General features: G+C 39.9%; 2 protein-coding genes across 8 annotated transcripts; both read left to right on the top strand.

Annotated features, from left to right (window-relative positions):
- The first annotated feature begins 3,513 nt into the window (after positions 1 to 3,513).
- Positions 3,514 to 34,158, top strand: LOC105465632 (solute carrier family 18 member B1). Of its 6 annotated transcripts, none has more exons than XM_011714163.3 (14): positions 3,516 to 3,742; positions 5,263 to 5,402; positions 12,767 to 12,862; positions 13,199 to 13,272; positions 15,115 to 15,262; positions 18,562 to 18,718; positions 23,309 to 23,445; positions 26,264 to 26,365; positions 29,208 to 29,299; positions 30,442 to 30,537; positions 31,317 to 31,391; positions 32,391 to 32,484; positions 32,581 to 32,630; positions 33,189 to 34,158. In XM_011714163.3, the coding sequence occupies exons 1-14, from the start codon at positions 3,700 to 3,702 to the stop codon at positions 33,253 to 33,255; spliced, it is 1,371 nt and encodes a 456-aa protein (XP_011712465.1). In that variant the 5' UTR covers positions 3,516 to 3,699; the 3' UTR covers positions 33,256 to 34,158. The 6 variants fall into 6 exon arrangements, with proteins under 6 accessions (XP_070952581.1, XP_011712466.1, XP_011712465.1 ...); XM_011714165.3 differs by lacking the exon at positions 3,516 to 3,742 and adding an exon at positions 3,754 to 3,939; XM_071096479.1 differs by lacking the exon at positions 3,516 to 3,742 and adding an exon at positions 12,171 to 12,251 and having other exon boundaries at positions 5,270 to 5,402.
- Positions 34,159 to 41,325: 7,167 nt separating this feature from the next.
- Positions 41,326 to 59,846, top strand: LOC105465630 (vanin 2). 2 transcript variants are annotated; one of them, XM_011714162.3, is made up of 8 exons: positions 41,326 to 41,423; positions 42,738 to 42,909; positions 45,910 to 46,040; positions 47,416 to 47,608; positions 51,031 to 51,319; positions 52,254 to 52,627; positions 53,848 to 54,018; positions 59,221 to 59,846. In XM_011714162.3, exons 2-8 carry the CDS (start codon positions 42,904 to 42,906, stop codon positions 59,410 to 59,412), a joined length of 1,356 nt encoding a protein of 451 aa, XP_011712464.2. In that variant the 5' UTR covers positions 41,326 to 41,423; positions 42,738 to 42,903; the 3' UTR covers positions 59,413 to 59,846. The 2 variants fall into 2 exon arrangements, with proteins under 2 accessions (XP_011712464.2, XP_011712463.2); XM_011714161.2 differs by lacking the exons at positions 41,326 to 41,423; positions 42,738 to 42,909 and adding an exon at positions 45,543 to 45,785.
- The last annotated feature ends 1,836 nt before the right edge of the window (positions 59,847 to 61,682 follow it).

Raw genomic sequence — 61,682 nt, 5'->3', positions numbered from 1 at the left:
AGCTGAGGCAGGAGAACCGCTTGAACCCAGGAGGTGGAGGTTGCCGTGAGCCAAGATGGCACCATTGCACTCCAGCCTGGGCAACAAGAGTGAAACTCCATCTCAAAGAAAAAAAAAAAAAAGAATGAATGTCTTGGTCAGGTGTGGTGGCTCACGGCAGTAATCAGTAATCACAGCACTTTGGGGAACCAGGGCAGATGGATTGCCTGAGTCCAGGAGTTTGACACCAACCTGGGCAACATGGTGAAACCTCGTCTCTATTATTAAATAAATAAATAATAAAGAGTGAATTTCTCTGAGGCGGTGGCATTTAAACAAAGACTCTATTACTCCATTTTAGTTTGCAAAGAAAAAAATACTCTATATGTGTATATATGTCTATGAATAGATAATTGTGGTAGGCTGATAATGGATTCCAAAGATACATCCACATCCTAATCCCTGGAGCCTGTAAATGTTACCTTATATGAAAAAAAGGGTCTGTGCAGATGTGATTAAATTGGAGAACTTGAGATGAAGAGACCATCCTGGATTATCCAGGTGGGCCCTAAATTCATTCAAAAGATCCTTACAAGAGACTGGCAAACACGGAAGAGAAGAGGCACAGTGAGCCCAGAGACAGAGATTAGGGTGATGCGGCACAAAATGCCAATAGTCACTAGAAGCTTCAAGGGGTAAGAAACAGACTCTTCCCTAGAGCCTCTAGAGGGAACATGATCCTGCTGACACCTGATTTTGGCTCAGTGAAACTGATGTTGAACTTCTGGCTTCCAGGACCTTGTTCTAAGCTACCAAATTTGTGATGATTTGTACAGCAGCCCCAGAAAACGAACACAGTAATAATATTTGATTATAAAATTGATGATCTGAAGGGAGAATTGACAGGTAGAGATTAGAGGAAGAGAGTAGGATAGGGATATGAATAGCCTTGATGTAAATTAAAAATAGATGGACACATAAGAACACAGATTCTTTTTGAGAACATGAAGAACAAGATTTGCATTAAACGTGCAAGAATGATTGCAAATGGGGAGAGGAATGAGAATGGAGATACAAGGAAATAGATGGCAACAGAAATGAAACATTCAGTTGGCAAGATACAGTTGGCAAGATTCGGTTGGCAAAAATTCAGATGGCAAGGTATAATTAGGGATACTTCCTATAAGATGGAGGGGAAAAAAAGAAAAAATAATAACTAGACAGGCGTGGCGGCACATGCCTATAGTCCCACCTACTCAGGAGGCTGGAGTGGGAGGATCAGTTGAGCCCAGGAGGTTGAGGCTGCAGTGAGCCATGATAGTGTCATGGTAGTGGTAGCTTGGGCAACAGAGTGAGACCCTGTCTAAAAAAAAAAAAAAAGAGAGAGAAGAAAAAGAGAAATAAGTAAGAGGACCAGTTTGGGTGACCCAACATCCACATAAAGCACAGTCCAGAAAGAAAATAAAAGAGGAAATGTAATCATCAAATAAATCGTTCAAGAAAATTTTCCTCTACAGATGTTAGATTGAAGAGAAAGCATAGAGTTAAATGAGATTGGAGAAGCTGTCAGGGGTTAGATTATAAAGATTACATAAGGCTACTTTAGGGAACCTTTGCTAGAGTGAAACTTTTCTTTTCTCTTTTCTTTTCTTTTTTCTTTTCTTTTCTTTTCTTTTCTTTTCTTTTCTTTTCTTTTCTTTTCTTTTCTTTTCTTTTCTTTTCTTTTTTCTTTTCTTTTCTTTTAGACAGGGTCTTGCTCTGTTGCCAGGCTGGAGTGCAGTGGTGTGATCTCGGCTCACTGCAACCTCCACCTCCTGGGTTCAAGCGATTCCACTGCCTCAGCCTCCTGAGTACCTGGGACTACAGGCGTGGACCACCACGCTGGCTAATTTTTTGTATTTTAGTGGAGATGGGGTTTCACCATGTTGGCCAGGATGGTCTCAATCTCCTGACCTCGTGATCCACCCACCTGGGCCTCCCAAAATGCTGGGATTACAGGTGTGAGTCACCGCGCCCGGCCTAGAGTGGAACTTTCTGTTCAGAGTGGTTCTCCAGGTTCTCATTCACAACTCGCCCACTGGGGAATTTTTACATAACCTTCAAGAACCAAGGTAACATCACTTCCTCAGAAAGTCATCCAGGACCCATTTGCCAAAGTAAATGGTTCTTGCAATATGTCTGTATACAACTGATTGCATTATAGTAGATTATTAGTGTGAATTTCATCTGCTAGAAGGTGTGCTACTTGAGGGCAGAGTCTGGATGGGGCTCATTCATCTTTAAATTGATAATGCCTGGCACAAAGTGCTAATTCAGTCTTTTGGTTTGGCTTCATATCAAGAATTTCCCAGTCCTTAAACTTTTATTTATTTATTTATTTAAGAAGGAGTTTCACTTTTTCACCCAGGCTGGAGTGAAGTGGCCCAGTAATTACAAATTTACTATCCACCATCCCATGTATTGGAATCAACCTTGTACAGTGGATCTGAGGCAGATTCTCAGTTGATAAAGCCACCCTCACACAATTCTTTGGGATCTTGCCTCACTGTAACCTCTGCCTCAAACGATTCTCCTGCCTCATCCTCCTGAGTAGCTGGGATTACAGGTGCCCGCCACCACGCCCAGCTACTGGTTTTTTTTGTAGTTTTAGTACAGACGGAGTTTCACCATGTTGACCAGGCTGGTCTAGAACTCCTGACCTCAGGTGATCTGCCCACCTAGGCCTCCCAAAGTGCTGGGATTACAGGCATGAGCCACTGCGCCCAGCTAGTCCTAGTCCTCAAGATTTAACACTTCCCAAATGGTAAAAAAGGTGAAAATAAGTGAAACCTATTTTTTGTGCAAGAAAACTGTGAGTGTGAGAGTAAGGTAGTAGCCATCATGTTCATGTGCTAGCTACTAACACACTTTATCGCCAATGCTCACAGCCACCCTACAAGGTAAACATTAGAATCTCAGTTGTACAGATAGAGAAACTGACCTTGTCATCCAAAGTTACACACAACCAGTAAGTGCTCTGACTTGAAACCCTGGCACCTGCCTCCAGAGGTCGCACTCCTAGCCACTTCACCATGCTTCGTTAGTATTCTTGCAAATATTTTTCGACTACAGGTGCTTCATATTGGTTAATTCATTTCCAGTTCAATAGTGTCTGGCTTCAATAATTACGAACACTACCGCATTTACCCACTGTGAAAAATAATTCACTCTTTCAAAGGGCCTGTATAAACCTAATTTTCTAATTCACTTTTGTGTCTTTCAGTTGACGTAATCCCTACATTTTCTATTTCTACATAAGCTTCCTTTCTTTCCTTTCGTAGGAATAAATTGAACTTATTTTAAGATAGAGGGGGGTACAACTGTATGGAATATAGACTCATCTTTTTTCACTCTCTCTCTCTCACAGAATGAAAAAGGACACCATGATATAGCAGCTGAGGTGGTGTATTAAGATAATGGGGGGGCAAAAAAAAAAAAAAAAAAAAAAGAAGGAGCCTTGCTCCACCCCTGCCCCGCCCCCGGCCGCCTCTCGGGGACTCAGAGTCCTGGAAGGCTTTGCGGAGCTCCGGGCTGGGCGGATCGCTGCCCACAGGGAGTCGGGAATGCCAGGTTCCAGCTGAGCAGCAGTCGCCCGCCGGAGTGCCAGTGGCTCCTTGGAGGTCGAGTCCAAGGACGTGGCTTGAACCTGGGAGGTGGGGCGCAGGAGTCCACGCACCGGGGATGGACGCGCCGGGTGACCTGGAGGGCCCACGCGCACCAGGAGGTGACCATGAATTGCGTGGCCGGGAGCCCGGAGCCCAGCGGCGGCTTCGGGCCTGTCTCTTTAGCAACGACTGAATTGCTTTTAGCTTGATTCTTTTCCGAGAGATTGGAAAAGGCGGGGGCCTGATCGTGGGGTTCGGGCCAGCGTTTCTTTTCTCTCTGGACGTGGCAAAGTTCCAGGACTGGATGTGTGTCACGGTATCTAATGACTTTCTAACCTATGCCTCGGCTTTTAAGTACTGTGTGTTTAATGCATTCAAATAAGTATGCCATTAGGCAAATGTAAAACGTTACCTTTCAAGTACCCAGTGTTGTTGCCTTTGTTTTTAACTTTCATTTCCCTTTCTCATCTACTACAAACAATGTACAAAGATTCATAAGACTTCCTCATATTGCACAGATTTTTTTTTTTCCTTCTGGACTGCAATGGCAACCTCTGACAAATAGAGCAAAGCAAATATATTTTTCTTAAGTTTTTCCTAAAAACAGTTTAATTTATAAATGGCTGATGGATTTGCTTGGATATTTGGAACTCTGAGTAATTGATTTAGTGTTTTTAAATGACAATTTAGCCCTGGAAATAAGTGTTAAATTAGCTGATGCAAAAGACTAGTAATTAGGGTAAGAAAAGTATTGATTTGTGAATTTTGGGACTTGTCTATCCAGAAGCATACCATTGTAAATATTAATTCACCAGCTGAATGATTTCGCTTGTTTTCTCCTACTTACACTTCATTTGACTTCAATATTGCCTTAGAAATCTTTGTGGGTTTTTTGTTTGTTTGTTTGTTTGTTGATACAGAGTCTCCCTCTGTCCCCCAGGCTGGAGTGCAGTAGCGCGATCTCCGCCCACTGCAAGCTCGGCCTCCCGGTTCCCGCCATACTCCTGTCTCAGCTTCCCGAGTAGCTGGGAGTACAGGCGCCCGCCACCATGTGCCCAGCTAATTTTTTTGTATTTTTAGTACAGACGCGGTGTCACCGTGTTAGCCAGGATGGTCTCTATCTCCTGACCTCATGATCCGCCTGCCTCGTCCTCCCAAAGTGCTGGGATTACAGGCGTGAGCCACTGCGCCCGGCCAGAAATCTTAATAAGTTAACATTACATGCTTGAAACATTGAGTTCATGTAGCATATGATTCAAGTAACTTGAGAAAATAAGGACATTATGCTTCAGAGAGCATCACCCTTTGGAGATCACCCTGCCACCTCATCTTTCTTGAAGGGTTATTAAAGACCAGAGAAACAGACTTTAAAGTGAAGGCGAAACAGATCAGATAGCTTGATGATTTCTGCATTTAAATTCTAGTAAAGAATAGTATGTAAATAAAAGCAGTATGTTTTCAAAACTGCAGTAATGTACAAGGATCGTGTTCCGTTTGATCAAATGTGCTATATTCAAAATAGCCCTAAGCTCAGCAAATAATATCTTCAGAGTGCAACACATGTGCACAGAAATCACATTTGTGTACTTTGATGAGTAGTCTCAATTATATACCTAATTGCTGCATGTTTGCATTCAAGGTGATGATCCTGCAGGAAGTGCAGGAGAGACTCCCAGGTGGCTTTCGAGAGAACAGGTTTTTGTACTGATATCGGCAGCTTCGATGAACTTAGGTTCCATGATGTGCTATTCTATACTTGGACCCTTTTTCCCCAAGGAGGTAAGACATTTTTAAATCCTTAGTGTGGGGAAAAGAAAGAGAGATCAGACTGTTACTGTATCTATATAGAAAGAAGTAGACATAAGAGACTCCATTTTGTTCTGTATTTGAGATGCTGTTAATCTGTGACCCTACCCCCAACCTTGTCCTTGCAAGAGACATGTGCTGTGGTGACTCAAGGTTTACTGGATTTTGGGCTGTGCAGGGTGTGCTTTGTTAAACAAGCGCCTGAAGGCAGTATACTTGTGAAAAGTCATCACCATTCTCTTAATCTCAACTACCCAGGGACACGTACACTGCCAAAAGTCGCAGGGACCTCTGCCTAGGAAAGCTAGGTATTGTCCAAGGTTTCTCCCCTTGTGATAGTCTGAAATATGGCCTCGTGGGAAGGAAAAGACCTGATTGTCCCCCAGCCTGACACCCGTGAAGGGTCTGTGCTGAGGAGGACTAGTATAAGGGGAAAGAAGGTCTCTTGGCAGTTGAGATAGAGAAAAGCATCTGTCTCCTGCCTGTCCCTGGGCAATGGAACATCGGTGTAAAACCCAATTGTTCTGTTTACTGAGATAGGAGAAAACCGCCTTAGGGCTGAAGGTGGGACGTGCTAGCGGCAATGCTGCTCTTTATGCACTAAAAAGGTTTATGGAGATGTTTGCATATGCATATCAAGGCACAGCACTTTTCCTTAAACTTATTCATGTCACAGAGATCTTTATTCATATGTCATACTGCTGACCTTCTCCCTATGATGATCCTATTATCCTGCCACTTCCCTTTTTCTAAGATGGTAAAGATAATTATCTATAAATACTGAGGGAACTCAGAGACCGGTGCCGGCGCGGGTCCTCTGTATGCTGAGCGCCGGTCCCCTGGGCCCTCTTCTTCTTTCTCTATACTTTGTCTCTGTGTCTCATTTCTTTTCTCAAGTCTCTCCTTCCACCTAATGAGAAACGCCCTCAGGTGTGGAGGGGCAGGCCACCCCTTCACTTAGGAGCTCTGTTTTTCTTTTTTTTTTTTTTTTAAGCCGTTTGAATTATTTTATTTTATAGTATATAAAATGTAAAAATCTACATATAGGACAGATGGTGTATAGAACTCCAGCCAACAGAATACTTCTTATAGAATGCTTGATACCAGGAAAAAAAAATCCAGTCAGAAAGAACATCTTCTTGGGAGGTAATTCACCTAAAAGTAGTTGATCTTCTGAGAATTACTTTGCTTACCCTGTAGTCTGATTAATCTTTATTTGGTTTCTGCAACTGAAAAAAAAGGAGTGCACTGAATAACTGAGATTCAAATATCACTGCAATAGGTCTGTGTTAAGACAGTAACTATTTTCTTGAGGTTTTATCCACATTTTAGAATTAGGACGTTTTGATTCCTGTCCCCGCTTCCTTTTTTTTTTTTCTTTTGAGACAGTTTCGCTCTTGTTGCCCAGGCTGGAGTGCAATGTTGCGATCTCAGCTCACTGCAACCTCTGCCTCCCTGGTTCAAGTGATTCTTCTGCCTCAGCCTCCCGAGTGGTTGGAATAACCGGCGCCTACCACCACGTCTGGGTAATTTTTGTAGTTTTAGTAGAGGTGGGGTTTTGCCATGTTGGGCAGGCTGGCCTCGATCTCCTGACCTCAGGTGATCTGCTCACCTTGGCCTCCCAAAGTGCTGGGGTAACAGGTGTGAGCCACCATGCCCAGCCCCTGCCCCACTCCATATTCCCTCTTTTAACTTGAATTTCTTATGGACTCTAGCAGCAATGTTTATGTAAGGGAGGAATTCTGATTAATAGGGCTTGTTCCTTCTAGGCATAGCCTTTTATATGGCGTTAGGATTTATTGACACAGATTCAAAGATTATAATCCCTAGAAAGTCCAACTGGATTCTAGATGTCAATAGGATATAGTATGAAATGAATATGACTGGCTTGGAGTGTAGACAACATATCCATGTGTTTTATTTTGTTCTTTTTGCCAGATCCTTGGTTCACAGTGCAGTGGCGGCTTCATAGTCCTCCAGCTGCCTTTAAAACATGTAGTCCTTCGTTCTGTGTGATACAAAAGAAGATAAAGTGGCTTCTCTGCTAAAGGAACAATATTGCCATGTACTCATACAGTGCTCTCTGGCTTTTAGTACACATTACCCCTTATTTATCCATTTGATCCCTGCAACAACTGCATACAGAATCTTGAGAATCTCAGCATGTTGCAAATGAAGAAACAGTCTCAGAAGCTGTGACTTGCCCAATTCAATTCTATTAAGTAGAGGTTTAATGAGTTCCTTCTCTAGAGCAGGCAAAGCATGGGATGTGTTAGGGTAGAATAAAAAAATCAGGGAAATGGTTCTCTCTTGTCCACCCATTGGGAGTGAAAAAATATGGGGGAAAGAAAAGGTTCCAATGATTTGGATATCCCTTAAGAAAAGGATTTCCAGAATGTTATAAGACTGTTTTTTTGTTTTTTTTTTTTTCTGTTTTTACATTATCATTTTCTTCTGGTTTCCCTCTATCCATACTAATGTTATAAGATCCTCGAAAGAAGAATGGTTAATTGTGTCATACATGGAGTGGGGATAGGAGAAGAAAGGGCGGTACTGAAAGGAACTCTCAGGATAAATTTAAGATGGGCCTTTTTTTTTTTTTTTTTTTTTTTTTTTTTTTTTTGAGGCAGGGTTTCACTCTGTCACTGAGGCTGGAAGTGCAGTGGCATGATCAGGGTTCACTGCTGCCTCAACCTTCCAGGCTCAAGAGATCCTTTTGCCTCAGACCCCTGAGGAGCTGGGGCACAGGCAGTGCCACCACGCCTAGCTATTTTTTTTCTATTTTTAGTAGAGTTGGGGTTTCACCATGTTGCCCAGGCTGACCTTGAACTCCTGAGCTCAAGCGATCTGCCCACCACGGCCTCTCAAAATGCTGGGATTACAGGTGTGAGCCACTGCACCTGGTCTAAGGTGGGTCCTAAGAAATGTTAATTCTTATAGTGAACAGAGATGGAGGTGTTCTAGGTATAGTCACAGGAATTGCAGAGTGAATGGCATGTTTCTGGGGAACAGCAGACAGCTTCTTGATGTGGCTTGAGCCTGGGGTGAAGTGAGGTCTAATAGGAGACAGTGGTTCTGAGGAGGCAGGCCGGAGATAGAAAGAAGGGCACTTGTCAAGGACTTAGTCAGTGGGCAGTCATCAGAGGTGTTTGAGCAAGACAAAGCAGTCTGGCCAGACTTGGGATTTGTAAATAATAATAATAATGCTAGGCACAGTGGCTCCCACCTGTAATCCCAGCACTTTGGGAGGCCGACAGGAGGATCACCTGAGGTCAGGAGTTCGAGACCAGCCTGGCCAACATAATGAAACCCTGTCTGTACTAAAAATACAAAAATTAGCCAGGCGTGGTGGCACGTGCCTGTAGTTCCAGCTACTCAGGAGACTGAGGCAGGAGAATCGCTTGAACCCAAGAGGCCGAGGTTGCAGTGAGCCAAGATCGCGCCACTGCACTCCAGCCTGGTGACAGAGTGTGGCTCTGTCTAAAAAAAAAATTTTTTTTAAATAATAAGAGGCTGTGGAATTGAGATGGAGAAGAATTGGAGTAAGTGAATCAACCAGTGGGAAGGGCATTTCCTAGCTCAGCTGGAACTCAGTGAGTGCAACTAACGTTAGTTTCCTCTAAGTGAATAGGGACAGAGGAAAACCAGGCTATGGGTGTGTGCTTTTTAAGCTTTTGACTGAGTGTTTTGCTTATAGAAAATGTTGACTAAAGAAAAAAGTCAAGCTTTTAAAGAATTAAAGTTCATTTTATTCAGGAGTCTTACTGAAGACTACAGGCTGAGTATTTCAGTTCCCACTTCATATACAGGTGGTGGAGATTCAGTACGCGCAAGGTCACATCAAAGTTTAGGTGTAAGAGTATATCTGGTTATAGATTACGAATGTACCTTTGGTAATAGTTTATAAAAGCATAATCACAACCCTGTTAGATGTTATCTTATGTGTATGAAAAGGCAAGGCTGGGGCATTTATCATTTAAGGAATGTAAAAGCTCAGGCAAGAGATGTGGGGGGCCATGTGCTCTATCCTGCTCTGTCTTCAACTCATCCCTCCCAAGAGCTGCATGTTGTCACAGAGTCAGGGGTTTTGTGACATTGTGCTGGCAAGCAGAAGTGAGCAAAATGTGACTTCTTATATTTGCTACTTTGTCTCGCCTCGCAGAGGGAAGGCAGAAAGAAAGGAGACAGAGGCAGGAGAGAGAACATTCTAATTTTAAAAGCTGTAAATATCAAGAGCAGGCTTTGACTTTTCATTTCTGATTAAAATCTTATGGTCAACAAATGCACTGGTGAAGCCTCACCCTTCCTCCTGCATGTTCTGCCATCTTTCTTATTAGCTAAACTAACTGGGCAAAGGAAAAACAGTGCCTTTCTTAAATTCTGGTGTGGGATTCCTACTTCTGTTCATCATTTTTCTTGCCACCCTCATCCTCGGTCAGAGAACCAGAAATTGCTTTTTTATTAATTATTTATTTATTGAGACAGCCTCGCTCCGTCATGCCCAGGCTGGAGTGCAGTGGCATGATCTCGGCTCACTGCAACCTCCGCCTCCTGGGTTCAAGTGATTCTCCCACCTCAGTCTCCCAAGTAGCTGGGATTACAGGTGCATGTCACCACACCCAGCTAGTTGTTTTGTATTTTTTAGTAGAGATGGGGTTTCATCATATTGGCCAGGCTGGTCTTGAACTCCTGACCTCAGGTGATCGGCCTGCCTTGGCCTCCTAAAGTGCTGGAATTACAGGCATGAGCCCCTGTGCCCGGCCTAGAAATTGCTTTTAACAGCTGTTTTTGCTTTCCTAATGTGAAGCAGGATCCGTGTTCCAAAAATGGCATTTGGCTGCTGCCGTAGCATGTGGTTCTAGCACATCCTGTGTCAGCATTCCATTTCCACAGTGAATATGGGAACATGCACACGATGGAAACTGTAATGGCTTACGACCTTGTAACCTTTGCAAATCCCTCTCCTTATCTATAAATGAGGCCAGCTAAAAATACATCCCTTATTTAATTGTTGTTAGATACCATGCAAAATGGCACTTAATAGAGATCCTGGCTCATAATGAGGGTCTAGTAAGTATTAATTGCTATATGTATTTATATGTTTTCTGCTAGATTCTAAATTAAGTACTTATTGGAACTATTATGCATTGATAATGTAACTTGACTAATGAATGTTTGTCTTTCTTTTCTTTCTTTCTTTCTCTTTCTTTCTTTCCTTCTTTCTTTCTTTCTTTCTTTCTTTCTTTCTTTCTTTCTTTCTTTCTTTCTTTCTTTCTTTCTTTCTGTCTTCCTTCCTTCCTTTCTTTCTTTCTTTCTTTCTTTCTTTCTTTTGCTTTCTTTTCTTTTCTTTTTCTTTCTTTTTTTTTTTTTTGAGACAGAGTCTTGCTCTGTCACCCAGGCTGGAGTGCAGTGGCACAATCTCGGCTCACTGCAACCTCTGACTCCTGGGTTCAAGCAATTCTCCTTCCTCAGTCTCCTGAGTAGCTGGGATTACAGACATGTGCCACCACACCTGGCTAATTTTTGTATTTTTAGTAGAGACGGGGTTTCACCATGCTGGCCAGGTGGGTCTCGAACTCCTGACCTCAAGTGATCCTCCCACCTCGGCCTCCCAAAGTGCTGGGATTACAGGTGTGAGCCACTGTGCCCGGCATGAATATTTTTCTTATGCCTTAATTGACTCCTTTCACAACATTTTCTTTTTGAGGAACCTGACCCATGTGTAGTAGAAATGTAGACCTCATGTTCCAGTCGATGTACAGCATAACCATTTGTTACAGTGCCATTAAAGGTATTTTAATGAACTCTCTCGTATCCACACCGTTATTTACTGTGGTTATTAGTACATGGAAAGGGAATGGCTAGTTATGAAGCCCAAGAATTAGGGGCTTAAATCTTTCCCAAGCCATTACTGTGGAGCTGTGGGCCCATCCTCTCTGCCTTCACGCACCACCAAGTGCTTAGGGACATTTCTGAGGACTTTTCCTAGAGTAAGAGAGAGGCCCTTCCTAAAATTTAGCTTAGAACAACAGAGTTCACTTCTCTGGCTTCCTGTGGTATGATGCTATGAGAAATGTATGGTTTATTTAAAGAGGCACAGTCTGACATGGAAAAAAACATCCTTGAAAAAGACAAAGATTGAATGATGATAGTATCTTTACATCGGAAGGGATGGATAAAATTTTTATCGTAAATTGTACTTAGAGAGAAAAGGTAAAGAAAGGCAATCATGGTTGTAGAGAATGGATGTTGAAGAGTGCAAAAGTGTGTGTGCACGTGTGCATTTCTGTATTAATTATGAAGTTATTTGTGAAAATCCAAAGCTCTGCCTAAAGGATGGATCTAAACTGGACTCTTCTGACCATAAATATTCACTGCTGGTACAATGCCTTATATATACAAGATGGTCAATATATGACAGTTCAGGCTTTCCCTTTGTAGTATGCTAAGTGGCCAGTCCTATCTTAAAGAAATTAAACTCGTATTTTGATTCCTTAAATTTCTATAGCTAGAATCTGATTTAAGGATCTGCCGTAGCTCCAGGACTTGACAAAGTTTTTTAAACTTTCTATTTTTATATGTGAATGTAGTTGTGTATCACAGTGGTAGCATTTGAAGTTCGAAAGAAGTAGATTTAGGATAAATATTACCTGTAGCAAATCTTAGGAGCTCACTGATAGAATAGGCTATAAACATTAGTAACTGTAATTGATGGATGATAAACTACCTTGGCTGTTTCAGGAGAACGTAGAATGTCAGGGGAGCATCTCTCACCTGTGTTGTTGATGACAGGAAGGAAAACTGTCTTCTCCAAACTGTCAGGTAATTGGTATTACTGTCAGAAACAGAGACCTAGACTGATTGGGCCTTGGTCTGACCCATGTGCCAACTCATGGAACTTCCTATTCTTGAGTTTGAAGACTGGCCAGCATTTTTTGTTTGTTTCCTATAATTAAATGTGATACCCAAAAGGAAGTGTGTCTAAATCAGCTGTTTCCTCGGTCCTGTGACTATGCAATAGAGCCCAAATTTCCTTAACCAAGGCATTTTTTGTGTTTGTTTATACACTCTAATTCTGACTTTTGCCAGCTAAAGCTAACAATTCTTTATAGGCATGGTGAGTGAATTATTTTCATGTAAGAGACTATGGTTTACTATCTAAACTATTACTAGTTTCCCTTCCTTCCCCACCCCATTTATTTTAAAAGAATAATCTTTTTGAAACTGATATGCAGATAAAGTTCACAAGATGATGATGCTCTGATCTATTATTCCCATTTTTCCATATTGATGCTAATTTTTCTTTGAAACTTTGTTTCCATTTCTATTACTTAAAGGCTGAAAAGAAGGGAACCAGCAATACGATTATCGGTATGATCTTTGGATGTTTTGCTTTGTTCGAGTTGCTGGCATGCTTGGTATTTGGAAACTATGTAAGTATAAAGTTCATATGCACATCTTAATTTTTAAAAATTATATGATGAATTATTTTAGTTTACTAGTCTAGAATTTGCATCGATACTGAAATAACCATGGTTATAATTTTATAAATTGTGCCACTGTTGACAGTTCCCTCCTCAGATTTGATTGATTTTTAACTCTTTCCATGTTTTTAAGCAATGAGTACTGTCACTATATTAAAGAATTATAATATATTAACTGTACATGTCTTCCCCCATCCTATATTTTCCAATACAGTGGATTTGTTTCTATCAGTATAGACTTTCAGAAGTCATAAATTTACCACTCTTCTTTGACATTTATTATAGCTTGTACATATTGGAGCAAAATTTATGTTTGTAGCAGGAATGTTTGTCTCAGGAGGAGTTACAATTCTCTTTGGGTAAGTCATTTTCTGATTATATTTGGGAGCTTGAACAGATTTCGTAATCTATTGTTAAAGGTTCTTTAAGTCAATGGTTCCATTATTGTCTGTCAAATGCATAGCATGTGACTAATGGCAGAAGTTGAGTAAGTAGAGAACAGGGATAAATGGCATTGATTTTAAGGAAACAGGCCTCTGGGGGATCTCCTTGATGCTTGCTACTGAACTTATTCATTAGGACTCCTGTGATTGTGAGTGACAGAAACTTAACTCACTTTTCTGAGTTACGGAAACGTGCTAGCTTTAGTAAAAAAGTGAATTTCTTTAATAAAGTGTCAACTCAAAAAATATCAGAATACAGATTTGAAACGATGTCATGAGACATTTTTCCTCTTGTGATTTGAACAAGCTCTCCCCTTTAGGTGGCAAGGTGACCCCTAGCAGTTTCAGTAGAAAGTGCCAGTTGCCTAGTAGTTCCTATTAGAGTCACAGAATGAAGCCCCACTGACCTGACCTTTGCTGATGGCTGTAGCCAGGGGGAAAGAATGTTCTGCTTGACCAGGCCAGGTCACATGCTCAGTTCAGAGCATGGAATAGAATGGTTTCCCCCATTGCTACTTCCCGAAAAAGGAAAAATGAGTGCCAGTGACAAAACAGATGTGAAAGTTCTTAAGCTTAGAGTTCTTAAACCAGCAGCGTAATGCCAAATAATATGGAAGAGCTTATATAAGTACATGGGAACACAGAGGAATAACAGTATAGTAAGATTATAATGAAGTAAACTCAAGAAAACTTTTTTTTTTTTTTTGAGACGGAGTCTGGCTGTGTTGCCCAGGCTGGAGTGCAGTGGCCGGATCTCAGCTCACTGCAAGCCCCGCCTCCCGGGTTCACGCCATTCTCCTGCCTCAGCCTCCCGAGTAGCTGGGAGTACAGGCGCCCGCCGCCTCGCCCGGCTAATTTTTTTTGTATTTTAGTAGAGACGGGGTTTCACCGTGTTAGCCAGGATAGTCTGGATCTCCTGAACTCGTGATCCGCCCGTCTCGGCCTCCCAAAGTGCTGGGATTACAGGCTTGAGTCACCGCGCCCGGCCAAGAAAACTGTTAAATGAAATGGGGTTAAAAAATTTTTGGAAGGGTCTTTTTTTTTCTTTCTTTCTTCCTTTTTTTTTTTTGGTTTGAGTCCTACCATGGGAGAGATCTGAAACTGAGTTCTTTCTTCTATATGGGTCTTGTCAGAGTGATTCTACATGTTATTCTTCTTTTTCTTTCTTTCTTTTTTTTTTTTTTTTTTTGAGGCGGTGTCTTGCCCTGTTTCCCAGGCTGGAGTGCAGTAGTGCGATCTCGGCTCACTGCAACCTCCGCCTCCCAGGTTCAAACGACTCTCCTGCCTCAACCTTCCAAGAAGCTGGGATTACAGGTGCTTGCCACCATGCCCAGTTAATTTTTGTATTTTTTAGTAGAGATGGGATTTCGCCATGTTGTCCAGGCTGGTCTCCAGCTCCTGACCTCGGGGCATATGCCTGCCTCGACCACCCAAAGTGCTGAAATTACAGGCATAAGTCACCACACCGATTCTACATATTCTAGAAAGGTTTATTCGGTACTATCATCTGGGGGACCAGTTATATCGCAGAACAGGGCAACTAAGCTGTTGTTATGACTCAAATTGTTACCAAAAAAAGAAAAAGGGTAATTTTCTCCTACTGAAAAGACAGCAAAGCAACTCTTTTAAAAAATTATATTCTAAAGTGATTTATTCTAATAACTATGGGTGAGGTACTACTCTTTTTAGTGAGTACAGTTAAAAAGGAAAGAAATGAAAACTAGCTTGGCATTTGAGAATTGTCTTATTCCTTTTTAGTGTATTGGACCGAGTTCCAGATGGACCAGTATTTATTGCTATGTGTTTTCTAGTGAGAGTAATGGATGCAGTTAGCTTTGCTGCAGCAGTGACTGCATCTTCTTCTATCCTGGCAAAGGCTTTTCCAAATAACGTGGCTACAGTATTGGTATGTATTTTATAAGTATTTCCCACTTTCCTTTGAGCGTAGGCCCAAATCTTTGCCCTTCCAAGTTAAAGCTGGGATCCATTCTTCTATACTTGCATTTCTGTACTCTCTGTATTATTGTTGCCTTTCACCCCGAGTTCGACTAGCAGCAAGCCTGTCAATAAATGTAACACTGGTGTTACTTGGGTGCTCTTCCTGGTTTTAGAATTCCCTGAATGGGCAGTTTGACAGGTAAATGTGGTCCAAATCAGTCATTCTTTTTACCACTTAAAAAAAAAAATTTCCTTGGTAGTTTTTTTTGCTGTCTACCTGTAGCCTAGATTGTGGTTGAGCTGCCTGAAGCATTCCTCTGCCTTAGAAAAAGAGTTATCCCTAGTGGCAAAATAATCAATTAATACTAAAGTCCTTCCTCCGCTTTCCCCAGATTTATGCACGGGATCTTAGAAATCATCTCAAAGTCCTTAAGTGCTTCTGCACTGTCTATCTGAGGATGCTTTTGCATTTTGACGTAAAAATCCAAATCCTGGTGGCATCATATTGACATGTGTTTTTGTATACTGCTTAGATGCTTATAGAACTGGTATTAGTGACATATCAGATTCCCATCCCATCCATAGGCAGCTGCCTCTCTAAACCCCAAGAAGTCTTTTCTATTATAGCTCTCTCTCTCTGGGCCCATGCGCTTCTGAAAGACTCATATCAGAGTCTGTATGGCGCCCTTATAGCGTTTAATTGTTCTCTTAGACTTCAGAATCTAATCAGCTTAGTAACAAGGACTCCCTTATTTACTCATTTAATACTGTAGTTTGAAAAGTTTTACTATCAGGTAAACGCTTTGCTGTGTAAATACTTATTCCCACTTTTTGTTAAGCATTTATGTATATAGCTGGATAGGTTTATGTTAGATTCTGTTGCCATTTGGCAGGTATACAATTTACATTTCCAGAAAATATATTTCTCTGGAAAGGGAGGAAAAAAATATATTTTTCTGAGAAAGGGCTCAGAAGAACACTAGTCTGTTGATATGCCCTGTAAGATAAGGGTTTATGGCTAAGCAGGTTTGGAGAGTGCTGTCTGCTGCCTCTAACTTAGAGATGCCTAGTTCACATTAATGTCTTCAGACCTTGAAAATCCTGGAGCAGGATTACTTTATTAGATGTTCTACAACGCACTTTAACTATGGAACCACTTTTTTCTATCTTTTCTTTCTTTCCTTCCTTCCTTCCTTCCTTCCTTCCTTCCTTCCTTCCTTCCTTCCTTCCTTCCTTCCTTCCTTCCTTCCTTCCTTCCCTCCCTCCCTCCCTCCCTCCCTCCCTCCCTCCCTCCTTCTTTCTTTCTTTCTTTCTTTCTTTCTTTCTTTCTTTCTTTCTTTCTTTCTTTCTTTCTTTCTTTCTTTCTTTCTTTCTTTCTCTTTCTTTCTTTCTTTCTCTCTTTCTCTCTTTCTTTCTCTTTCTTTCTTTCTTCTTTCTTTCTTTCTCTCTCTCTTTCTTTCTTTCTTTCTCTTTCTTTTTCTGAGACAGGGTCTTGCTGAGTTGCCCAGGCTGGTCTTCAATTCCTGGGCTTAAGCAATCCTACCACTTTGGCCTTCCAAGGTGGCTGGGATTATGAGTGTGAGCCACCACGCCTGGCTGGAACTATTTTTTCAAACAAACAAGACTTGTTGATCTCTTAAAGAGCTGGTATTCTGTGGAACACTCTGGAAAGCGCTACCTAATAAATTCCTACGATAATGATAATAGTCCATTGGATCTTCTGATCAGCAAGAGACACCAGTGTTGCTATACCAAGTTTCTGTATAAAATTGCAGCCAACAGCTAACACACTAACATGGTAATTGATCTGGATGGCCTTATTGTGATTAAAGAATTTCAGTTTCTTTTTGAAGTGTTGAAAGTTATTAATAGAATACTTTTGTGTACTCTGTAAGGTCTGAAGATATAAGGTTGCAAGCCACAGATCTCTGTTTAAGGTCCCTAAAAACTAGATTGATTTAAAATGTTGCAATATCTATAGTAGTAAACCCTTTTTTTCCATAGCATTGTTTTGTTTAACTTTAAACAAAATAATTTTATATTGTACAAAATTCAAAAGTTACAGAAGGGAACATAGAATATAGTAAATATATTCTACATATAACTGTTACTCAGCCTTTGTATACACACCAGTTGTGCAGGTGCCCAGCCCTCCATCCCCTTAGAGAAGGCAACAGATATTGTAGGTTTCTTCCAGAGAAATTCCACATATATGTATGTACACACTGACACACACACACACACACACACACACTGAGAAAGAGAGAGAGAGCGCAAGCGAGAGAGCATGATTTCCCTCCCCCTTTTTTCTTTTTATTTTTTTACTTGGACAGGACTATTGCATTATCCCTCTTTTTTCTTTACACAAATGGTAGCATACCATATGTACCATTCAGCACCTCACTGGTTACACCAACAATGAAATCATCTTGGAGATCTTCCTGTACCTACATATAAGGAACTTTCTTACTCTTTACTTTTCTTACTGGCTGTATAGTATTTCACTGTGTGGATATAACCTGGTTTACTTACATCGTTGATCAATATTTAGATTATTTTCATCATTTGCTATTGCAAAACTCTGCTATAGTGCATAAGCTTATATACATACCATGTCACATCTACATGTCTATACTTATAAGTTAGTTTCTTACAAGTGGAATTCTGCGTCATGAGATATGTGCCTTAATTTGCCAAATTGCCAAATTGCCTACTGGTGTTCACTTGCTAGCATAGAGCATTCGATAGGAAATAGGTGAAAATTGGTATCTTGTGGTTTAAATTTGCTCATTTCATTTCTTTTAAAAAGTGAGGGTGAACTTCCAAAATATCTTTGTATTCCACTCTATGTGTCAACAGTTTATTTATAGCATTTGCCCATTTTTCTTTTCCTCATTGTAGCTCTCATGATGTATTTGGGGAATTAGTTCTTTGCCATTTTTTTCTCTGTTCTTCATTTATCTTTTGATTTTTTTTATGCATAGTTTTCATATTTTCACGTAATCAGATTTGTCAATCTTTTTTATATTCTGGTGTTTTATGTCACAATTACAATACCTTCCCTATGATAACAATTTTTTAAATACTCCCATATTTTATTTTTCTAATAGTTTTATGATTTCAATATGTGCATTTAAATTTTGAGTCCATCTTGGGAGTGTGTGTATGTAAATTATGAAGAAGACAGAATTTCGTTTTTTTAGATAGTACCTTGTTAATTCTTCAAATGAAATATTTAAACTGATTTTTTCTTTTTCTCATTTTAAGGGAAGTCTTGAGACGTTTTCTGGACTGGGGCTAATACTAGGTCCTCCTGTAGGTGGCTTTTTATATCAGTCCTTTGGCTATGAAGTGCCCTTTATTGTTCTGGGATGCATCGTTTTGCTGATGGTACCACTGAATATGTATATTTTACCCAATTATGGTAAGTCCACACTTATGACTCATTTTAAGAACCTTAAATATATGTTTATACCTTTGTAAGAGACCAGTTTACCAGATATTGTTTTATTTTATATAATCAAAAGTAGCTTTTAAAAATAACTGATTATTTTTTCAGTAATGCAGGCAATTAGTTTATATGAATTTCTGTAAATTAAAAATTCTTTCCAACCTTTAGAGCTAGCAAATATTTAACTTCTGATCATAAACCATTACCATATGCTGTGTCTATGAGAGATTTTCTTGGACTAAACTAAATATCAAAGCCAGAAGTTTCTGTGGGCCACACATAGCCCAGTGTTCCTAGAAGGCTATAAGCTAAGAGAATAATGCCCATCCTTCTTTCCCAGTGGTCCTTGCAGCTGTCTTCACAGAGTAGCTCAGATACAAGGATGTAGATTCAGGTGTTCTCTTTTAATAGTGTTTTTAAAAAATTATAAACTGGGCCGGACACAGTGGCTCATGCCTGTAATCACAGCGCTTTGGGATGCCAAGGCTGGTAGATCACTTGAGGCCAGGAGAGGAGTTCGAGACCAGCCTGGCCAACATGGTGAAACCCTGTGTCTACTACAAGTACAAAAATTAGCTGGGCGTGGTGGTGCACACCTGTAGTCCAAGCTACTTGGGAGGCTAAGGCATGAGAATCGCTTGAACCCAGGAGGTGGAGGTTGCAGTGAGCCAAGATTGTGCCATTGCATTCCAGCCTGGGTGACAGAGCGAGACTGTGTCCGCCCCCCCGAAAAAATTATAAACTGGTATTTAAAAAAAATCTCTAGGATTGATAATATTAAGGCTGTAAATGTAGATTTAAGTATTCCCAATTAATACTACTTTTAAAGATTGTTATTATTTGGTCAGGTACAGTGGCTCATGCCTGTAATCCCAGCACTTTGGGAGGCTGAGGCGGGTAGATCACCTGAGGTCAGGAGTTCGAGACCAGCCTGGCCAACCTGGTGAAACCCCGTCTCTACTAAAAATACAAAAATTAGCCAGGCATGGTGGTACATGCCTGTAATCCCAGCTACTCAGGAGGCTGAGACAGGAGAATTGCTTGAACCCAGGAGGCAGAAGTTGCAGTGAGCCAAGATCACGGCACTGCACTCCAGCCTGGGCAGGAGAGTGAGACTCTGTCTCAAAAAAAAAAAAAAAAAAGTTATTGTTTTAGAAGAGTTTATAGATAGATGATGCTAGAAAATCAAATAAATTTTAAAAATCACTGATATTGGCAGAATTTTTTATTTTATAAGTTCTGCCCATTTCTTTACCACCTTTTAGACCCATAGACGATGTGGCTTTAGCATTGGGTGGCTAAGAATCATTCATTATATCTGCTCACCAGGTCCCCTCCTATACTGCTCTAAAAAAAAAAATACTTCTAAAATAGAGTCATGGACGTGTCAATTATCTTATTAAAATCTTTAAGGTCTAGTAAGTTTAAGAGATCTATTGTACATCATGGCGACTATAGTTAATAACAACATATTGTACACTTGAAAATTGTCAATAGTAGATTTTAAGTGTTCTTACCATTAAAAAAAAGTATGTGAGGCAAAGCATGTTAATTAGCTTCATTTAGTTATTCCACAATGTATACATATATCAAAATATAATGTTTTATACCATAAATAGAGACAATTTTTACTTATTTTTTAAAATAAAAAATCCTTAAATCCATGAAATGTGAACTTTATCCTGAAAGCCATTGGGAGCTATTGTTAGATTTTTTTTTTTTTTTTTTTTGAAACGGAGTCTGTCACCCCAGCTGGAGTGTAGTGGTGTAATCTTGGCTCACTTCAAGCGCTGCCTCCTGTGATCAAGCAAATCTCATGCTTCAGCCTCTCAAGTAGCTGGGAGTACAGGTACATGCCACCACACCAGGGTAATTTTTGTATTTTTAGTAGAGACGGGGTTTCACCATGTTGGCCAGTCTAGTCTCGATCTCCTGACTTCAAGTGATCCTCCCATCTTGGTTTCTCAAAGTGCTGGGATAATAGGTGTGAGCCACTGTGCCTGGCCTATTGTTAGATTTAAGTAGAAGAGCCATATGATCTGGAATATCTTTCTTCCACTCTACCTAACTCTTACTTATCCTGCAAAACTTGATTTTATTACCTTTTTGGGGGGCGGAGGGGTTTCTTTCTTTCTTTCTTTCTTTCTTTTTTGTGAGACAGTCTTGCTCTGTTGCTCAGGCTGGAATACAGTGGCGCAATCTTGGCTCATTGCAACCTTTGCTTCCCAGGTTCAAGCAATTCTCCTGCCTCAGCTTCCAGAGTAGCTGGGATTACAGGCCTGTGCCACCACACCTGGCTAATTTTTATATTTTTAGTAGAGACAGGGTTTCACCATGTTGGCCAGGCTGGTCTCGAACTCTTGACCTCATGATATACCCACTTCGGCCCCCCGAAGTGCTGGGATTACAGGCGTGAACCACTGTGCCCAGCCCTTTTCTGGGGAGTTTTTCTAAACCTTCTCGATCACTGGACTAGATCTGGTGTAGGTAGTGCCATAGTGCTCAGCATTTTTCCTGCCCCCTCACACTTGAGGACAACCCTATTCCCCATCTCTAACAGTAACTTCCTGTGGCAGGTTTTGTCAGCCAGGGAGTCATGTCCCTTCAAGCAAGTACCCCAAGTTTTCATTACTTGGTCTTCAACAGCTTAATTATACTAATTATGTTTCATTTTCATGGATGTTTTAATATATTCTCACTATGACAACTCCTTTTCTCACCCTGGATTTTAGGAACAGGGACTATTATGCAATAATGATTTATTTTTTACCATAAATACATAATACTTCTTACTTTCACAATAAATGTAACCAATTAAAATTGGAATCTTTTATCATTTTTAGTTTAAAAGTGACTAAATATCCTTAGTATATACAATTCAAAAATCACACCAACTTGTCTCCCTGCCTGCAATACCTCACTGAGCCACACAGTGGTGTTTCTCCTCTTTCTAAGTCCAACTACATCCTGTAGTTTCTGTAGGAGCATCAAGGATGTGCTCAGATTTATTTCACCATTGAATACTTGGTTCATAATTAAGAAACTAACACCAGCCAGGCACGGTGGCTCATGCCTGTAATCTCAGCACTTTGGAAGGCCAAGGTGGATGGGTCTGGAGGTCAGGAGTTCGAGACCAGCCTGACCAACATGGTGAAACCCCGTCTCTACTAAAAATACAAAAATTAGCCAGGCATGTTGCGTGCACCTGTAATCTCAGCTACTCAGGAGGCTGAGGCTCAGGAGAATTGCTTGAATTCAGGAGGCGGAGGTTGCAGTGAGCCGAGATCGCATCACTGCGCTCCAGCCTGGGTGACAGAGTGAGACTCTGTCTCAAAAAAAAAAAAAGCACACACACACACACACACATAAACAAAAAAACAAAAAACAAAAACAAACAAAAACTAACACCAAGGTTTCACTTTATCTCTTATATCCTGAAAAAATCTAAGGATAACACTTAAAATAGTTGAACCACACTTCATGATGTTTTTGCACTTTGCTCCATATTTGATCGTGATTCAACAAGTATTTATAGACTAATGAACTGTGCAGGATATTGTGGGAGAAATGGGGATAAATGAAGGCTGTCATGGCCATCAAAGAGTTTCCACATCCATAAGTGGGAGGCTGAGGTGGGAGGATCGCTTTAGGCCAAAAATTTGCGACCAGTCTGGGCAATGTAGGGAGACCCCATCTCTAAAAAATTTTTAAATTAGCTGGGTGAGGTAGTGCACATCTGTAGTCCCAGCTACTTGGGAAGCTGAGGCAGGAGGATCACTTGAGTGCAGGAGTTAGAGGCTGCAGTGAACTATAATAACACCATTGCACTCCAGCCTGGGTGACAGAGCAATACACTCCATCTCTTAAAAATAAAAAAGCTTTCATGTCTGATATGAGTTTGCTATATCCCCACCCGAATCTCGCCTTGAATTGTAATAATCCCCACATGTCAAAGGTGGGGCCAGGTGGAGGTAATTAAATCATGGGGGTGGTTTCCCCCATATTGTTCTCATGGTGGTGAATAAGTCTCACAAGATCTGATATTTTTATAGATGGGAGTTCCCCTGCACAAGCTCTCTTGCCTGCAGCCATGTAAGGTGTCCCTTTACTCTTCCTTCGTCTTCCACCATGATTGTGAGGCTTCCCCAGCCATGTGGAACTTTGAGTTTCTTAAACCTCTTTCCTTTATAAATTACCCAGTCTCAGGTATGTCTTTATTAGCAGTGTGAGAACAGATTAATACAATGTCTAAACCTGATATTATCTCTGGCCAGGATGAGTATAATAGTTACAACCTGTAACCTAAGACTCCTTCTTTCCCTCACACTCTCATTCCAGTTGATTCTTTCTAATTTGGGAAATTGTTTTTGATAAATTGAATGTGGCCTCTAGGTTTGAATAATTTATATGCAAGTGTAGATTGTATACAATTTTAGGCAAACTCAGAGGGTGAGTTGTGTTGATTACCAGATAAAGATGGTCTTACCAGTTTTCCAAATGAGTTAAAATTAAGAGATTTTAATTGCTTTGATTTTTTTTTTCTTTTTTCTTTTTTCCCCAAAGAGTCTGATCCAGGTGAACACTCATTCTGGAAACTGATTGCTTTACCCAAAGTTGGCCTTATAGCCTTCGTCATCAACTCACTCAGCTCATGTTTTGGCTTCCTTGATCCTACTCTGTCTCTCTTTGTTTTGGAGAAGGTAAGTTGCCTGATTGCTGAAGAGTGCTGCGTTGTAGCAGGTGGATGTAACTGCTTGTTCTTGGGCCCTGCTCTGTGGAAAGACCCTTGCGTGGCTGGGAGAAGGAGGCAGAATGGGCACTACACACCGAGGTAGCCTGTCCATCTCTGCTGTGCCTGTGAACTAGGGATCTGATTCAGTAAAAATGAAAGAAGTCTTTCACTAAGTGGCCAAAACATTAGTTTCCTTCTTTCTAAGACCTTGCTCATGTCATTGTAGGTCTAGCTCAGGCATCATGCATGCTGCTTAACAAGGATACTTTTCCTCTTTTTGTTTGAATTGCAGTGAGACATTAGGGGTACACAGTAGCTCATTTGATGTAAGATGTGCTTCTTCTGTAACAGATCCCCCCTGGGTCTACTGACTTTTTAGGCTACTTCATATAATCAGATGACTATGGACTGTATTATTCTGGGATTTGAGAAAGGAACCAAGTATCCCTAGAACTAAAAAATAAAATGTTGAATTCTAAAAGTTTGAAGTCATCGAAATTTGTTCTTAGATATTTTTGAAAAAATATTATTACTGACACAGTGAAGTCCATTACAAGGTGTGGTAGTTAATTACACTGAACAATTAATATGTGTTGATAAAAGGCAAAAATGACTAACTTCGGCCCATAATGACTTTGAGGTACTAGATTTAAAATAGCACAGAAACTTAAGTTTCAGTATACTTTCTAATATCAATAAAGTTGCTAATATGGTCATTTCAAATGCTTTCTGAACATTTACTGATCATAGAATGTAAAGATTAAAATTAATTTTTCTTATAATTTTACACTACCCCTTGAAATCACTGAAGACAGTTTGGGGAACTTCACAGGTAAACTTGGAGACTGTTATTTTAGTGCCTGGTCCAAGATTTAGACAGTAATATAATATTGCCTTTAGCCAGTGAGTACCGTAAGTTACCCAATGTCAGGCCTCTGAGCCCAAGCTAAGCCATCATAACCCCTGTGACCTGCACGTATACATCCAGATGACCTGGAGCAACTGAAGAACCACAAAAGATGACCTTTTACCATTGTGATTTGTTCCTGCCCCTCCCCAACTGGTCAATCGACCTTGTGACATTCCTCCCCTGGGCAATGAGTTTTATGATCTCCCCACCCTGCACCTTGTGACCTCCACCCCTGCCCGTAAGAGATAACCACTTTTAACTGTAATTTTCTACTAGCTACCCAAATCCTATCAAACCGCCCCACCCCATCTCACTTTGCTGACTCCTTTTTCAGACTCGTCTGTCTGCACCCAGGTAATTAAAAAGCTTTATTGCTGACACAAAGCCTGTTTGGTGGTCTCTTCACACGGATACGTGTGACGCCCATAAGAAAAATGTTTTGTGATTATACTGACACAGTCCATTTAGATCGTCAACAACCTGTATTTTTCAGCTGTTTTTCTGTGCTTTTAAGAAGTTGTGTCGCCGGGCGCGGTGGCTCAAGCCTGTAATCCCAGCACTTTGGGAGGCCGAGACGGGCGGATCACTAGGTCAGGAGATCGAGACCATCCTGGCTAACAGGGTGAAACCCCGTCTCTACTAAAAAAAATACAAAAAGCTAGCCGGGCGACGTGGCGGGCGCCTGTAGTCCCAGCTACTCGGGAGGCTGAGGCAGGAGAATGGCGTAAACCCGGGAGGCGGAGCTTGCAGTGAGCTGAGATCCGGCTACTGCACTCCAGCCCGGGGACAGAGCGAGATTACGTCTCAAAAAAAAAAAAAAAAAAAAAAAAAAGAAGTTGTGTCTAAACAATGAAAAAAAATCTATAACTAATCTCTGGGAAATCCAAGTTGTTTGTGTATATCTTATAAGAAATCTTTTTTGTTGTTGTTTCTCAAGAAAATGTAATTTATTTTAAAAAGATGAGGAAGACAGGAGGTTTCCTCGAAGATAACTATAACCGACCCATTTGTGGTATGGGAGGTAGTATAGGCCCTTCTTGTTTCTGGCTGATGATGGACTATATCAGAACTTTTTTTCGCTTTTGAGACAGAGTCTCGCTGTGTCACCCAAGCTGGAGTATAGTGGCATGATCTCGGCTCACGGTAGCCTCTGCCTCCCAAGTTCAAGCGATTCTCCTGCCTCAGCCTCCTGAGTAGCTGGGATTACAGGCATGCGCCACCACAGCAGGCTAATTTTTGTATTTTTCAGTAGAGATGGGGTTTCATCATGTTGGCCAGGCTTGTCTCAAACTCCTGACCTGAAGTGATCCACCTGCCTCAATCTCCCTAAACGCTGGGATTACAGGCATGCGCCACCACACCCAGTTTTACATCAGACATTGACTCCCTCAGGGCTATTGGTGGTGCCTCACCACTGCTGCCCCCTTTTCAGGTTGAAGTGCTGCGGCCCATCCCATTACCCAACTCCAACCTAAGAAATCTTTAGAAATTTATTTTCCTCTTTTTCTGAATCAGAAACCCTATGGTTGGAATCCAAGAATCTCTTTTAGCAAATTCTCCAGGTAATTTTTATGCACATTGAAGTTTGCAAAACATTAATTTACATATAAAAGTACTCTGAGTTATGGAAGCAAAGTATGTTTAATGCCAAAGGCTACAAAGCAAAAAATCTTCTCTTCTGACTTCTGGTTAGGTTGTCCTCCCATAGAGAAAAAGTAGTGCATTTTCAAAGGTAAGATGAAAATTAGGACAGTGCAGAATATTATTAATAGACTCATGGTAATAATAAGAGCTAAAGAAATGGTAGAAGGAAAAGAGGGATGTTTACTTAAAAATGACTTAATTATGTGACTTTAATATAGGATTTCTTTTACAGTTTAATTTACCAGCTGGATATGTGGGACTAGTATTCCTGGGTCTGGCACTGTCCTATGCCATCTCTTCACCACTATTTGGTCTCCTAAGTGATAAAATGCCAGTACGTACACTTAATTTATATTTGAGTCACTTTTGCATGTTTAGAGCAGTGGTTTTCCAATTGTTCCTTTGGAACTGGTTAGACTTGATATATTCAATTGGACTAGGGAGAGGTTGCAGTATCTTCTATCACCCTAAGGGTCAGCTATCACACTAAACCAATTCACTTTAAATTGCTTCACCTGGGAAAAGAGGAAGAGTCTTATGCTTAAAAAAAAAAAAAAATTGGATTAGACTTTCTTTTTCTAATTTCTTCCCCCAACATTGTCATCCAGACTGGAGGGCAGTGGCGCGATCATAGCTTACTGCAGCCTTGAACTCTTGGTCTCAAGTGATCCTCCTGCATCAGCCTCCTAGGTAGCTGGGATTATATGCATGTGCCACCACATCCGGCTCCTGGATTAGACTCTCTAAAGAAAAAAACTCGATGTAAAAAAAAAAAAAAAAAGGATTGATCTTAATAAATAGGGCAAAGTCCTAGAGGCTATTACAGACTTGATCAAATTGAGAGATTTCTTCTTTAGGAGGAGATAATTTAGATTTTCTGTGTGAGTGAAAAAATTGACCACATAAATATGGACTGGTTATCTCATAGCCTTTCTGTTTAAAAAAAAAAAAATACCCTTCTGTTCTCTTTCAACCAGGTTTAAACCATTCGGTACAGATGATGAGAGCACAGAATTAGTACTGCTAGTCAAATCTTAAACTTCTGTGGTTTTAGAGCTTATATTTTGCATTTCCCTTCATTTCATTTGCATATTTATTTATCAAGAACTGATTTACTTGTGGAATACTTAGTAACCCAGATGTCCAAAAGCAAGTATCTTAAACAGTGTTTGGAGCTTGGTTTTCAGACATAATCTTACTTAACTGAGCGGATATGGCACCCCTGTAATTTTTGTCCTGATTCAAGTAGTTTATAAGGGATAATTTTAGTGGATACGATCTTAGTCCATTCAGGATACTGTAACAAAATACCACAAACTGAGAGGATTTATAAACAATAGAAATTTGTTTCTCACAATTGTGGAGACCAAAATGTCCAAGATTAAGGCACTGGTAGATCTGATGTCTGATGAGGGCCTGTTGCCTGGCGCACAGATTGTCTTCTTTCACTGTAACCTCACCACGATGGAACAGGCAAGGGAGCTCTCTGTGGCTGTTGGAACCGAACTGTCGATTCCCTCCTGGGCAGGGGTCGCCGCGAAGGATCACCGACACGAGATTCACAGCAGAGAGTTATTTATTACTAGCGCGCTAGGGTCCCAAGCTCTAAGTTGGCCCTGGGACCCCGACTGCTTGTTACAGGCTGTTTATATAGGCAAATACAAGTTCAAACACAGCTTAGGGCGCGAAATTCAAACAAAGCTTTAGGCGCGTGGTAATTGGGTCTGTCTATGGCCTGAGCAAGGTGTCTTATGCTAATTGGTTAGAGCAGGACCTTATGAGGTTTTTTCTTGGAGTTGCTGATTCCGGGAACTTCGAGGCAGGAGGCAGGGTGGGACCCCCGGAATTGGCAGGGTGGGACCCCATGAGGTTGTTTCCCGGAATTGGCAGGGTGGGACCCTATCAGGGTGGGACCCTATCGAGGCAGGGTGGGACCCTATCCAGAGCCACCTGGTGTTAATTTTTTCTATATGAGGCCTAGTTTCTAAGTTTTATGCGGCCTAGTTTCATGGCCTCTTGTATAGGGATACTAATCCTCTTCATGAAGGCTGCACCTTCATTACCTAATCACCTCCCAAAGGCTCACCTCCAGATACCAGCACATTGGATGTTAAGATTTAATGTATAAATTTGGGGGGGATATAAGCATTCAGTCTCTAGCAGGTAATTTTTTAATGATGTGATTTTTCTAGGTATTGTAACTATTAATACCTGGTAGGGGTTTTTTTGTAGTCACTGGTTTTTTTTTTTTTTTTTTTTTTTTTTTTGACAGAATCTTGCTCTGTTGCCCAGGATGGAGTACAGTGGTATGATCTTGGCTCACTGCAACCTCCGCCTCCCAGGTTCAAGCAATTCTCCTGCCTCAGCCTCCTGAGTAGCTGGGATTACAGATGTCTACCACCACACCTGGCTAATTTTTGTGCCTTTTTAGTAGAGACTGGGTTTTACCATGTTGGCTAGGCTGGTCTCAAACTTGTGAGCTCAAGCAATCTTCCGACATCGGCCTCCCAGACTGTTGGGATTATAGGTGTGAGCCACCGCGCCTGGCTGGTCATTGCATTTTATAGTTAGTTTTTTTGTTGTTATATTTGTAATAGTTCATCATGTGCAAAATCTGATCTGCAATACACTCCCCTGCTAAGAAATCTTTGTCCTTTGTTCACTTTCTGTCTTGTTATATATTGTCCTTGCTTGCGAGTTTCTCATCTCTTTATTTTCTCACTCCTGTAATCCCAGCACTTTGGGAGGCCAAGGCAGGCAGATCACAAGGTCAGGAGATCGAGACCATCCGGGCTAACATGGTAAAACCCCGTCTCTACTAAAAAAATACAAAAGAAATTAACCCGGTGTGGTAGCGGGTACCTGTAGTCCCAGCTACCTGGGAGGCTGAGGCAGGAGAATGTTGTGTACCCGGGAGGCAGAGCTTGCAATGAGCCGAGATCGCGCTGCCACTGCACTCCAGCCTGGGCGACAAAGCAAGACTCCGTCTCAAAAACATAAAAAATAAAATTAAAAAATTACAAAATAAATAATAAATAAATGTAAAGTTTTGTTTTCTTCATTGTATTTGGGTTTTTGAATATCATGATTTGTGTTTTTTACTATTGTTTTATATTGTTTGATTATGGAGGGTCTTTGCCTCTAAGACTCATTTTGACTCTCTTTCTCCTTACCAGCCTCTAAGGAAATGGCTTCTGGTGTTTGGCAACTTAATCACGGCTGGGTGCTACATACTCTTAGGGCCTGTCCCAGTCTTGCATATTAAAAGGTAGTTTTTTTTCTTCTGTATGTTTGGCTAAATAACATTAGGAATTATTTCAAAAAATTTCGTTTTAACACTGGTATAGGTTAGTATTTGGAACATTAATATTTAAATAATTAACTGTAGTACTCAATTGAATTGTTAGGCTGACAATATTTTACCCTACTAGAAGCTAGCAGTGGGAGAAGCAGAAAAAAAATGCATAAAATCTGTCTCAAATGACAAAAATGCATATTCTCCTGTATTTCAATTGTACCTACTTGTTTATACTTTATTTTTAAAATAGAATTTGTTGCTACTTACCTTTACTTGATAGTTCTTAGAATATATTTTTTGTTTTTTTCTATTCTTTTTCCTTGAGGCAGGGACCAAATCTGTTTTTGTCTCTGTATCATCCTTAGCATGTAGTAGCTGCCTATTAAACCTTGCTTAATGTAATTACAACTAAATTGCTTAATGTAATTTTGTTGCTAAAATAAACTGAACTTCTTAGACCTTTTCAGGTACTTCTGGGATAAAACATAGTAATATGGAAAGGAAGGGGTTTCAGAGTCCTTCAGACTTGAGTTTAGGTTTTGGCTTTGCCATGTACTAGTAAGCAAACCACTTAACTTCCAAGAGCCTCAGTTTTCTCATCTACAAAAAGGAGCTGATAATAGTACTTACATCACAAGGATTAAATCTGGTAACATATATTAAGTAACTGGCATAGTCTCCTCATATGGAACAAATGTGTTTCCTGACTCTTCTTTTACCTCTTTCCTTCTATGCCATTTTTAAATTAATTGAAGTTCAAAGCCAAGTGATTGAAAGAACAGTATTAGTACTGACATTTTCACTAATTTTGAAGGGATTTTGTTTGGTGAGAAGAAGCCAGGTTGGCTCCAGACATGTGATATATATAACCAAAGGACCAAAAAGATGGAGATATCAGGATGAATTTCCCCCAGCCCCAACAAATACTGTAAGGAGCTAAAAGGCACTCCAACTGAATGAAATGGGTTAGATGGGAATGGAAATGAGACTAGGCACATAATCAGTGAAAATAACGTATCTGGGATCCTCACTTCCTTAGCATTAAGCTTTGTGTTTCTTAAAATGCTAATGTTTTTCTTTTTGTATTTTTTTTCTCCAAAACCCTTTTGCAGTCAGCTTTGGCTGCTGGTGCTGATACTAGTTGTAAATGGCATCTCTGCCGGAATGAGTATAATTCCAACTTTCCCGGAAATTCTCAGTTGTGCACAGTAAGTTACTTCCATTGCTTGAAGAGCTGTATTGTGAATAAGTAGTGAGTATCACAGGCTTTCTTGAATTTCTCAATTTTGCAGCATGTTGGATATTTTTGCCCCAATGTCAAATCTTCATGATTCTGTAGCATATGATATCATGATATAAATAGTAATAATACACTAATAGAAATGATAATAGTACATTAGTAGCTAAAATGGGTCGTGGACAGATATCTGGCTTGATGTATGCCTCAGTATGTATGTAATTTTGAAAAGCTAAAGCAAAACAGATAGGTCTCAGCATTGTTCCTCTTTCATGGAGGAGGTCCATGAGAGAGCCTAGAGTGACCAGCATGTGTCACCTGGTCATCATTCTTTTGTTTAATAGGTGTGATGATGAACACTAAGTACTATGGCTGTGCTGGGTCAGTTCAATAGTTCTCATGGGAATAAGGAGCTATCTCTGTTTTTTTAAAGTTGTCTTTGTTCTCTTTCCATCTTCATCTCATTTTAAGAATTTCTTAATTGTATATTTTTATAAGTATTTAATGCAAACAAGCCATGCTTCTTAATATCATATATATGTAGAAAAATTATTTCTAGAAAATCATGGAGTAAATGGAACTATGAAAATTCTTTTAAATTAGATTTGCTTTTTATCTCAGAAGTGGAGTGTTCTTGCTGTTGGTTTTTTCCAGATTATCCTTGGTTTATCTTAATTGATCTATCATACAATTTTTCTTTCACACAGGTTTTCCTTTTAATAATGGATACACTCATGTCTCTTTTTGCAGTGAAAATGGGTTTGAAGAGGGATTAAGTACATTGGGACTTGTATCAGGTCTTTTCAGTGCAATGTGGTCAATCGGGTGAGTAGTCATTTAATTTCTTTCTTTTTTTTTTTTTTGAGATGGCGTTTCACTCTCGTCACCCAGGCTGGAGTGCAATGGTGCGATCTTGGCTCACTGCAACCTCCGCCTCCCGGGTTCAAGAGATTCTTCTGACTCAGCATCCTGAGTAGCTCAGATTACAGGTGCCAGCCACCACATCTGGCTAATTTTTGTATTTTTAGTAGAGACAGGGTTTCAACATGTTGGCCAGACTGGTCTTGAACTCCTGACCTCAGGTGATCTGCCTGCCTTGGCCTCCCAAAGTGCTGGGATTATAGGCATGAGCCACTGTGCCCAGCATCCTTTAATTTCATTCATACTTGCAAGATGGAAAATATTAATACTATCCCTATTTTAGTTGATGAAGAAATTGAAACACTGAGAGATCAGATGAGTTTCTCAAAGACAAACAGTTCCTCTAGGGGAAAGCCAGAGTTCTAATCCATACCCTCTCACTTAACAATCAATGCCTATACCAACAGTTTAATACTTAGTCAAAATGGTTTCATATACTTTATCTTATTTAAGTGATATTTATAAGTTCCTTTAATAGAAACATGTCTCTGATTTTTACAGTTTATTCATTTATTATTCATTTGCTTATTTTTACCTTCTACCAGAAGGGTAACTATGCTAACCAATGTAATATATTGTTTTGAACTGAGTTATATTAGTTGCAAATACTGAGAATAGAATAATATAAAGAATTTTTTAAACCTGTTTCATCTTTTTTATTTTGATGTAAGCCATCTACTTTTCAGAAGCAGTAATAATTTCACAATTGTTAAAAAATTTTGAATGTCATTATCAGGTAGAATTATTTTCTTTTACTGAATGCTGTGTCCAGGAATTAGTTTTTTCTTTGGTACTTATCTTCCAATTTTATGAATACTTACAACTGAAGGATCATGTAGCTTTTTATGAAGTAATTATTTATTTTTTGCACTATTGAATACTTTTTCTTCTTTCTGTTGTTAGTGCTTTTTTAGGACCAACGCTGGGTGGATTTCTGTATGAGAAAATTGGTTTTGAATGGGCAGCAGCTATACAAGGTCTATGGGCTCTGATAAGTGTGAGTAATGAGTCTTTTATTTTCATTTTCCTTATATTTGTGGAAAAACTTGACTTGGAAAATTCACATTAATCAGTACTTTTAATTGTGTTTAAGGGATTAGCCATGGGCTTGTTTTATCTACTGGAGTATTCAAGGAGAAGAAGGTATGGTCAATCTGGGGGCTTTTTTCTCTCTTTAAAAGTTAGCCAGTGCAAGTGGAAAATAAATAACATTTTACATTTATTCTTCCAGTCTGTGGATTTCTAGGCACTCTGAGGCTCATCAGTTGTGTAGATACTCTTTTAATTTTTATTTTTTGAGATGGTGACTTGCTCTGTCACCCAGACTGGTATGCAGTGGCACAATCTCAGCTCACTGCAACCTCTGCCTCCTGGGTTCAAGCAATTCTCCTGCCTCAGCCTCCCACGTAGCTGAGATTACAGGCGTGGGCCACTATGCCCTGTTAATTTTTGTATTTTTAGTAGAGACAGGATTTCACCATGTTGGCCAGGCTGGTCTCAAACTCCTGACCTCAAGTGATCTGCCCACCTTGGCCTCCCAAAATGCTAGGATTACAGGCGTGAGCCACTGCGCCCAGGCAGTAGATACTTTTTTAAAAAGATAGTTGGATGGAGATACAGGTACTGGTTTTATGTTTGTTTGTTTGTTTGTTTGTGTTTAAGATGAGAAATATTGATATTCATCTCTTTCCTTCAATGTAGGTCTAAATCTCAAAACATCCTCAGCACGGAGGAGGAACGAACTACTCTCTTGCCTAATGAAACCTAGTCTGATGGATCCTGGATTGATACAAAGTTGAGAAATAAATGCTTCTGGCCTTAAACATCACTGTAGGAAGGGTTTCTAAAATTTTATGCACAAAACTCCGTGGACCCCATGCCAGTGTCTTGGAAGTGTCAACGTGTTTTTGGATGATCTTGTATTGGGTTGTACTTACTATGATACTGAAAAGCAGTCCTGCTGAACTAGCTATATTTGAAATATTAAGTATGAAAGAGGTAATTAAAAACAAGCAAAACAAAACAAAACAAAACTTAGTTTTTAAGTGACCAAACTTGTCCTTGAAGATGTTGTTATTAACTTGAGTTAGTTCTCATTTCCTCTGTTTATTTTTTATTCTGAGTACACTAATTCTGTGAATGTACTTTTTTATGAACAGGGAAATAAATGAACTAATTTGATATGCTCTAAATATATAAAGGTGCTTCAAAATATATAGAAACATTACTATGAAATCAGTTTTTAAAAGATATACTTTCTCTTTGTCCTGAGGTTTTTCGGTCTTGTTCAAAAGGAAGAATTCTTGCCTGCCATACAGAAACTCTCTAGCACTCCCTGGCTTTAAACGTTTCTAAAAAGTCTGTTTGTGTGAAAAGTACAAGAATAACAATACTTACAACTTCCATTTTTGTAACTTACGTTCACTTATGATCTGGATTTATAAACATTACTTGGTATAACGTTGTTCATTTCCTTTAATGTCTCTGTTTTTTGGTTCTGCCATCTGTTTTGTTTTTGTTTTTATCCATATTCTTGGTAGATGTATTTCATCCCTAGAGCAGGTCAGCCTCCTTCCCCTAATGCAAATGCTTGTTTTGTTAGGGAAGGGCTTCCTCCAACTTCGTGTGAAATCCATGATGTTGTTAAAGTGAATAAATGTCTATTGTGTAACTCTCATGCTTCTTGACCTATTTTCATGGTGTAGTAGCCACATTTACAGTAATGTTTTAAAAGAAGAAATGGTTTTATGTATTCATTCAAAAATATCTTTTCAATGTCTTCTCTGGGCTGACACTGTGCCAGATGCTAGGGATTTGGCTGTGATCAAGATAAACACAATTTCTGCTTTTATGTACCTTATACTGGTGAAAGAGACAAACAACAAGTAAATATCAGACTCTCCAGTTATCTTACAGAAATGCTAAGAAGGAAAAAAAAAAAAACATGGTGATGTGATAGAGCAGTTGGCTAGAGTTGTTTAGATGTGGGTGCCTAATTTGAAAAAGTCCATGGAAGTGCAACCTTTGAATTGCGATCTGAAGGAGTAGAATGTAACCACCATTCATTCATTCTGACAGAGGACAGTCCGTAGTATGTGCACAAGGGCTTGACATGGTCAAAGATGAGGCTTGGTCTGCTGGCTGGAGTCTAGTAAACTGGAGGTGATGCCAGAATCTGATTCTGTCTGCATGTGGACAGTGAGTGGGTGGGGATAGGGATGGTAAATGGGAATGGAGGGGGAACCTCGGAAGATTTGAGAGAGACAATAATGGTTTGGACCAGGGAGTTGGTGATGGAGAGAAAAGGCTCTATCTGGGAGTGGAACCAACAGAATGTGCTGATGTGGAGGGAGGAGAGAAGAATCTAGGAGGACTCCTAGGTTTTGGCTTGAGGGTGTGGGTGGATGGTGGTGACTGCTAGTGAATTGGGGAAAAAGAGGAGCAAAATGGATCCTGAAGTGGCAAAAGTTCAAGCCGCCATGGTTTTTCATTGCATACCACCAAAACCAAAAATATGGAAAAGGAGGACAATACCAAGGGTTGGAGAGGATGGCTTTGGAAGACTGCCTGGCATTGAGTGTCAAGACTGGATGTACATCTGTCTTGTGATCTCTTCATTTCCCTGTCCCCTCAAGCCTTTCACTCTTGAACCTACAGAGTGTGATCCAATGTGAGGAGGACAAATGGCCTGCAGTTCCTTTCCCAGAGCAGTGCCAGGACAGAATGTGACCCTGGCCCCCTGCACCGGCTCTCTGGGGAGAGAATTTCCTTCATTCCCATTCCCAATACACTGCTCTCAATACTTCCTTTGGATAGCATTGTATTTAAAGATGCTACATACAAAACCAAATTTACCCCTTTCTCATTTTGAAATTTTGCAAGTATTAAGATAAGTGGGCTGGGAGCAGTGGCTCACACCTGTAATCCCAGCAATTTGGGAGAGCAAGGTGGATGGATCACGAGGTCAAGATATCGAGACCATCCTGGTGAAACTCCATCTCTACTAAAAATACAAAAGTTAGCTGGGCATGGTGGTGCACGCCTGTTGTCCCAGCTACTTGGGAGGCTGAGGCAGGAGAATTGCTTGAACCCAGGAGGCAGAGGTTGCAGTGAACCGAGATCAGGCCACTGCACTCCAGCCTGGTGACAGAGCAAGACTCCGTCTTAAAAAAAGAAAAAAAAAAAAGATAAGTGACAGAAAAGTTTTAAAATATGAGAAAAGACAGAGGAAAGAACACTTTGAACAAGGAAACCAAAAGGTAGGTCAAAACTATCAAGGGAAATCTCTGTGTATGTGTTTATATTTTTATATATTTATAGTCTTCTAAATGTAATGAGACTGAGTAGCTTAAAGGAACCTTTTTAATAATGAGAATTTTTATATAACCAAATGTGGAATATGTTAGTAATAAAAGGTATCTTTTATGTTAAGATCATATTGCAAACTATACATTATAATATGATACGTAAATCAATCCAAAAGAAAACTATAAAGGATAAATACAAATTACAGATCGTTTTTAAAAATTAAACTTTAACAATTTTGAGATAATTGTTAATTCACGTGCAGTTGTAAGAAATAATAGAAAAATATCATGAGTATTCTTTCCCCAGTTTCCCCAATGGTAACATCTTGCAGAACTATAGTACAATAGCACAACCAGGATACAGAACATTCCCATCGCCATATTCTTCGTGTTGCCTTTTTGTAGCCACATCCACTTCCCTCCCATCTTCACTTCTGGCAGCCACTAATCGATTCTCTATTTCTATCATCTGGTCATTTTAAGAAACGTATAAATTAAATCGTATTGTATGGAACTTTTTGGATTGACTTTTTTCAGTCAGCATAATGCCCTTGATTCTATTGGCATTGTTGCATGTATCAGTAGTTCAGTTCTTTAAATTGCTGAGTGGTATTCCATTGGGTGGCTATATGACACGATGGAATACTACTTTATTTGTTACAAATAAAGCTGCTATGAACATTTAGAAACAGGTTTTTTGGTTTTTTTGCCAGGGGCTAGGGTAGAGGGTGGGGTACCAAGCATAAGACTTCATTTCTCACCGGGCGTGGTGGCTCACGCCTGTAATCCCAGCACTTTGGGAGGCTGAGGTGGGCAGATCATGAGGTCAGGAGATCGAGACCATCCTGGCTACCACGACGAAGCCCTGTCTCTACTAAAAATGCAAACATTAGCCAGGCATGGTAGAGGGTACCTGTAGTCCCAGCTACTTGGGAGGCTGAGGCAGGAGCATGGCGTGAAGCTGGGAGGCAGAGGTTGCAGTGAGCCGAGATCGCGCCACTGCACTCCAGCCTGGGTGATAGCGAGAGGTTCTGTCTCAAACAAAAAAAAAAAAAAAAAAAAAAAAAAGACTTCATTTCCCTGGAATAAATGCCCAGCAATACAACTACTGGGTTGCATGATAACTGCATGATTAGTTTGTTTGTTTTCAACTAATTTATTTTAGACAAGAAACTTGATTTTGACAATAAATATTAAATATCATACATTAGTTAAATATCTGACTGGGCATGGTGGCTCATGCCTGTAATCCCAGCACTTTGGGAGGCCGAGATGGGCGGATCACCCGAGGTCAGGAGTTCAGGAACAGCCTGGCAAACATGGTGAAACTCCGTCTCTACAAAAAATACAAAAATTAGCCTGGCATGGTGGCGCACACCTATAATCCCAGCTACTCAGGAGGCTGAGGCTAGAGAATCACTTGAACCTGGGAGAAGGAGGTTCCAGTGAGCCGGAGATCACGCCACTACACTCCAGCCTGGGCGACAGAGCAAGACTCTGTCTCAAAAAAGAAAAAAAAAAACCACCTATTTACTTATTTTTTAATGATCAAGATTTAAATATGTCACAGATACCATCTCTAACCTAGCTGGAAAAGACGTGGGTGATAAATTCTTACATAGCCAATTAATTTTCATTAAGTGCAATTAATAATTGAGAAATATCTCTACACATTCATATCAGAAGGAAATTATCCACAGGGTAGTCCCATGATACTCACCTTTTCTTTGGTATCACTGTCACATGACCCTGTTTTATGAAACAAACCCACAGGAGGGGGAGGCTCAGACACAACATATTTACATGGAGAAGCTAAAATGTTATTTAAAGTATTAACAAAGGAAACTAAAGTCCGCACAGCCAGTCTTTGTTAAGAGCAGCTTGCAACTCCTAAATATTTGCACTAGTTTCTTTTAGAAAACCTACAGCCGGACTTCTAATCCCAGCTTACTTATAGTTGAGTATTACAAGGGACCATCTAGGAAAACATGATGTCATAACAAATTTTGACTTGTAGTTCAGTGCAATTTTATCATCAGTACTAAAACAATTCAGAGTGTATTTCATGTTGACAAAAGGTCAACAATAGCATGCCAGACACAAAAAGCAGTATATCATTTGTAAGTGTTTATCAGTCAAGACAAAAATTGAGTACCAAACCAGTCAATTAACCTTATTGTAAATTTAAAAAATGACAGCCATGAAATCAGTTGTTGCATAAATACAGGTAGGTTTCTTTTTTTTCTTTTAAGATAATTAAAACCAGTGGAGATAAATTTTTCGTTTGAGAATAGTACTAATACCTTTTCTTCTCCGTATATTTTCAGAACTTTTAGCTATGCTTTTTCTTCTACTGTTTTCTGTTCTATCATCATATTTATTGGTTGGCTTTTGTCTCTTTATTTTACTTATCTGATAAAAATGCGAATGGCTTGGTTGTTCGTGTCTTGGTTGTTAGTGAGGTAGGTCCAGCCTGTAGTTCTGGAACATGGTTTAGTGAGGGAGACAGGGATGTGAATTAGGAAGTAGGCAATCATATGCAGTAAGAGAACTACGGCATTGAATTGTATGCTTGCTACTGCATCTTCTGAAAAAACAGTATTATTGTAGTAAAGCAACACTATTAATTGGAAAGAACTGCATGGGAAAGAAGGATCTGCCCACAGCTTCTTCATTCACATAACTGTGAGAATTAAGAATTTATCTTAATAACAAATTTATTAAATTTATCTTTAATATCTTAAATTATCTTAAGATCTGCCCACAGCTTCTTCTTTCATATAGCTGTAGGAATTTCTTATAACACAGCACTGAAAACTTTGGTGAGATGATTCAGAAGAGTGAGAATTTCCAATTTGATATTGTTCATGAATTGATCTTTCCATATAAACAAACTCCATTCAGTAGAACTATGGCATAAGACTCACATTTTGGGGTGTTTAAAAAATGCAGACAAATGCCAGACTTCCATTATTCTGTTTTTGCAGGTAGTCACTGTGGTTAATGGTTTAGCTTATAAGAAACTGAAGAAATAACTCGTAAAGAATTTCTTCCCCTACTGGGGGCCTCTAAATTCCTGTCCTGTCAGGCATCCCCAGAGGAAGGATAAGGAGGGTAAAGGAGGTGCTATGATCTTGCCCTGCCTCCCTGCCTGGCTGCCACCCAGCGCGGGAAAGGAGTGGAGCCATGATTCACTTTTCAGGGAGCTGCTAAGCTGTTTTCTAGAGTGGCTGTACCACCCTACATTCCCAACAGCAACGTGTGAGTAATCCAGTTACATAGCAGGTTGTTGAGCGTGTTTTTTAAAAAATAGAATGGTGCATGAAATAGGTGGAGTGAAAGCTTTTGATCGGAAAGAGAATCTACGGTACGATTGGAGGGAATGCCATCAAGATTAGCAAGTAGAAACAGAATTTAAGTTCATAATTTTAGGAAAAATCATTCAGATCAGGTTGATCTGGAAGAGAGGAAACTTGAAAGACTTTGTGGAGACAGACAGAACAATGCAAAAATAAAGTAGTAGATGCATTGACATTCTTTTAACAAGACAGTAACCAAGGGCAGGCAGGTATGTCAGCCACATCTGGGTCAGAGCTGCCTTGGGCATGGCCCTTGTAATTGGGCCTCCATCTTCTAGGAATGAAGCAATAGTAATAACAGCAAAAATTATTCAGCACATATCACCATTTTGCAGATAGGGGAAACTGAGGCACAGAGAGGGCACAAAACTTGCTCATACTCACATAGTTAGGTAGTGGCTCAATCCCAGCCATTCTGGCCCCAGAGTCCATGTCCATGTTAATTATTATCAGATGCCACCATGACCCTTATAACTTACAGTGAGAAAAAAACTCACCATAACTAGATGCAGGATAATACACAATTTAGTTCTCTCTAATTTGAAGGACAGTCTAGAGTGGGATCTGCGTTACAGTACAAGAATAATGTGCTAAAGAGAAAGACTATGCCATGAATATAAGAGTCAACTTAGGCTTTATAGGCTAGAGAATCTCCTGATTCTATAGCTGTGGTTCTTCTGCTGAGCTTCGTTCAGTAGAAATTGTGTCATTGCTCTTGGCCTGTGTCATCTGGCCCATATAGCTCCTTGAAAGAAAAGCTCAGGAATCAGAATTGCCAGGCTAGAATAAAATAGACACTCCTTCTCCTGGCGTCTGACTGAAGATGCAGCATCCTTGAACCAGCAACTGCTGGGACTCCTCTCTGTCATCTCAGAGGGTATAGCCCACCCAGAAAGTGAAACCAAAACAGGAAGTCACTAGGGGTGACTGGAGGAGCAGGGGCCTTGGAAAGGAAAGCAGCCGAGGTCCACAGGAGTGGAAGGCTCTCCCTTGACTAAAGCTGTAAGTAGTTATCTTGGGTTGCAAACATTATTTTTCTTTGCTTCCTTGTTCACTTGAAAATAAACAAGGGGCATTATTGGTGAATTGCTGTGACATTCTCATATTGCTCAATAAAATATAAACTTTTCTATTTTTAATCTATCTTTTTTTTTTTCATGTCTGAGATTTCCATGTTATTTTCGTACCATACGCTTTCAAACGCATGTCTCTCCAACTGCCTACATAAATCAACAAGTGACTTGGATCCAGTTCCTGTGGATGTATTTCCGTGGTGACAGTCATCCCGACTTTACCAAAAGCTTTTAATTCAATCAAGAGAATTTTTGATTTTTTTAAAAGGACCTGCTGGTGAATGCAAGAAACTTTTGGCAGAGTTAATAGACTGGCATAGTGGGTAGAACTATGATATTAATATTGTTAATATTTTATTTTAAGGAAGCAGGAGCTGTCGGAAGGTAGGGGAGGATGTTACTAACTCAAAGGGACTTCTGCAACTTCAGCCCTAAGTTTCTGAGAGAGGAAAACAGACATGTTGGTTGAACCATGTGCAATTACTTTTGCTAGGTCGAAAGCAGTGATGATTGGCAATTTCATGTGGCACAAGCATTTCCATCTAGTAGTGCTTTCAGAGAATCCAAGGCTGTGATATATCATTACCCTCTCAGATTTCCTCTTGATTTCAGCAGTGTTCGTTAGCTATCTGAAGCACTGAACACCCACCCAACTCTAAAGCTGGAGGATTACCTCATCTGAATGAGACCTGGCCCCCAAAGATGGCTGAAATGCAAGCTAGTTCTCTTCAAGCCAACCTTTCCTTTTACAGGGGCTGACTCAGTCTCGCTAAAGCCATATGCAATACTCTAATGGTGTAGGGACGGAAACTTTTTTCTTTGCCATTAAGTACTTTTTTTGGATACAGTATTGTACTTTTTTGGTATACGATATTAAGAGAAACAGTTTTAACATTGGAGCCTGGCTTTTCTGTCTCTTATTGCTTCTTATTCTTATTTTGACACATCACCCTTGCTGCCTATGAGAATGTCATTGATAATGATACATGCTATTTCCCACTCTTTGTTTCTCAGTTCACTCGTCATTTTGCATCCAGGAGAAGGGATAGAACAGGAAGTCCAGCAGCCAGTGTCAGAGCCTGGAGCAGCTCCTCTCCTTCCTGGGGTTGAGTTCCTTGGTTTTCTTGTTTCGCCTGTGCTACCCCACTGCGGTTCTTCTACCACACTGGGTTTAGCATGAATCAGGAGTTGATGCAGGTACCCTGTCAACCCCATTTCATTCCAGCAGTTCTTCAGCAGGGTCATCCAAATAGACTAGAATTTTAATTGAACAACAGTAGTTCTGTGGGTCTAACAATGAAATAATATTAAGCAGTCAGGATATTATATTACTAAATAGTCACTCACTTTTGTTAATTATTGTGATCTGCATCATAGTCTTACAGAGGACTTTCATGCATCTTTAGGAGATAGAGCAGGTATGATTACCTAAATGTTTAGATGAGAAATAGAGGTCCAAAGAAGTGGTGCAAAGCGGAAACTACACCTCTATACTTACTCTTGAGAAAGTGGGGAAAAAATGAGGTTTTTAAAATTACAGACTTAAAACCTAGCCCAATTGAATATTATTCTAACAGATGATCAGATTCACAATTAGAAACAAATATTTGAGCTATTACTGTTTTTCATTTGCTTGTTTGTTCTTTATTTTTGAGACAGTCTCACTCTGTCACCCAGGCTGGAGTGCAATGGCGTGATCTCAGCTCACTGCCACCTCCGCCTCCTGGGTTCAAGCAATTCTCCCGCCTCAGCCTCCCGAGTAGCTGGGATCACAGGTATCTGCCACCATGCCCAGCTAGTTTTTATATTTTTAGTAGAGACTGGGTTTCACCATGTCAGACAGGCTGGACTCAAAACTCCTGACCTCAAATGATTCACCCGCCTCGGCCTCCCAAAGTGCTGGGATTACAGCCATGAGCCACTGCGCCCACCCAGTGACTGTTTTTTATAGTGACTCATTGACCAAATAATTTTTAATTGATTTTAACTTTTTACCCTTTTAGCTAAGTTCGTTAATCACAAAATGACAAATTATGAAGCAGGCTCTTTTAGCAGTAAATTACAATTAATCAATGTTCCCTGTGGCAAAAATAACCTTACTTTAATTTATAACTCAGTTAAACTAAAAATGTTAAGCCTTATCTGATCAATCATCTTTATGAAAAGTCAACTCTTGAAATTGTATGTCCTGAATTTGGTTTTTTACTTCTGAAGATTTAAAACAACATCAATGACCTCTATGGCAAATGTTTTCTTTACATTTCAGGGATTTTCCTATATTTAAATTGCTCCTTAATTTACTAACTTCTGATTCTTTTTTGCAATTACCTTTGTTACTCAGATTCTCAGTTTCTATGAGACAATTTTTAGATGCTGCAAATAAAAAAACAAAGGAGGAAATTTGGTCATCTTGATTTTATATCAGAAGTGATTTTCCCTTTCCCTGTTAGCCAAACAAACAAATAAACAAAAAAACAAAACTCTAATCAACATCATTTCTTTCTTTTACAGCCAAGGACAGAGAAAAACATCCAGATTTGGGAACACAATAACAGATATGATTGTCCCCACTTCTACTGCCAAAATTTTAAAACTGTTAACTCCTCCTCATCAGCTTACCTGACTACTTCCAAGCAAAAGAGATAAGGAACTATTACTAATTGGTGATACTAGATCAATGAAGGTAGGTCATGGCCAAAATTGTACTTATGGAGATGGAAGAGCTTTGTTGTTTTTATTAGGCATCCACTGCATCAGAAATTTCTTTGGCACTTAGCACATTTGCCTATCGTCTTCCTAAGGTGATCATTTTGAATTGGGTTCTTTAAAAGACATGAGTGGCTGGCTTCGGTGGCTCACACCTATAATCTCACCACTTTCGGAAGCCACGGAAGCCAAAGTGGGTGGATTGCTTGAGCCCAGGAGTTTGAAACAAGCCTGGGCAACATGGTAAAACTCCCTCTCTACAAAAAATAACAAAAATTAACCTGACATGTCGGTGCATACCTGGCGTTCCAGCTGCTAAGAAGGCTGAGGTGGACTCACTTGAGTCCAGGAGGTGGAGGCTGAAGTGAATCATGATCATACCACTGCACTCCAGCCTGAGCAACAGAGCAAGACTCTGTCTCAAAACAAACAAACAAAAAAAACGCCAAAAAATAACCCCAAAGACACGAGTGTTCAGACACTCAGTTGCAGACATTAAAACAGAGCATAGACACGTGTGCTGTTTTGGGTATAAAGGAAAGACTCTGGAATCAGGAATGAGAAGCGGCACATCCTGCTCTGTCACTCTAGCTCTCTATGCCTCAGATTGCTATCCTGTAATAAGTGGGCATTTGGGTTACATGATTTCTAAACTCTAATGGCACTCATAATCTATTCTATACCAATCACCTATGCTAATTTACTAATTATATATACACTATGTAGTATGGTTGTATACTAAGTCTGTTATACAATCTGCTAAAAATTCATAAAAATATCTATCCCTTTGCATTTTCCACAAAAGGGCTTGACCATTTTTCCTGAAATTATTTTTAGTTTTCTGCTCTATAGAGATAAGAAAAGTTATTCCTTTAATAGAAACTTCTATTCAAAGCAGAAAATATGAGCAGATCTTATTTATAGCCCCTAGGCCCCATTCTTAACAAAGAATTTACCTCAGTATGAAGTAAAGCACAGAATAAACTTTGTTTATTTCTACCGACTCTTCTATGCTGTCTAAAAGCATTTCTGTAACTTTTACCAAAGGACTGGATAAACACAAAACAAACCCTTTATCTGGTAGGATTGGGCCTGGGGAAGGGAGAATACTGATGTCCTAAGAAGGCATCCAAGATCACATCCTGTATTTGTTGTTAAGGTTTTTTTCTGGAGCGCAATGGTGTGATCTCAGCTCACTGCAACTTCTGCCTCCCGGGTTCCAGCAATTCTCCTGCCTCAGCCTCCCAAGTAGCTGGGATTACAGGCACCCACCACCACGTCCAGCTACTTTCTGTGTTTTCAGTAGAGACAGGGTTTCACTATGTTGGCCAGGCTGGTCTTGAACTCCTGACCTCAGGTGATCTGCCTGCCTCGGCCTCCCAAAGTGCTGGGATTACAGGCGTGAGCCACCGCATCTGACCTGTTAGCATTGTTTTTAAACTCATTGTTGTTATTTGCTGCTAACAAAAATGAAAGTTACATCTTCTCTTTATTACAACTCAGATGATCTTTATCATCAGTCCTGGACACTTCCCCTTCCGTTGTATCTTCCTTCAAAGCAGTGGGTGGGGAGGGAGGAAGAAGAAGGAGGAAGAGGAGGAGGAGGAGTAGGGGGAGGAGGGGGAGGGAAGGGTGAAAGAGAGAAAGAAGGAGAGAAGCAGAGTCTCCTGAGGTCTGGGGCCCCTGAGCAGAGAGTCCTCCTCTGGCCTAGGTGCCTGGGGGTATTGGTGCTATAGGCACTAACTATACAGCAATGAACAAACCAGACACAAAATCCTGCTTTTCTGGAGCGCATGTTTTCAGTCCTTAACAGCAATAAGTAAGTCAGAGTATAGATTTGGGTAAATTTTGTTCTCAATATTGTTCTGTGATACATTTTCTTAGTAGTAACTATTTAATTTTTTCCCCCTTATCTAAAAATAAACACGATGTTAGTGACTCAACAGAACCAAAAAAATTGTTGTCAATTTTTAAATTTAATAAACGAGATATTTGTTGTGATGTGATTTTTTTACATGAGAGTTAATTTAGTTATGAGTTTCTACTAATAAAAGCTGGAATTGTTCTATATTTGAATTCGGGTATCTTTTGGAAATTCAATATTAAATCTTAATAGTACGTGCTGTTCAATCCCTGTAATACTTTCTGATTGTCTTAAATGAACTGCAATTTTTCTTCTTTAAAAGTGGTCAGACATATTGTGTTCTTTAAGATTATAAATTAGGCCAGGTGCGGTGGCTCACGCCTATAATCCCAGCACTTTGGGAGGCCGAGATGGATGGACCACGAGGTCAGGAGTTCGAGACCAACCTGGCCAAAATGGTGAAGCCCCGTCTCTACTAAAAATACAAAAATTAGCTGGGTGTGGTGGTGTGCGCCTACAGTCCTAGCTGCTTGGGAGACTGAGGAAGGACAATCACTTGAACCTGGGAGGCGGAGGTTACAGTGAGCTGAGATTGCTCCACTACACTCCAGCCTAGGCGACAGAGCAAACTCTGCCTCAAAAAAAAAAAAAAAAAAAAAAAAAGATGATAGAGTAAAAGGCCAGTAACTGGCAGCCACATGTTATGCAAACATTCTTCCCTCTATAAATACTATGTGAATGTTATTTTTACTTTCAGAAATCACTAAACCTTAGCCATGGTCACTTCCTCTTTTCCAACCTTTGTGGCAGTTTTTGCCCTAATAACCCTGCAGGTTGGTACTGAGGACAGTTTTATAGCTGCAGTGTATGAACATGCTGTCATTTTGCCAAATAGAACAAAAACACCTGTTTCTCAGGAGGATGCCTTGAATCTCATGAACAAGAATATAGACATTCTTGAGAGAGCGATCAAGCAGGCAGCCGCGCAGGTATTCTCTTATTTCTGCTAATCATAATGTATGCGAGGGGCACGGGAACTGGTGGAAGATGAGAGGGTTGAATTGTCCGTGTTGTACATGGAAAAATCATTTTTATTTCACTTGTTGTGAACAGGGTGCTCGAATCATTGTGACTCCAGAAGATGCACTTTATGGATGGGAATTTACCAGGGAAACTATTTTCCCTTATCTGGAGGATATCCCAGACCCTCAGGTGAACTGGATTCCTTGTCAAGACTCCCACAGGTATTTTAACTATCTTAGTCTTTTGTGCAAAAGTAACTCTCTAAAACGTGGATGTTCACAAAGCAAAATGATTGCTCTTGAATTATCCTATATGTGTGGTATATGTTATGGTTATATTTATCTCAATATTTGTCAGATTTTAAAAACTTAGATACTATTTAATAATCGTTTGTGATTAAAAATCTTTATTAAATTTTGAGAAAATATATAAATAGGATATTACTGCAAGAAAAACTAAGGGAAGAGGATCTCATAGATACAAGTAGCAACTTAATTTCTGAAGTAGACAGTGGATTGTGTTAGGAATACATTCCAAGGCCTCTGCTGAGGGGACACCCTTTCAGTGTCATAGAGTCTCTCCATCCCAGAGTTGCTTCCTAGGCAGAAAGATTTCACCATGTATTTTCAAGTGAATCATAAGATCTTATGCTTTGAAACTGTGTTTTCCTAGGCTCACAAAGCTAATTTTCCTGGGAAACGGTTATCTAGAAACCTTCTAATATATATTAAAAATCTAAGTCCTACTGTCATCCTGGAGATGTCAACCTGGCAGTTGCACAGACAAGTCTGGCATGAAAAGACAAAATTATATCTGGAGATAGAAGATCAGACGTCAGCATATAGATGGTTTCAAACACCGTGATGAGTTCCCCTGTGGAAGTGAGTTAGCGAAGAGTATAGGTATGAGGCTTGAGCCTTAGGAAATTCCAGTGTTTAGATTCAGGAGAAAAGGAGGAACCAGCAGAAGAGTCGAAGAAGGGCAACCAATAAATAGGAAAATGAGAGGGTGGGTCCATTAAAGTGAGGTGTTTCCGCGAGGAGGTGTAATTAACTGTGCCAACTGCTGTTGAAAAGTCAAGATGAGGTCAGGTAAAATGTGGGGGTCACTGCTGGCATTAGTAACAGTTTGGGTGATAGAGATAAAAGTTGGAGTGCTCTAAAAGAGAATGGGAGAGGAGGAACTGGCAACGGCAAGAGGGACTGATCTTTTGAGGAGTTTTGCTTTAAGGGAGAGCTGAGGATTAAAGCAATATTTGGAAGGGCATGTTTGGAATGGTCAAAAGAGGTTTTAATTTTATTTTTTAAAGATGGGAGGTACTAGAGGATATTTCATGCTGATGGGATGTTTCAGTAGCGAGGAGACCCTTGATGAGGCAGGAGACTGAGTAATAAATTTCTGGAGCGACAGATATGGTGTGGGAAGTATTCATCAAGTGTAAGTCATCATCTGTGGCTTTTAAAGTAGGATATTTTTATGTGTAGTTTTTGTATTGACTTAAGTTCCACTTAAGTGGTTACAGTTGCTATTGTCTCTGTATGAAGTGACTAAAATATTTTTTAAAAATTGAAATGTCTTAATTATAATTTGATTTAGATTTGGTCACACACCAGTGCAAGCAAGACTCAGCTGCTTGGCCAAGATCAACTCTATCTATGTCTTGGCAAATTTGGGGGACAAAAAGCCATGTAATTCCCGTCACTCCACATGTCCTCCCAATGGCTACTTTCAATACAATACCAATGTGGTGTATAATCCAGAAGGAAAACTCGTGGCACGTTACCATAAGGTAAGAGAGAGGGGCGGATGTGTGAAACGGAGCATGTCATGAATGGTCAATGCTGGGTTTAGGAGTTTGACTTTCATTCCCTGTATGATACAATATTACTAAAGGGTTTTTGTTTTGTTTGTTTTGTTTTAGAAAGTGGGCAATAAAGAAAATTACACTTTGGGCCAGGCGTGGTGGCTTATGCCTGTAAGCCCACCACTTTGGGAGGCTTGAGGTAGATGGATCTCTTGAGGCCAGGAATTTGAGACCAGCCTGGTCAACATAGTGAAACCCCGTTTCTACTAAAAAATACAAAAATTGGCTGGGCATGATGGCACATGCCTATAGTCCCAGTTATGTGGGAAGCTAAAGCAGGAAACTTGCTTGAACCCAGGAGGCAGAGGCTGCAGTGAGCCGAGATTGTATCACTGTACTCCAGCCTGGGTGACAGAGGGAGATTTTCAAAAAAAAAAAGAAAAAAGAAAATGACACTTTGGAAAAAACTACTCTGGAAAATCATGTAGACAGAGAGCTGTTAAAAAAAAAAAAAAGTGTCGGCCGGGCGCGGTGGCTCAAGCCTGTAATCCTAGCACTTTGGGAGGCCGAGATGGGTGGATCACGAGGTCACGAGATCGAGACCATGCTGGCTAACACGGTGAAACCCCGTCTCTACTAAAAAATACGAAAAATTAGCCTGGCGAGGTGGCGGGCGCCTGTAGTCCCAGCTACTTGGGAGGCTGAGGCAGGAGAATGGCGTGAACCCAGGAGGCGGAGCTTGCAGTGAGCTGAGATCTGGCCACTGCACTCCAGCCTGGGCGACAGAGCGAGACTCCTTTTAAAAAAAAAAAAAAAAAAAAAAAAAAAGTGTCATAATGGTCCAGGATTGAGATAAACTTTTTGCACATATAAAACAAATAATTTTAATATAAAACAAATACTAAGGTGACTATAATCTGGGCACTATTTCAATAATTTTATTTTTTTTTTAAGAGACAGGGTCTCACTGTTGCTCAGGCTGGAGTGCAGTGGAGCCATCACGGCTCACTGTTAACCTCAAACTCCTGGGCTCTAGCGATCCTCCTGCCTCAGTCTCCCAAGTAGCTGAGATTAAAGGCATGTGCTGAGATAAAGACATTGCCCAGGCTGTCCTTGAACTCCTCACCTCAAGCAGTCCTGCCACCTTGGCCTCCCAAAATGCTGAGATTAGAGGCATAAACCACCGAGCACAACCATAATCTAAATACTATTTAATATTGAAATGGTATAAAGATGTTTCAAAATTGTATGACTCAACTTCATATAAGTTAATTTGCTATCAAATCATAAAATACCGTATTTTCTACACCAGCTAATTTAATTACCATTTAATAGATTTAAGCTCAAACCATAAATGTTTACTTTAAACTCTGAATTGAAAAAAAGAATCAAATAACCTTTAAGTCATAATTTGATACTAAACTAGGTAGGGAGAGAAGGCTGGCCTTTTGAATGGATATGTGTGATGTACAGGCAGTGTGAATGTCCCTTCTCCACTCCCAAATGTTTTCTAAGCATCTTAAATTGTAGCCTCAGAATCTTTGGAGTGGAGAAATTATCTCCTGGCAGTCTCAGTTAAAATATAAATATTAATTAAGAGGAGCGATGTTAAACCAATGGTTTTCAAATTATTTTGATCATGGACCCCCACTGGAAAAAACTGTTAACATAAGTCCTCAATATATGTATTCTTGTGTGTGTATTTATAAAGCACAACAATTTCAAAATGCTTTCTTCATCATTTTGTGGATTTTGACAACTTCTTTTCATATATATCACTGCACTTCACTTTCTTCTTAAAATGTGTCTCATAGTAAAAATAGAAATGTCACTACTTCCATTTTCTTGCTTGGGAGATTGTTTGCATTGTTTGTATTATCTTTCAATGCAGTTTCTTTGCAGTAATCATTTGAAGCTATTCTTCCATTCTGTAACGTGCAGGATGGCACAGTGCACTGAATGTGGACAAACTAGCAAGGAACCTGCAGTCACCTGTCTAAGTTGAGAGGCTCTCACTCTTCCATGAGGATACCTCAGGGACCGTTTGTAACCTATGACCTCTGACATATGTGAATCTAATGAGAATATCTTTTTCAATCAATTCTTTTTTTTTTTTTTTTTTTTGAGGCAGAGTCCGGCTCTGTCACTCGGGCTGGAGTGCGGGGCACAATCTCAGCTCACTGCAGCCTCTGACTCCCAGATTCAACCAATTCTCCTGCCTCAGCCTCCTGAGTAGCTGGGATTACAGGTGCACACCACCACACCCGGCTAAGTTTTGGATTTTTTAGTAGAGACGGGGTTTCACCATGTTGGCCAGGCTGATCTTGAGCTCCTGGCCTCAAGTGATCTGCCTGCCTTGGCCTCCCAAAGTGCTGGGATTACAGGCATGAGCCACCTCGCCTGGCCTGTCAATTCTTAAAATAATAGTAAAGTTCAATTTCTTTTCTATTTTTTAGATATAAAATAAATTTAGAGAGGTTTTAATAGTCTCTTTCTGAACCCTCAGCATTTCCTAGATTGCAGACCATTTTATTAACTGTTGACCCCAATTATTATATTAGACTAAATTTTTTTTTAGTTTACCTGGAAGGAATCAGGGGAATTAAATACATTTCTTTTCTATGGTAATTTTGAAAGGTGGGTAAGAGTCACTGAGATTAGTTTGGATGGGACACTAAAGAGAGAGATGGCATCTTTAACCTGACTCATAGATATTTATTATGCATCTATTAATATTACATTTCTAGGTACCAAGGATTCAAAGAAGAATAATGCATGTTTTTTAACCTTTAAGAAGCTTATAGGGCCGGCATGGTGGCTCATGCCTGTAATCCCAGCACTTTAGGAGGCCCAGGTGGGCAGATCATGAGGTCAGGAGATCAAGATCATCCTGGCTGACACGGTGAAACCCCATCTCCATTAAAAATACAAAAAAATTAACTGGGCATGGTGGCATATGCCTGTAACCCCAGCTACTCGGGAGGCTGATGCAGGAGAATCGTTTGAACCCAGGAGATGGAGGTTGCAGTGAGCCGAAATCATGCCACAGTACTCCATCCTGGGTGATAGAGCGAAACTCCATCTCAGAAAAACAAAACAAAATAACATAAAACAAAAAGAAGCTTATATACTTTGGAGTTTATGGGGCGGTATTTTGCTCTTAACTGAGAGAGACGGACAGAGAGAGAAAGGAGAGAGAGGAGATGAGAGAGATGCTATAGACATATGTTACATATTCCTCCACAATTTTCCTTAGAAATTTCCTTCCAATTGCCAGATTTATCCACTTCCTAGGAGATTCCCTGCAGTTGACCATAGCCAAATTTATTACCAACTTGGAGGGTTTTTATGAGTCATCTCTTCAACAAACAAGGCTTTACTAGTTTTCTCCTATCCATTTGTTGTAGTACCACCTGTACTCTGAGCCTCAGTTTGATGTCCCTGAAAAGCCGGAGTTGGTGACTTTCAACACCACATTTGGAAGGTTTGGCATTTTCACGTGCTTTGATATACTCTTCTATGATCCCGCTGTTACCCTGGTGAAAGATTTCCATGTGGACACCATACTGTTTCCCACAGCCTGGATGAATGTTTTGCCCCTTTTGACAGCTATTGAATTCCATTCAGCTTGGGCAATGGGAATGGGAGTTAATCTTCTTGCGGCCAATATACATCGTGTCAGCCTAAATATGACAGGTAATTCATAGGTTTCATCTTCTATTTTTAAGTGCAGAGAAATGAATGCCTCAGATATGACCTGTATTAATTTTTTGCTTCTTTGTCTGAACTCCTTACTGTGTTTGTCATCGTTTCACAATAGAAAAAAAAAGCTAGCAGTTGATTATAACCTACGGTTATACTAAGACCTTTATGTGTATTATTCATTTAATTATTATAATAATTACATGAGATAGTTAGTGTCATCCCAATTTTGCAGATGAGAAAATTGAGATACAGAGAGTGCAAGTAATTTGCCAAACGCTACCCAGCTTCTACTTTCCTCAGTGGCCATGGAAGCCTCTGCATCTTTCCCTTTGCCTCCTCATGGGGCTGCATGGCATATCCTCATGACATGGCTGCTGTCTTCCCCTAGAGCAATTAAAGAGAGGGGACAAGAGAGAAAAGGGAGGAAGCCACATTGCTGTTTATGACTAGTTACCCACCATCACTTCTGCCATGTTCTGTTCAATGGAAGTGAGTCACTAAGTCCAGCCCACATTCAAGGGGAAAGGAATTAGATCCTCCCACCAGAAAGAAGAGTGTTAAGGAATTTTTGGATATATTTGAAAACCACCACAAGGAGGAACAGGAGAGAATTTTTATTCCCTTTCCCCACCTTTCAGGAACTCCTGACTACAAAGATTTTTGTAGTTGGTTTAATTTTCCATAATGCTAATAAATAATGCGATTATATTTAAGGTTTAATTGAGATGAGACCAAGGAATGTTTGTTTTAATCTCTTCCAATAGAGAACAGAAGTAGTTAGGTGTTCAGTGTGATTAGAAGTACGCATGCTCTCTCATTGTGACTAATATGGTGGCGTGACCACATGCTCAGTTCTGATGGGGAAATTGGCAGTGTTGGTTTTTTTGTGTGTGTTGTTTTTAGAAGACCTGTCTTTCATTCACAGGAAGTGGTATTTACACACCAAACGGTTCCAAAGTGTATCATTATGACATGAAGACAGAGTCGGGAAAACTCCTCCTTTCGGAGGTGGATTCACACCCCCTATCCTCGCTTGCCCCCCCAACAGCTGTGAATTGGAGTGCCTATGCCACCACCATCAAACCATTTCCAGTACAGAAAAGCACTTTTAGGGGATTTATTTCCCGGGACGGGTTCAACTTCACAGAACTTTTTGAAAATGCAGGAAATCTTACAGTCTGTCAAAAGGAGCTTTGCTGTCATTTAAGCTACAGAATGTTACAAAAAGAAGAGAATGAAGTGTACGTTCTAGGAGCTTTCACAGGATTGCATGGCCGAAGGAGAAGAGAGTACTGGCAGGTAATCTCAGTTCAAATGAAAGGGAGTTCAAGTGAAAGGTAAATTCCAGGTCAACTTTTTATATTTGTTCCAGAAAACCAGGTGCTTTTCCTTGGCTTGACTCCATGCATTGATGACAACACACACACACACACACACACACACACAGGTGCATTTATACACATACATACACTAGGATAAAATATTTGCAATGGGAATTAAGTATAATCTTATTGCTTGCTTTTAGCATATTTAAAAAATTATTAACCAAACCTTGATGACTTTCTATTTGACAAATAAACCAGCCTATTGTGGTGAACATGAGGAAGACTTCCTTAACTGGGCTTGCCAACATATCTAAATTATGAACAGTTTTATTTTCACTTGCAAAACTAACAGCAAATAGGGATACTACTTTTATCTTAGTTTCTCTTCTAATCAGATATCCTAGTTTTTATACAGCTTTCTTTCTTTCTTTCTTTCTTTTTTTTTTGAGACAGAGTCTCACTCTGTCACCACGCTGGAGTGTAGTAGCATGATCTCGGCTTACTGCAACCTCTGCCTTCCAGGTTCAAGCGATTCTCTTGCCTCAGCCTCCTGAGTAGCTGGGACTATAGGCATATGCCACCATACCTGGATCTATTTTTAGTAGAGACGGGGTTTCACCATGTTGGCCAGGCTGGTCTCGAACTCCTCACCTCTGGTGATCCGACTGCCTTGGCCTCCCAAAGTGCTGGGATAACATGTGTGAACCACCACATCTGGCCTTGTATTGCTTTCAAATGACAAATTTTAAAGATGAAAACGTTTTATAGAATGTTGGCTCTGAATTTGTATTTTCCTATTATACTCCGTGCCCACTGCCTTCTTCTAAAGAAAAGGATTAAAAAGAGAGGTGAGATTCAGGGGTGGAAAAAATTTAATATCCTTTCAGCTTCAGTACTATTGTTGCCCAAAGACCTCCACTTCATTGAGCTCAGTGCCATCATCTGACATACCAAATTAATAGTTTAATTCTAAACTGACTTCTTTCTCTTAATCCACTTGTTATCTAGGAAGTAGGTTGATTCTCAAATCACTTGCCATTTTTAATAAAGTAGTTAATTATAAGAAACATGATCCAAATCCCTTTTCAGAGAAAGATAATGTTTGCTTTGCGTGGTTAAAAACTAAGGTAACATTTCTGGTACAAGTAACTTCAATGTAAGGCATTGTGTTTTATCTGCGTTTGTTCCACATAGGTTTGCACAATGCTGAAGTGCAAAACTACTAATTTGACAACTTGTGGACAGCCAGTAGAAACTGCTTCTACAAGATTTGAAATGTTCTCCCTCAGTGGCACATTTGGAACAAAGTATGTTTTTCCTGAAGTGCTACTTACCGAAATTCATCTGTCACCTGGAAAATTTGAAGTAAGAGGACTTTTATAAGAGTATTTTCATTTTATATGTTCTCTGAAGTCAAGTAAAACAAGCTATAGCCACTCTGCTGGTTAACTTCTGCTGTGTAACAAATTTCCTCAAAACCATTTCTTTAGCCCTGATTCTGTGGGTTGGCAATTTGAACTTGGTGTAGCTAGGCTGTTTTTCTGGTCTGAGATAGGCTCAGTTGATGCTGGCTGGGCTCGTTATGTCTGCCATTGGCTAGTGGGCTAGTGGGTTGACTAGCACTGATCAGTTTGTGATTACCTTGTCTTGGACAGCTGGGATTATTAAGGCCATCTCTCCCTGTGGTCTCTCATCTTTCAGCAAACCTGAGCTTGTTCACATGTTAGCTTAATGAGTCCAGAAGCATCAAGAGAAAAAAACCACAATGGGCAAGTTCTTTGCAAGTCTCTGCTTGCACCGTGTTTGCAAATGTTGCATCAATGCAGGAAGTTACATGAGCAAAGTTGATTCAAGCGGTAGGGAAATAAAGGACTCAGACCTCTCAATGGGAAGAGCTATAAAATCACGTGGCGAAAGGACATGGGTCAAGGAGGGGAAAATATTGTGATCATTTTTTTCAATTTATAACAACTAATTATAAAATGATGACACTTCATTGGAAGAACATAATAAAGAACATACCTAGAACTGTGAGTTTGAGATACCATTCACTGAAGAATGTTTATTTATAGATTTTTAATTTCCTTTTGTTACATGTGAAGACAAACAGAAAATCAAATATTTATTTCACATTTTTATTTTGAAACAGGGTCTTCCTCTGTCACTCAGGTTAGACTGCAGTGGCATGATCATAGCTCACTGAAGCCTCAAACTCCTGGGCTCAAGCAGTCCTCCTGCCTCAGCCTCCTGAGTAGCTAAGACTTAAAGGCATGCACCACTGCATCCAGCATTTGTTCCCAACTTATAGTGACTGTAGCTAATTAATTCACAAATTAAGCTGGCTTCAAATAAGAATTATGACTCTGCAGACTTATATCTGTTAATGTACAACACTTGCACACACTCACATACATGCATATATACACAAACTCCAGTGGTTCAAATATTAATGTTTTCTCTGAATTGTGGTAAACAGTGGCTGGGTTTCAGTAACTAGGGTGAAATCATTGCATGGTCTATAAAATAGGGTCCAAGTTAATTCCATCAAGGCATCAAGTAACGAAGTCTTTAAAATTGCAGATTGCTTATGGTCATGTATCTGTATCTGCTGTGTTATCAGAGTGGAATATATCATACTTACAAAAATACTTAATTCTGTGAAACCAACAATTTAACATATGGTATAGCCTTAAGGCTGTAAAATCCAAAGACCAGGAATCCTTTGCTGCCATAGAACCTGTTTAGGTAGAATCTCATGAGGAAATTGAGGCTGGAATAAAAGCTAAAGTACCAACTACAGAAAATCATGATTAGATCTACAGCAAGGAGTCTTGGGCTAAAATCCAGTAGCTAAAAGGTGGCTGGACTGACATAAACGTCTACCTGAGGTCACTTAAAGGAAATGAGAGAGGGAAATCAGGGTCACCAAGGTAAACTTAGGAGGACATAGGGTCTAGCAATATTGATGCATTATATCCTGTAAGCCTGAACATGTAAACTGAGCACACAATCTAATTTTCTGGTACTACTTTGACACTTTTTCCATGTCTTGTACTCACAGAACTCTTTCTCTTCGAGGAATTGTCCCAAAGTAGGACTGAACATTCACCTGATGAAACTACTTCATCCATGGGAGAAGGACAAAAAATGCTAGAGTTTTCCAAACTAGGTTTTAAAGATCCAAAGCCAGAAATATGATTTCACTCTTACTCTGAACCACATAAGTGTTTGAAGGTGGATGGTGATAGTGCATGAGGAGTTGGAGAACGTAAATAATGTATTCCATAGCTACTTCCTTTCTTTTGAAAATTTCATCCCAAATGGCTTCAGGAAGTTAAGAAGAGTTAGAGAATGATACAAGAGAATACACATTTAAGTGCTTAACTCCATAGTATTTGTACATCTCAACTCTTAAAAAAATGTAATTTTATTATTTTTAATTATTATTATTATTATTTGAGATGGAGTCTCGCTGTGTCGCCCAGGCTGGAGTGCAGTGGTGCATTCTTGGCTCACTGCAGCCTCTGCCTCCCGGGTTCAAGCGATTCTCCTGCCTCAGTCTCATAAGTAGCTGGGACTACAGGTGCATGCCACCACGCCCAGCTAATTTTTGTATTTTTAGTGGAGATGGGATTTCACCACATTGGCCAGGCTGGTCTCAAACTCCTTACCTCGAGTGATCTGCCACCTCAACCTCCCAAAGTTCTGGAATTACAGGCATGCCCAGCCTTGTTTTTAGTTTTTTGGGTACACAGTAGGTGTATATATTTATGTGTTACAGGAGATATTTTGATACAGACATGCAATGTGTAATTATTACATCAGGGTAAGTGTGGTATCAGTAGGTCTCAACTTTTAATGATTCTGTGAACTTGTCATGTTGTATCCCATCTCTGGCTCTTTCTTGAATGGAAGAAAGGAGGGAACGGGGGCATAGAACCTACCATTTAAACTGGGCACCTATGATCATCATTTGGATCTCGTCTCACCTGCTCCAGCCCATTTGCAGAAGAAAGAAATGAGATATAGATTGTATTACACCAAAAAAGAGATGAAAGAGGCATGTGACAGCTGGCAGGGAGGGTCTTTGGAATTGCAGTCCCTTGGAGGGAGCATCATGGTGAGGGTGAGGCAAGTCTTTATTTTACAAGTGTAGATTCTCTGTGGCATGACTTTCACTGAAGTTCATCAGGTTCTAAGGAACAGATACTAATCAAACTTGCAAGATAGATAAGCGAGAACACCAACTTGTTATTTAAAAAAATAGGTTCCCTTAGCTGGGAACAACGAACTGTATGTCAAGGAGACTCTTCATTGGCAAATACCCTCGAAAGTACAAATGATAGATCCGTTTGTTTTGTGAGCGCAGAATTAAAACAAAAGGAGTTGGGCATTTTTGGAAAAGATTTCCAAGAAGCCACGGAAGCCTGAGGCAATGTGTTTCTTCTCTTTAGGGATGGTGATCTAAAGACCATGTAGGATTAAGGTGCCTACTTTTCTCAAAAAGAGCCAGAAAGTCCAATAACCCATTCTTGGGTTTTTTAGTGCTTCTTTTCTCTAGAGACCTTAAAGGGCATGGCCCTTCTGTGAATATGTTGTTTCTAAAGAGAGCAGTCATAATATTGAAGATGGCAAGTGTTTTACATCAGTTATGCTCACTATGGCTTCTTGAGTAGTTTCTCAGTTCTGTTGATGGATGCACACTCTGTCCGTAAATATTTACACATTATCTTAGAGGATCACTATGGCAGAGATTTCAACACACTTATTGCATATCCTCAACCCCCACCACCACTTTAGTTTTATGTAAAAAGGGTGGTGTTACTGACCATGCCCACAAATGTGGAAACATCTTGCTTTAGCACCTTAAGCAACTCTGGTGTATTATCAGAAGCACTGGCAGAGTCTGTTCTCTGTAACTAACTAGTTAGATAACCTTGGGAAAGTCACTTAACCCCTGAATTTCCTACTCATAGAAGAGAATATTTTCCTGACTGGTTTGGTGAGGATCAAATATGATAATGCATGTGACGGCACTTTGTGAACAGTAAAGCACAATCGTTATCTTCTAGGATATTTAGTCATTTTCTTCTTCCAGTTATAAAGCATCTATTTTCCCAATTTTCAATTTCTTCTCCACTCCAACCAATTTCCCAATTTTCAATTTCTTCTCCATTCCAACTCCATTTCTGCAACTAACAGGTTCATTTTCTTTTATTCTTTTCTGTTTATTGACTGTCTATTCATGTTTCCTTCTACTCTTGTTCAATTGCTTTGTACACATTCTTCTCTTACGAAGACTCCACTGTGGCTTCAGGCTAGATCTAGTCATTCATGCCTTTCACAGTCTGATCTCCACCTTCCTCTGACCATATTCCTTCTTCTCTTCTTCACTAATCTTCAGCTCTAGCTAGTGGTGTGATGTAACTTTTAACAATTCCTTCCCTGAGGTAGAAAACAAAAAGCCCTGATTTATGGAATTTGCCAATTTTCATTGTGTCAATATTCCCACCATGATCAACTTCAAGAATGGATCTGTTGGCAGAGCTTGATAACTCATGCCTGTAATCCCAGCACTTTGGGAGGCCGAGTTGGGAGGATCATTTGAGGCCAGGAGTTGGAGACCAACCTGGTTAACATGGTGAAGACCTGTCTCTACTAAAAATACAAAAATTAGCTGGACTTGGTGGCACGCCCCTGTAATCCCAGCTACCGGGGAGGCTGAGGCAGGAGAATCACTTGAACTCAGGAGGTGGAGCTTGCAGTGAGCCAAGATCGTGCCGCTGCACTCCAGCCTGGGTGACAGAGCAAGACTCCATCTCAAAAAAGCGGGGGAGGAGGGGAAAGTAGCTGTGTTTAAAAGCCAGCTGTCAAATTTCTTGAAACTTTAACAATCTGTTCTCATGAGCCTGTGCACCACTAGCTCTAGCACACCACCGGTTCTAACCAACCTAGAATGAGAACTCACATTGCCTTGACCTGTCACACACACTTCTGTCTCAGAATGAGCCTTTGCTGATTCAATGTCCACTCCCCACAATGTCTTCACCATACAGCCCTAGAAAGAGATTCCTAACTGCTTGGGTTTCTGGTAGCTTATGTCCCACTCTGTGAAATAGACCAGTTCAGTTTTTCCTTCTCAGACCTCCTAAGCACTTACCTGTTGTCTTCTCTGATAAACTGATAAACTGATTTCTCTCTTTATGTTTAGAATCCACTCCATTTCACCATTAGCTCTTAAACTTCTTGAGGGAAGGATGTGATGTATACCTCTCTGGTTCCTGATTGTCTTGCACATAATTGAACTCAATGAATTGCTGCTGCTGATTTTGACTTTCCATTAATGGTTACATTTGATTGTTGAAACTAAAATCTTGGGCCCTCTCGAATTGCTCTAGTCTTCATTATATAGTAAGTGGCTGTCCCCTGCCTGGTTTACTTGCTGCATCCTCCTCAATCAGGAATGACTTGACTATATATTATATCTAGGATGGTTTCAAAATGATTACTTTGCTTTTAACTTGTATGTTAAGAAAGCTGACTGTACTTTTCCCACCTTTTCTTTAGGTGCTGAAAGATGGGCGTTTGGTAAACAAGAATGGATCATCTGGGCCTATACTAACAGTATCCCTCTTTGGGAGGTGGTACACAAAGGACTCATTTTACAGCTCAAGTGGGACCAGCAATTCAGCAATAACTTACCTGCTAATATTCATATTACTAATGATCATAGCTTTGCAAAATATTGTATTGGTATAGGGCATGTCTATCATTCAGTTTCTGCATCATATACTTGGCTAAATGTGCTTATCAGCTTCCCAAGTTTACTAAGAAATTTTGAAGTGCTATTTCAGTAATATAGACCAGTGAGTTCTAAATATTTTTTCTCATCAATAATTGTTTTTTAAGTTTTATGATAATGTTGTCCATTTTTTTGGCTACTCTGAAATGTTGCAGTGTGGAACAATGGAAAGAGCCTGGGTGTTTGGGTCAGATAAATGAAGATCAGACCGCAGTTCCAGCCTCATTTGCTTGAGACTTTGTGTGGGTTTGTATGTATGGGAGGGTGAAGAGTGAGGAGTTTCAGGGCCATGGCAAACATAGCTGTGCCCTTGAAGAGAATAGTAATGATGGGAATTTAGAGGTTTATGACTGAATTCTGTTTGACATTAAAGACAATTTGAATTCACCTAGTTTTCTGTGCTAATGTTTATCAGGAGATTTACTTTCCAATCAAGAGGCAATGTTGACATTTATTTCTACAGTGAATGTAGCTTTGAGTGCTAGAAGAATTGACGGCTATTCCAAGTTCATATCAAAGGAGACCTGACCCAGGGCACTCATAGCCCCAACTGTCCTCCCTTAAGGCTATGGCATAATTTAGCAGGCAGAAATCTCATAACACAAAGACCATGACAGTTAAAAGTTACACTATTTTCAGTATTCGGTTGACTTTTTACAAAATACATATATTCCATGCTACTTGAAGTATAATAGTATATTTGTTATTGGTCATTTAATTCAGATACTCTTAAGATTAAATAAATGATTTTGAATTTTCAGATTTATTTTCTGATTTTTATGTCCCAAAGTATTTTTAAGTTCAATACTTTTACATTAAAAGATCACAATTGAAGCATTTATCTTTTGTTTTTACACATTGTCATAAACCCACATATGGATTTGATTTTAATATTCTACTAAAATACACTAGAAAATAAGATTCCTTTTATAATCTAGTGGTTACTATTAAGAGAAGGGATATGGAAGTTAAGCCACATTTTGTATTTAATTTTGAGAAGAGCATACATATTCCCTATGTTCAGCACTGGGACATCAAAGATGGTAGTTTTAAAGCTGTAATGAATGTGCATTTGTGTATATAGCCCAAATCGTATAATCATAAAAGTTTTATGTTCTTTTTTCTTTTCTTCTTTTTCTTTTCCTTTTTTTTGAGACAGAATCTCACTCTGTCACCCAGGCTGGAGTGCAATGGCGGGGGTTCAGCTCACTGCAAACTCCGCCTCCTGGGTTCAGGTGATTCTCCTGCCTCAGCCTCCCAAGTAGCTGGAATTACAGGCACCCATCACCATGCCTAGCTAATTTTTGTATTTTTAGTAGAGATGGGGTTTTGTCATGTTGGCTAGGCTGGTCTCGATCTTCTGACCTCAGGTGATCCACCCACCTTGGCCTCCTGATGTGCTGGGATGACAGGCATGAGCCACCACTCCTGGCTTTTTTTTCTTTTCATGAAGTATGGGACATTTAAGATTTGCCAAGTTTTGCTTGAGGAAGATAGATGTTGTGCAGTGGTTTTGCAGCATGTATTTTGGCTCTTGGGCAATGATGTTTCACTTGTAGAAGTTTAGATGTTGATTGAAAATCAACAGTTGACCTTAAACCAACTGGTTTGAGTAAGATACAAGCAAGGAGCTCCTTTCACAGAAAGGGGCAGTTCTGATCCAAGCTTGGAGCTGTCAGCTGTACCTCAGTTTGTTAAAAACAAAAACAAAAACAAAAAACAAAAGCACCAAGTGCCAAGGAAATTAAAGAGCACTTAATGCTCTACTGCAAAATTGCACATTTTAGCCCATCTCCGCAGTGGTTTCTCACATACATTTTATTTTATCAGACAACCCAAGCATAGTTTCATTTAGCCTTAATACTTCTTTGATAACTATCTTTCATCCCATTTTAAAATTTCATGTTAGTTCTTGAGTCCCTTGTGGTTCTGCAAATAATAAACAAAGCTCTTATTTTCTGCTATTTTCTTTCATTAGATTTTTTTCCTGAAATGTTCTCTTACAACTTCCTGGTTACAGCCTCCTGTATTACAAAGTCACAGGCTCAGCAGCCGCCTTCTCTCAGGGCTCACTACTTAGCCTTCTTTCATTCATTCAGGAAGCATTGATCACCTACTACATCCCAAGCACTAAGTACTGAGACAGTGGTCAATGCATTCTCTTTGTTCCCTTTGCCACTCTGTGACATTGCTCCCTTTGATATGATCTATTTCCATAATTTTTGTG

Source organism: Macaca nemestrina, chromosome 5 (genome assembly GCF_043159975.1).
Source record: "Macaca nemestrina isolate mMacNem1 chromosome 5, mMacNem.hap1, whole genome shotgun sequence".
Classification (NCBI taxonomy): Eukaryota; Metazoa; Chordata; class Mammalia; order Primates; family Cercopithecidae; genus Macaca; species Macaca nemestrina.
This window is presented reverse-complemented; position numbering and strand designations above follow the sequence as displayed.

What these genes read in the sequence shown, in the direction of transcription:
- LOC105465632 (XM_011714163.3), top strand. Translation starts at nt 3,700, where the DNA reads ATGGACGCGCCGGGTGACCTGGAGGGCCCACGCGCACCAGGAG. An exon ending in GACCCTTTTTCCCCAAGGAG is followed by an intron (nt 5,403 to 12,766) that starts GTAAGACATTTT and finishes TATTACTTAAAG; the next exon opens with GCTGAAAAGAAGGGAACCAG. An exon ending in GGAGTTACAATTCTCTTTGG is followed by an intron (nt 13,273 to 15,114) that starts GTAAGTCATTTT and finishes ATTCCTTTTTAG; the next exon opens with TGTATTGGACCGAGTTCCAG.
- LOC105465630 (XM_011714161.2), top strand. Translation starts at nt 45,573, where the DNA reads ATGGTCACTTCCTCTTTTCCAACCTTTGTGGCAGTTTTTGCCCTAATA. An exon ending in TCGTGGCACGTTACCATAAG is followed by an intron (nt 47,609 to 51,030) that starts GTAAGAGAGAGG and finishes CATTTGTTGTAG; the next exon opens with TACCACCTGTACTCTGAGCC. An exon ending in GGAGAAGAGAGTACTGGCAG is followed by an intron (nt 52,628 to 53,847) that starts GTAATCTCAGTT and finishes TGTTCCACATAG; the next exon opens with GTTTGCACAATGCTGAAGTG.